The sequence below is a fragment of the Lactuca sativa genome, chromosome 4 (genome assembly GCF_002870075.4).
Source record: "Lactuca sativa cultivar Salinas chromosome 4, Lsat_Salinas_v11, whole genome shotgun sequence".
Lineage (NCBI taxonomy): Eukaryota > Viridiplantae > Streptophyta > Magnoliopsida > Asterales > Asteraceae > Lactuca > Lactuca sativa.
The window spans coordinates 231,567,141-231,639,229 of record NC_056626.2 but is presented as its reverse complement, the minus strand read 5'-3'; the positions used below and the strand labels follow the sequence as shown (position 1 = coordinate 231,639,229).

The window sequence follows — 72,089 nt, the reverse complement described above, 5'->3', positions numbered from 1 at the left end:
ACCTTCGATGGCAAGGCCCTAACATGGTGGAACAGCCATGTTAAGTCACTGACCCTATCAGTGGCAAACTCCATAGGTTGGGAAAACCTAAAAGAGTTAATGCGGGAAGAATATTGCCCGTTAGGCGAGATTCAAAAACTGGAACAAGAGCTGTGGGATCTCACTATGGTCAGCTCAGACATAGTGACCTACATGGACCGGTTCAGCGAATAGCAGCTCTATATCCCGGGATGATTACCTCGGAAAAGAAGAAGATCGAGAGATACATTTGGGGTCTGACTGCTCCGACCCAAGGAAATGTGTTATCTTCTAACCCAGCCACGTTTGATAGTGGTAAACGCTTGCCTCAGCGACTCATCGATCATGGAGTCCGCCACAGCGTAAAAGTCCCTATTCCCGAGTCATCAAGGGAAGAGGACTATAATCAAGAGTCGGATAACAAGAGAAAGAAGAAGCAAACAACACAAGACATCCTGCAAGAGCAACAAGCGAGTACTATGTACGCTGCTATGACGCCTGCTGCTTCAGCATTTGCCAGTCGTTATGCTGGAAACCTTCCAAAGTGTGGAAAGTGCAACTTTCACCACATTGGAGTGTGCCGAGAAATGCAGTGTCTGAACAGCCACAAAAAAAGTACACACAGTCCGTTACTGCAGGGAACCGGCTCAACCGATCTCCCAAGTCCTCGGAGCTGAAGAAAACCGAGCCTGTTATGGTTGTGGTGAGAATGGACACATTAAGAGGGACTGCCCAATAATCAAGAACTCAGGCGCGGATGGACGTATTCTGATGATCACTGCAGGAGAATCTACCTCGGAGTTGTCATCGAGTAGTGGTACGTTTTCAAAATAGTACTTACTTTTAAAAATTAATTTATATTCATATAAGATTAAAATTTAGGGATGACCCTTAAAAGTAACTATAACAACTTACATGTTGAAATAGGTCTTAATATTCAAGAGAATTAAAAGATCCCTTAGAGAAGCTATTATGACTCACCATATACATCAGGGTTGTGCGCAACTGAGATGTTGCAGACCTAGAGCGAGCGACTCCGCTTAGGTCCCCTTTCCTTAATTGGTTGAGGATTTGAGGCAGAGATGCTCAGTCAACTGCCTGAATTATCTTAAGTATTCACAACTTGTATATGACGGGCGATGGTAGTGGTACCATGGGGGATCATAGTATAAAAGTATCCTTTCAGTTAGTAAAGCACTTTTATTTGTATGTATGCGCACATAGCAGTACGATACATAGGAGTGTTAATTTCAAAATAGAAAACAGGAAACTCGAGATCAGTTACAAGGAGTACATTGTTGAACATACTAGGAGTACAGTTCAAGCATACCAGGGATACATCGTCGTTTATCAGACGTTTCTTTCACTTGACCAAAACTTTGTTCGGTATAGAGTCCGTTGTTTTCTTTCATCATGAGTTGGCGTGGTCCTCACCATACTGAGTTCATATGTTTCTATCGCCTCGATCGGCAAGTTCTCGAAACTTTCATCATTCGTATCGAAGGTCCGAACTAAACCTAAACTTTATCTTTCGCATTATAAACCCTCGAAGTACTCGTGCGAAGAGTACTTTGTCCTCCGAAGCCTTATCGTCAGACGTCCGCAGACCGGCACGAAATACCACTCGTCCAGCAGACCAATGTTCGAGCATAGAGGCTATGGACGAATACAGCCCGCCTATTATTTTTGAATGTATACACAAGAGTGGTATATGAGTGTGATTACGCAGACCTAGTATGTGTGTTTCCGCCCTATCTCCTGTTTTCCCTATCGGTTGTGGACCTGGGGCAGAGTCGCACATCCGACCGTCCTACTAATCTTAATCATATACGGCTTGTTACGTTGATGAAGCGAATGTAATGGAGAAGTGTAATGGGGATATAATTGATGAATTACTTAAGTGTCCCTAGAAGCATGCTGCTGTATGCGTCCCAAGCCTCATAAGATTTTGAATAATAGCCTTCATGACCTGGTATACACAAACCTTGTCTTCCCAATAAGGCTAACACATTTATTCTAATCGTGAGCTACCTCACTCTCTTCTCACATGAGTTAATAGTTTCCTGCTTGGTCCTTATTTTCGCAGCAGAGGTACTATGTTTTCTTACACCATCCCCATTACACTTCTCCATTACATTCGTTTCATCAACGTAACCCTTGAGACTCTCAGATATTACCACTGAGGTTTATGGTTACACAACATCTGTGTTTATGATCTTAGTTCGTGTCACTACGAGCTGAGTGAAACCCAAAATTCAACACCAAAGATTTGACGGTGAACAATTAATTTGCTCAAGCTTTCACCAAAGAATTAACGAATGTACCCTCATAAAATCTCAAATTTTCTTTTGCGTGATTCCTATGAAATTGTTACACACCATAACATTTCTTCCCAAGGGATCCAATTTTTATTTTTTCTGAGATTTTATATTAATCCAAGCCAATACAAAATACATTCCTACCTACTTGTTCAACAGGCTACACCGGTGTCACAAGTACTTTGTTCACTTTATTTCTTATATCAAGAATAGAATTGATGAATCAAAGCGAAACCACCCTTAATTAGCCTAATTAAAAGAAGCCTTTCAACATTTATTAATAAGTGTTTGATCGTAATTCAACGGGATTCCACACTAACACTTTGAGGTCTCTCTTGACCTTGAAGGAAGAGATTCGTGCCCGGGATCATCAGTTTCGTGTCATTATTGACATCACAGAATATCCTTAAAAGAGTTGCTTTATTTCTTTTTCTTTTACACTCTTTGCACGAAAATCCTTGATTTTCCAAAATTCCGTTACTAATTATTTACAGGCTGGATTATTACTCAATGGTTAATTATGCAGTTGTGGTCAAAAAAATATCCACGTGGGTCATTAATTCAAAAATGCCGTTTAAAGGGATAAGACGAAAGGTTGCTGACTCAGCGGGAGTTAAAGGGATAGAAATTCAAACGACGGTAAAAAGGAGGCGCATGTGAATTTGAAACGGCCGCGCTTTTACTGACACTTATGGACGCGTGTGCGAAATCCAAGCGTCATCACTCTGGCACAAAAGGCGCGTGTGGAAATGGAAACGATTTTATTTCTGAAACGACGCTTATTGGGCGGCGTAATCCTAGGAAACTGACACTCTCTCTCCTACGTGATCATCGCACGCCCCAACTGTCACCAATCTGTCACTTAAGAACCCGTTTTGTATTTCCATAAGAGATTTGAAACGATTTTTCTCTCTCCTATTACCCACTATAAAAAGCCGTCTACACCACCTTTTACCTCTTTACTGCCTCCAAAATTTCCAAAGAGCCAAAACTCCCAAACCGTCTCCTGTTCATCTTCTTCTCCAAACCTGCAACAATGGCTGAATCTTCTTCCGTTCATGCTACTTCTCAGATTCTCCCCATCTGTCCTCAGCAATGTCTGGTCATTGATCTCAACCCACTGGCGTACGACTCCTACATGTCGCCGGTCATCGAATGTTTGAAGTACTCTCAACTTGCTCCAGCACTCTCCAGAATTGAAACTGTGCCAATGGTGGCCCTATCGCAGGTTTATGCGACTGCTTACTACGACAAGGCAGTCGACCGGGTGTTCTTCGAAGTTGCAGAACACAATACTTCCATATCTCGCCCCCGTTTCTGCACTATGCTAGGGTTTGCTGCTGACCCATCGAGAATTAACCCGGAGACGATTCCGGTTGGTTTTCTGTATAACATGTTTTACAACATGGGATACACAGAGGTTCTCACCTCTGTTGCTAAGTTTAAAAAGTCTTGCCTGCCGCCACAGTGGAATGGCCTATTTACAGTCCTTTTCAAGGGCTTGTCGGAAAGGAGCTCAGGGTCCGACAATGTAAGTCGTCTGTTCCTGTCGATAATGTACGGGGTCTACAACGGGATTAACCTGGATTATGGGTTGGTCCTATGGCAACAGCTCATCCAGAGCCTCTCTTCATCATCCCAACACTCTGAGGTGTCATTGGCCCGGTTCTGGATCTTGATTACAAGATGGGCCATGGACAAGTTCAATGTTCCCACTGCTGACGGTGCATCGATGTCTTCTGTTGGTACGTTCCATACCAAGAAGATCATCGTCTCAGATGCATCGAAATTTTCCTTCATTGGCTCCATCCCGGAGACAATGTATGCAGACGTGCCCTCCGACAGCAGACTGATCCGATCGATCAAGGAGTTCAGGCCAACTGGTCCCAGGGAACTGACACCAGATATGCTCAGGTCTATCCATGATGCTGATAAACCAACCAACAGGGGCAAAAAGGCTGAAAAAGGGAAGCAAGTGTCCAAAGCTCCAAAGGGACCTTCTCCCAAAAAGAGGAAACAAACGAAGGCTGCACAGTCCCCACAGCCGAAGAGGAGTAAGACACAACCAAAGCGAAAGCTTGTAATTCCCTCTTCTTCAAGCGACTCTGAGGGAGGGAGTTCGGATTCCGAAGGCTCTCAAGGAGACGAATCTCCTCAACGAGGCAACACACCACCTCGATCCCCAACCCCAGAGATGGAACTTCATCAATCCCCAGTTCCTTCACCTCCACCAACTATTCCTATTTCCATTCCCACCATAAACCCCACTATTCCCCCAACCTCTTTCCCTATACCGCCACCCATTTTCACAACCGCAACCGAAACACCACCAGTTACCGAAACCCCTCCTGTAACCGAACCCCCACACACTGAAACCCATACAACCGAACCTACCCATACTCAACCACCACCTGAAATTAATCCCACACCCACTCAACCTGAACCCACAAAACCCTAATTGTGATTTGATGAACAAGATGTGGAAAATAAGAACAAACACAATAATGAAGATTATGTCGAATGATCACTCGATTTATTGAAATATGCGGGATAAATTACACTTAAAGCATAGACTAAAGAATCTAACACTAAGAAACCTCACGTGGCGGCTACATTTTGCCTCACTCTTAACCCTAATAATGAATAATACATGACTATTTATAGGGAAAAGACAAGTCTTGGGCTTTTAACCTAGAATTCATCAAAGGGGCCCATTGCCATCATCCATGGAGTGCTTTGAAACCCTACAATCTCCCCCTCAAAGTATGGAATGGATGACAATGCTTTAACTTCCAAAACAAGCATCTAGCAAATAAAAAGATCTGCAACGAGGAATATATGAAGCAATCCACGAATCTTGATTCTTCAATAGTCTTCAAACACGGGCTCTAGGATATATAAATCAAGCACTGAAGTAGTGTCTTTAAACTTCATTTTCGAATGTAATCCCAAAGAATCTTCATGAAAACCAAACCCGCCATAAAACCCATCTCAGAACAAAGAAACTGAATCACTTCTTGTCTTTGAAGAGCTCCCCCTCCAAGTCACAACGATCTTCAAATAAGCTAATGATATAAGCCATAAAAAAATATCATGTAACAACCCAAAATTTAAGATTCGTAACGCCACTTGATCGAGAAAATACAAGAAGTCGGAGATATAACAAGTCCTTAGCAGAGCTCGATGAAAAACTTCTGTTGTAAAGGATACTTCTCTGTAAAAACCTTAGTAGAGCTCGATGAAGAACTTCTGTTGTAAAAGCTACCTTCATAATTCTCCCACAAGCTTTATCAAAAATCTTCAACTTTGAAAAGTCACAAATCCAATTTCGAATGGCCATACCAAATTCTCCCCCGATTTATAATCAAAAACATGATTATAAAGCCTTCAAATGGTCATGAGAATGATCTTGAATGGATAAAAATTTACTATGCTCCCCCGCGACAAAAAGATATACACAAAAAAAATCCGAAAAAATCGTGAAAACTTGACGTTAAAAAAAAACGACTTTCCGAACCGCCAAGACTTGATGAAATCTTTATTTTTCTGTTCACGAAAAAAATATGAGCGTTGAAAAATCCAAAACTGTTCACCAGCCCTTAAAATTGCAAATTTTTCGAAAAATGGGCTGAAATTGTCACTTGCTGAAAAAATAGGGACTGAAATTGTAATTCTGCATCAATACTCCCCTTAATTTTTTTCAAAAACTGGAAATCGTCCATAACCGCCAAGATGTGAAAACAATAGGGACCAGAAGTGTCATTTCGTTGAAGTTTCAGGGACCATTAATGTAACTTGATATCTTCTTCCCCAATTTAGACGCTGATAAAAGGAATGCGCGACTGGAACAAATGCTAGACCCAAAATTTAAAACACGCAGATCATACTTTCGTTTCAAGTACAAGCAACCGAACCTAAGTTCGTTTCAATACCGCCATTTATTCACGCGAACCTGATTTAAAGAACCGAACATTCAGTTCGTTTCTTATTTTCATATCAAGCTTCATCAGGTGAAACTCCTTTTGCTTTCGGTTCATCCTTCTCTTTCAGTCCCAGCATAAACACTCGAATCCAAGATCGAGGTTCGTTCCAATAGCTACCAAAGCGAATCTCCCCCCTTTCGTTCCAAGTGCTAACAAATGACCCCAAGATTATTTCACGTTCGTTTTGAGCACAAGCCTTCATACCGAGCCCTGAGTTCTGAACACCAAGAATCTCACCCAAAGCGACCCAATTTCAAACACGAACCTAATGTCAGATCGAGGTTCGTTCCAATTCCATTGATTATACCCCAAGGCGAGTCTCCATTCCCAAGTTCGCTTATTGTTCTCACTCTACATTCGCTTCAAGCCCTTTCGTTCCAAGAGCTAGCACCCGAACCCAAGTTCGCTTTCTGTCTTCCTTTCTTTCGTTCCAAGGCAACAAACAAACCCAATCATAGATTTGCTTCAATTTCATCGATTATACCCCAATGAGAAGCACAGTAAACGAGCGTTCATAGGTAAGGATTTCACAGCGATTTTGACTTTTCTATTGACCAATGTTTGTCCCAATTGAGATTGATTCGTTTGCAGTTCATGAAACACTCATATCACAGTCAATTTCGTTCGTTCGTAGGTAAGACCAACATCATTGTTATTAAGCCTCTATTAAGAGACCTGCTTGGCGAAGCGAACAGGGCATCAAGATAGCCCACAATACACTTTTGTTCCAAATCATGTCAATCCATTTCATAAATCCGAGTCCAGGTCTAGATTTCTTTTCCGATTTGTGAGTAATTCCGATTGCGAGACCCATTACAATGCTCAACAAACACCAATTTCATTTCCTTTGAATCGATTTCACATCAAAAGACTCTTCTAATAAAATTCATTACAATTATCAACAGTTCTTCACCATTGAAACGAAAATGAGCAGATAGACTTAATTTAAATAAAGAATCAATTGATAAAATCAAGATTGATTTTGATAACGCCATTACTCATAAGGATCGATTCCAGAACATATGAGCAAAAGAATTAGCAATCATGGATAAGGATTCGTCGATTGCTGTTCAAGAATACTAAGAACACGGCAGAGAGGCCAAACAATCACCGAAGAACAGAACAGGAAGACAGGAGTCGATGATTTTCAATCGTTGACAAGCCTCAATCGCAGAGAGATCGTCGATTGTTCAATTTGAGAAATGTGAATTTGAGTATAGAACAAGATGATATCGGAAACTGAAATAAAACATTAGGGCCAAGGAAAAGAGACCTAGATTAACACCAAAAACTCGCTTTATAAACAGTGACGGACTGAACATTTGGGCCAAAGCAAAAGTAAATACGATCAGATTCAAAGGCTTAAAACAAAAGAATTAATTGATTTGGGATTAAGCAAATTATTTGATCCCAAACGAACAGAAAAGAGATTCAGATTAAAAGAAAATACCAGATGAACAGTATAAATCTCCATGAACAGTAACATGAACAAAAATCTTGATTCCATACCGCCAAAACACCAATAATCTTCAATATATGTGCAGAAAATCACCAAATCAAGAACCGATACTTCAAAAATCAATAGATCTTCAAAGACCCGCTCTGATACCACTTGTTGAGATTAAAACCCTAATTGTGATTTGATGAAAAAGATGCGGAAAATAAGAACAAACACAATAATGAAGATTATGTCGAATGATCACTCGATTTATTGCAATATGAGGGATAAATTACACTTAAAGCATAGACTAAAGAATCTAACACTAAGAAACCTCACGTGGCGGCTACATTTTGCCTCACTCTTAACCCTAATAATGAATAATACATGACTATTTATAGGGAAAAGACAAGTCTTGGGCTTTTAACCTAGAATTCATCAAAGGGGCCCATTGCCATCATCCATGGAGTGCTTTGAAACCCTACAGTAATGATAGATGGACCAAGTATGAATCCTATCAAGAACACCAGGGCAAAGTTGCCAGGTCTACGAGTGAGTATTCTACAAAGCAGAAGAGCTCAACCCCCAGTAGTAACGTTAAGAGAGCGAATTTCGGGACAAAATTCATTTTAACGGGGGGATGATGTGACAACCCAAAAATTTCCATTCGGTAAAACCATCCACTACAATTGAAGTCAAATCTATATCAACTAACTATCAAACTTTTGGGATAAGTTTGAGTGTTTTAAGTCTAGTGCTCCAGAGGATATCAGGAGAGAGGATACACTAGGGTTTAATATGTTGCAATAAGTACACAAACCTTCAGGAGTTTGGAATATTACAGTCCAAAAATGGTATTCAGACCAAAAACCCTCAAGGCTATATAAAGAAAATTTAGCCATTTTGGATTCATTTGTCACATTTCTAGCTAGAGAAAAGTCGATTTTATCTCTCAAGGATCTTCACCCGATCACCCCCAACTGTGAGTACTTCAACTTAGAGTTTATATACGTGTGTTATATGCCTTCATAACATGAAAATCAAGCCAAAACAACAAGATTTGGGAGTTTACCGCCCAAGAACATCTTGGAGAGTAAACTCCTTTATAAGGGCCAAAGTGTGCCCAATGTCCCTCCAAGCCTTGGGACCAAACCTAGAGACTACCATTACTTGTTTGACCCCCAAAACATTAAGAAACAAGGCAAGAAGTGAGTTCACGGCCACGGAAGTTCTTGGGCCGTGAACTCCATTTTAGGGTGCCAAAATGCCCTAAATGCCTTCCATAAGCCAAGAGACAAGCATATCCCTTTACCATGATGTGTCTAGGACCCAAAACAATCAAAATATCATCACCCATAAGTGTTTATGGCCGCAAACACATGACCAAATGGTCCATGGGCCGTAAACTCAAGATAGAGGTGTTTTGATGCCACAAACACTTCCAGGGGCTTAGGGATGAATTTAGAATGCTTCTTTATGACCTTTAGGACCCTCATAAGTATATTTGGCCATGAGTTTATGGTAGTAAACTCATTTGGGCCGTGAACACCCCAAAAATGCCAAAAGAAGTGGTCTTTCTCATCCTAGGGTAGAGCTAATGTCCCTAAATCACCCCTAGACTTCAAACTAGCACTAACCCATGAGTAACCATGAGTTTACGGCCGTAAACTCCCTTGGGCCGTGCACTCATGGTAGTAAACTCATGTGAGTGCCTTTATACCTTCCTATGTTGAATCACATGTGATTCCAACACTTGGTCAAGGTGTTTCCTAGTCCTGGAAGGTGTTTCCTTTCATATAGTTGTTATAAACACTATATTCATGTCAATATGTGTCCTTATATGTCATTTAGGACTTATTGTGTCTCAGGACTTCATTCGTGGAACTTCTCATCCTTACACGCATACCCGTTTGAATCACCCAGATCAGGTGAGTTCATACCCCGTAATGAATCTTTTAACTATTTATTTGTTTTAAGGGGGGAATACAAGTTGAACACAATGATTATTGTGTAAATGTTTGTTATAAACATATGTCAAAATGTTACTTATGTTATTAATAAGTTGTTAAAACATTTCAAAACTCTTTTAAAGGTTATGTTACTTTATAGTTATACAAAACTCCATTTTTAAAGTATAAGCATAACTTTGTAGATAAATGAGTTTTTTCAGTAACAGTCCAGTTAGAGCATTAGTAAAGTATTATAGGTTTAGTTTAAGAGAATGCTATTCATTACTTCTAGTACAATGAAGCACACACAATACAGAACAGAACATCACAGAACAGAACAAACAGTGAAGAGAATCAAACAATACCAGAACATAACATAACAAACAAGTAAATTTGCTATAGCATGATAACACGCATACCCGTTTGAATCACCCAGATCAGGTGAGTTCATACCCCGTAATGAATCTTTTAACTATTTTAATTGTTTTAAGGGGGGAATACAAGTTGAACACAATGATTATTGTGTAAATGTTTGTTATAAACATATGTCAAAATGTTACTTATGTTATTTATAAGTTGTTAAAACATTTCAAAACTCTTTTAAAGGTTATGTTACTTTATAGTTATACAAAACTCCATTTTTAAAGTATAAGCATAACTTTGTAGATAAATGAGTCTTTTCAATAACAGTCCAGTTAGAGCATTAGTAAACTATTATAGTTATAGTTTAAGAGAATAATATTCATTACTTCTAGTACAATTAAGTACACACAGAACAAAACAGAACAGAACAAACATTGAAGAGAATCAAACAATACCAGAACAGAACATAACAAACAAGTAAATTTGCTATAGCATGATAACACGCAAACATGATCTAACTTTAATGTGAAATACACGGCTTGCATGGATTTGCTCGGGTCGCGTATGGTTCCCTCAATCTCCATACATGAGAGCGGGTTAGTAGGGGTTCCAGCTTTCACATTATGATCGTAATAAAACACACATATGTTTTTAGGTTGATAGTACCTCCGTATGTTATTATAAACGACATCAGGGTACTTATTTCTCCCATTACTTTCATAAAGTGTCGGTAACACTTGAAGGTTAATCTATTCTCTATTCAAGATAGGTTATAAACTAGGGAGAATGTACTTTTCAGTTGACAAAGGAACAGTAGAGTCTTGGTAGAAGTCTGCTTTCATAACAGTAGAGTCTTGGTAGAAGACTACTTTCAAAATAGTAGGGTCTTGGTAGAAGACTGCTTTCAAAACAATCGAGTCTTGGTAGAAGGCTACTTTAAAAAGTTAGGACCATGATGCTAACCTTATGATTTCGTAATGTATATACTATAGGATACATATATGCTAAGTAGATTCCGACAACTAATAAGATGTGTGTTCTTCGCTGTATGTCCTGTTCCCGTTGGATGTGGGCTTACATCGAGGTCACCAATCTATTATCTACCCGAATCTATATATATATATATATATATATATATATATATATATATATATATATTTATGCTTAGTATACATTAAGTCATCATAAGGGTAACAGGTATGGATTAGGTCATAGGACACAGAGTCAATGCACAATTTTTCTAGTACAAAACTTTCATTTCAAAGTTAGTACTTTTGATATACAAAACTAGCGATTTCCCAGTTAAGGGCTTAATCCATTTTATTAAGCCGGTACAGTTTTAAAGACTTTAAGTGAGTTAAGTATATAATACCTTAGTTTATACACCATGTTTATACATAAAACTAGTATCCGACAGCTAGTAGGATGTGTGCTCTTCGTTGTACGTCCTGTTCCCGTTGGATGTGGGCTTACACCGAGGTCACCCAATCTACTATCTACCCGATATCAAATTATATATAGCAGTATAAACAAAGCTATTATAAAAGTAATCACCATAGTTAATATTTTATTATAAGAAATATAGGTTTTCTTAAAAGGAACTCTCCATTAGACATAAAGGAACCATTACAAATAACTCCATGAGTAACAAGTGAATACACCAAGGTTATATATGACAATGATCTAACAACCAATGGAATATGTGCTATCCGTCTTACTTATTGTACCCCGTCGGGTTGTAGGTTGAGGGCAGATGCGCATAATCGATTGTTTGTTTACTCCAAGTATATATAACTTGTTCCCACTTATTACGCATAGAAAGGCTTGTAGTGTCATTTTACTCAACTCCCATTTTAAGTAGGAAATATATGATTTTCTAGAGGAACAGGCAAACTTTACAAAACAACACCTTACAGCTTACAGTACTTTACATATACATTTTCAACCACATTTTTACAGCTCACTCACATCACTAAAATCTTATAAACTCACCAGCTTAATTGCTGATCAACTCTTTCAAATAACTTGTATTCTTAGGAGACTATTAGATAGGTGCTCGTGCTGGGACTTCAGAAGATGGAGCATTATAGCTTCAAGTCTTGTTTTGATATTTGTTTATGACTTCTATGTTTTTTGAACACATACATTGTAAACACTTTCTTTTTAAATGAAATGGTTGTTCATTACTAGCTTACCATATACATATCTCGTGATACTTGACATGACGTCCTCCACCCTCGAACCTTTCTGCCGTTCCGGTTTTGGGGTGTGACAGTTTGTATGGATTGGGTTAAAACCCATATGGTGCTCCATGGATAGTCCATGGAGGTTACAAACCCATGGATCCTGGAATATGGAAAGCCATGGCAATTAGGGTTTACATGGTGTAACCCTACTTGTGCCACAACTATATAAAGACCCCTAGTCTAGCAAAAATCGGACTTATACAAGCAAGAAAGTGGGCTAGCCGATTTTGAGGTGTTAGTGAAGTTCTGTCAAGTTTATTCCAAGTGTTGTGGTGTTGTGTGAGATATTTGAGGCATTACACTTGAGGTGCTAGGCTCACAAGGTTCTCAAGGAATCCAAACAACAAAAATGTATGTTCTTCTTCTAGCATTTATGTTTAAAAGTTCCCCATGCTATGCTAGATAGGTTAAGAACCTTGGAAAACAATTTTGCATGTATCTTAGTAAAACATAGATCCAAGGTTTCTAGGGTTTTCATGTACACCTTTGGAGTGTTATAATGCTCAAAACCACCCTTCAGTTGTAACATTGAGTGTACCAAGCTAATTTGCATGGTTATTCACACCTTGTTTGTGATCCTCGGCACCCCAATCACAAACTTGAAAGGCAAAATCGAGATTTAAACATGCCATTGAAAGGTTAAATAAATATCAAAGCATCTAGGAATTTCAATTCACTTAAAGCCTAAAGTTTCTTTTTCGTTTTTCGTGGTGGAAATTGGTAAATCGCCAATTACCTACCTTCAAATAGTTTACAATTGGATTACGACATCCCTCTTCCATATTGTAAATTATTGTGTTGGGTAGGGGTGTGCATGGGTCGGTTTGGGTCGGTTTTGGACTCAAACCCAACCCAACCCATAAATGGTCGGTTTCTGGTTTTTAGAACCCAATAGGATCGGTTTCTGGTCGGTTCGGTTTCTTGGGTTCTAAGGTCGGTTTGGGCGGTTTTTCGGTTTCTTGGGTTCAACCCATACACTCACGGGTTCGGGGTTTAAACCCATGGGTTTAAGGTTTTAACCCATTTTCCATAAATGAAGCAACAAGTTAGATACTTCAAAAAATAACAAATTGAAGTTAAGTACTTCAAAAAATATGAGTCTTACAACAAATAGTCAATTACAACTTACAACTAAAGCCCGAAATAGTCTATTACAACTAAAACACAATCAAGTATGGGTGGTTTTTCGGGTTGGATGGGTCGGATTCTTGGGGCGGTTTGTCGGTTTTAAGTATGGGTCGGTTTCTTGGGTTGGATGGGTCGGTTTCTGGTTAGAAACCGAACCCGAACCCGATTTTTCGATTTCTAAAAATATCAAACCCAAACCGTCGGTTTTGCTTCGGTTTCGGTTTTTTCGGTTTCGGTTTTGTCGGTTTTAGTCGGTTTCTCGGTTTTTTGGTTTGGGTTTGCTCACCCCTAGTGTTGGGTCCTAGCCTTAATATTTCATTTGGGTATTATATTAAGGACTTATATCAACTAAATTGAAATTCTCCCTTTTAGATGTCTGGTGTTCCCAAATCTTCTAGAACAAGCTTTCCTCCTAAAGATGATGTTACACGATTGGATCGTGGAAGTGAAAATCATACTTCGTTTCTTCCATGTCCTCCAATTATTCTCCCTGACCCACAAGATCAAAGACTTGAAAAGTTCATGATCACTTAATCCCTATTGGATAGTAAACACAAAGATTGAAAGCTTGTATGTGCTCATGTCTTGGACATGAAGTTGCATATTGACAGGCTGAGGATGTTAGGTGTCGTCTTCCCGAGGAAGTTGGCTATTGACTTGGTCCTTCAGTCATTTCCCGAGTCATATAGTGAGTTTGTTAAAGACTACTAGGTGACAGATCACGACATTACCCTTATTGATCTTACCTATTTGCTAATTGTTGCTGAATCAACAATGATTTGGCGTAGTCGTCAAACAAATTTGAATGGAAGATCTACATCCCGAGCTGACATGGACATTCCAGAAAAGATTCCTTCTCCTAAAGGAAAGGAATTGGCCATGGTCAAAAGTTTTGACCATAACAGAAAAGCCAATTCGGAGACTGTTCCATACGAGCCTGTGTGTTTCTATTGCCAGGAAAAGGGACATTGGAAGCAAAGCTGCGCTGATTACCTGAGAGATCTAAGAGATGGAAAAGTCAAAATGTTTGACCCCGCTTCAGGTAAGTCGAATATCTAACTCTATTAAGTTCCTATTTGGAGATTCTTAATATATGATGTAATGAAATTACATTTTGATGTTTTGTAGAATCAAAGGAAGCTTAAAGGAAGAGTATGCTGAGTCTGATCGTGAAGATGGATTTCGATCGCATGGTTTGTCACACCCCAAAACCGGAACGGCAGAAACGTTCTGGGGTGGATGACGTCATGTCAAGTATCACAACATATGTAGTACATTAATCAAAGTACAACAACCATTGCATTAATAGTAATAGTTTTACATAGGTTACATTTCATAACAACATCAAAGTAATACAAAGAATAATGTAGATGCAGCTCGGTTCTAGGCTGACTTCGCAAAAGCTCCCGGGATGTACTTGTCTATTGCTGACCTTATAATACAAGTTATTTTGAAAGCGAGTATCAGCATTTTATAATGCTGGTGAGTCCATAAGTATTTAGTTTCATTTGTGTAAGTAAGCATTTTTATTAAAAATAACTTTATGAAAGATAGTAGTTTAGAATCTACGGTGTATTAGCGTCCTTTCCCGAAAATCCTATATTTTCTAAATAAAAGCAGTCTTCTACCAAGACCCGACAGAGTTATGTTTTAAAGAGTAATTTTCCCCGAAATACTATCGTTACCAACATACGGTATTTACTTTAAAGGAATAATGAGAAAATCACAAGTAAAAATACTAGGGGAAAAATAACAAATGCCTCAACAGTAATACTGCTGACTAAGGCCAAAGAAATCATAGACTCCAGGAGAATATCGAATGAATGATACGCCTGGATCAGTTTAACAAAAGGAAGCACAGACTCCAGACAGTATCGAATGAACGACATAGCTAGCAAAGTCTAAAACAAAAGGTGAATGTGAACCCGTATGTAGCCATGCTGATCGACGATAGAGTATCCGATGACCCTCCAGGTCACACGTAGAGGTAGTGGCATTATGTCACCCATGGGCCTTACCGGCGCGGACTGTAGCTAGTACTCTGGGTGTGGGATTGTCAGTCCCATATAGATCTATACACATGATGTTCGCTCTCTTTCTCGGAGACTCTGGTTACACGGCGATGGCGCTATGAGGCGTCATAGAGGAAATAATGTGTCACATTCTAAAGCAAGAGAGAGAGAGATAGAGAGAGATAGAGATAGAGATAGAGATAGAGATAGAGATAGAATTAGTAATTGTAATAATAATTAAACATGTGTAAGCATCCTAGTGTGTGGAAAACACTTTGGTCAAGTGCTAGGAGGCTATTGGGTTGCAATAAGGGAATGTATGGCCTAGTTAGGGAGTTTACTCTTCAAGAGTAAACTCTTTATAGAGTTTTCGGCCCCAAGACCATATCCCCATGAGTTTACGGCCGTAAAATCATGGGTGGTGTGTTCTTGGATGCTAAAAGGTCTTATATCACTTGTAGAATTAGGCTAGATTCAAATCTAGGGCATTGGAAAGGGTTAAGGCTCCAAATGGACCACTTAAGGGAGTTCACGGCTGTAAACCTAGAGTTTACGGCCGTAAACTCTCACTTGGTCATAGCCTTCATGAATTAAGGTCTTAAATGATAGAGTATAAAGTTCTATGCATTTTTCCAAGTCAAATGGGGGTAGTTATGGCATCATTTGGCCTCATTTTGGGAGTTTACGGCCCACAGACCAATCCTTGGGGGGGGGGGGGGGGGGGGTTACGGCCTTAAGCTCCTAGGTCCTTGGTTTCTTTGAAGTTTAAAGCCCCTACCTTGATTGTGGTTGATTCTAGACTTTTTTCCAGGCCATAGGAGGTGTTTAAGGGCAAGTTTAACAACTTAAAAGGTGTTCACGACCCATGAAGAGGGATTTACGGTCCAAGAGTGTTCTTGGGCCGTAAACTCATGTTTAATTTCCATATGATAAGGTTTTGGTGTTCTAAGCTCATATGTGCAAGTCCACAAGTCATATCTAAGCCCTAGGAGGGATTTAGAAGGGTTTTGGGGCTTCAAAACCCCACTTATGGGTGTTTACGGTCCAAGAGTGTTCTTGGGCTGTAAACACATGATTTGGCCCCTATTGGACGTCTTAAACACGAATTTCCATGTTAAATGAGCTAAACAACAAGTTAGGGTAGATCACTTACTAGTTTGGGGCTTGAAAGAGGCGGTTTTTGGATCGAAAGCAACTTGTAGAGAGAGAGAGAGAGTAGAGAGAGAGTGAAATGGGTGTAAATGAGGTTTACTTACCCTTATATAGGGGTTTGAGTTGGTGGCTCGGTGGAAATCTACCCGATACTGACGTTAAACGGGGCTTTTGGTCGCACCCGATTAATGGTCGTAATTTGACTTGGTTGTAACTAAACTTTTCAAAGGAATATTGAGGGTGTTTCTAATTTGTTCCAACCCTTACGAAGTCATAATAAAGTCCCTATTTAATTAACCTAATCCAAAAGGTTAACAGACGATTAATAAAGCGGGTTTTATTAACGGGCGATGAGGTTAAAAAAATGACAGGATAAGTTTCGGGTTGTCACATCATCCCCCCGTTAGAGGGAATTTCGTCTCGAAATTAGGGTTTAGGCAAAGAAGTAGGCTTGAACAATCAGGTAGAGGTATGAGGGTACTTCCTATTCGGTAGGTCCTCACACTCCCAAGTGAACCCTGGCTTTTGCTTGGCATTCTAACAAACCTTCACTTACGGGATGCGGATTCCATTTTGTTCAGTTAGCGTTTCCTACAGGTGCGTCTACGAAGTGAGGGTTCCGAATGGTTTCTATCAAGATGAGTGGGATACAAAGAGTGACATCGGGCAAACACTTTTCAAGTCGAAGAAGTGGATTGATTTGGGGTGAAACTTATGGAATTTCCGAAAAGTAGTCGTGGTCTTACGAGGGGTGGACCAATTTTATAAAGAATCTCGGATGGTCCTAAGCTCTCAGAAAGGTGGATCTTTTCCGTTTTCAGAACATATTGTACTTCTATGGTGAGATCATCACTGGCGTGATCGCCATTCTAAAGTTCCAAACGTTATCTCATACTGGAAGTGTAGTCCTTCTGGTTGGTTCTTAGAAAGCTCGGGTTGTCCTTGGATTCGTGTTTCCTGTCGATTTGCTTTCAGAGGTTTTCTGGGTCATCGGATGAATTGGATGTCTACGGGTATCTGTTTGCTGCAGGGTGACTATCTCAATCCTGTGAAAAATGAACATGCACTTCTGATTCTTGAGATGTTCTAACGAAAAACTCTCGTAGTCGGTGAGATAGGGTTTTACCAGACGATTGTTTAGAAAGTTTTTATACTTTTCATCATCGTCTAGTTGATGCTTTCACAATATGATTCCTAACGGGAAAGAATCATGCTCTTACTTGCTTTGCTGTTTCATAAACAACAAGCTCTGCTCATGGCTAACTCAATCCTTAGAGAATTTTTCTGAAGTGTTGGACTATCTCGGGAGGTGGTTCTATTATTTCTGTGTGAGATAGTATTCTTGGAACACCTAGTAGTCCAATGAATCTCTAAAACATTCCCTAAGCTCTAAGGTGTCGGTTTATTTTAGATGCAGAAAGTGCGTGCTCTTGTATAACCCATCGACTAACACCTAGACTGGTGTCAAGTCTATAATCTCTTCAGGATCTGAGTTATAAGGCTTAATGCAACCTACTTTCACACTTTATTCAAGTATTCTTGGCCGCGGAGGTTATCCTGTGGTTCTTGGCATTCTAGTATTCACTTCGGAGAATGCAGTCTATCGTCTACAGGGCGACGATGACTTCTTCTACGTGCAGGGGCGGAGTGTCCTAGGCACTACTCGTCAGTAACAGGGTAGATGAAGTGCCTGAGTAGTGCGAGCATCTTCTACAACTACTCTTCCGGGGGTTCTGAGTTTTCTTGATTTTAGGTTAAGTCTAGAAGTATAGGGTTTCGTTACTCGAAACTTCAAGTCTCCTCATCCACTCTTCTCAGATTTTATCTTATTGCAGCTTCCAGGTTTCCGGGATATCCGCTGAGATGCTTAATTTGTGGGATTAAGCGTGAATGGATGGTTGTAGTCAATGTCTTTGACTCTTACAAATTAGATTTCTTTTCCAACTGAGGGTGTTAGCTACTATGTTGGCTTAACCGGGATGACAACAAATTTCGGATTTGTGGTCATTATAGTAGCTCAACCCGCAGTGGTTCTCTTGACTCTGGTTCCTATTCTATGGAATAGGATGAAGGGTTTTACTATGAGGTTCGTGGTAGGGCTCATACTTGGCTTAACCACTAATACTTGGTGTATGCAAGCCGTATATAATTGATGTCGGCAGGACGTTCATTTGTGCGACTCCACCCCAGACCCACAACCAAACGAGGAACAGGGAGTAGGGAGGAAGCACACATCTTAAATCTTTTTGATCTGAATTATATACCACCCTTATGCATATACCCAGTTAATAGTAGTCAATCCCATGAGTTCTTTCCTCTTGATTCACGAACCTGATTGTGAGGTGCTAAGGGTTTGTCTGGGGGATCTACGGAGTGGGTTTCGGGTGGTTATCGTCTTCTGGAATGCCTGCAGTGTCTTTCGCTTCAGGTTCTACTTGTCTAAGGAAAGGTTGGTTAGTGGCGCATGATACCCTACTCAGGGGTATTTCGGAAAGTTTTAGATAAAAGGAACGACTGGCGGATCGCATTAGGTTTTATTATTAAGTTCGGAAGAACTTTTATTTGCCGAAATGGCTACGGTGAAAGTTCTTTTTACACAGCACTAGGAATTTACACATGGTTGCACTAAGTCGAACCATGATTGATAGAGGCATCGAAGTTGGCATACATCGACATGTTATAGAATGAGGGTTGATAGAGCCATGTGCTGAACGGGCACACAAGTTCTTGGTGTCTCGGATTTCGTCCCGTGTATCACTGTCGCGGATACTTGGACTGATAGTGTCGACGTGGAAACTATAGAGGGTCCTGAGGTTTCGGAATAATGTACTTTTCATGAATGGATTCTCACGAGGTCTCTCTATAATCGCTTAGCATACACTAGTCATGTATAATTAAGGTGGGAAGCACTGTTGACTGAGCGACTCCGCCCTAAATCCACAACCAAACGAGGAACAGGAAATGAGGCAGCATCACTCACTTGAGGTCTATCCATCTTAATTATACATGGCTTTAACGTATATACCGAGCCATTATAGCTTTACCTGATGAAATTTTGAATTCTTACAACAGTGCTGTGACTTTCGACTTAACGGGAGAGTAATGACATTTAGAATTAGCCTTTTAATGTTTTTGGTTAGTTATCTGAGATTGAGAGACGTACCAAAATTTTACTGGGTTCATCGACGCTTTTCCTAGGTATTAGGGTTATACCCCTCCTGTGCCCTTGTCGTTTCCTTCAGTTGGGCAGTCCTTCTTGAAGTGTCCAATCTCACCACATAGATGTCATATTGGACTGGTCGCCATATTTGTGGTTGATGTAATAAACTCAAACGGGGTTCTACAGAAGCGGGCGACATGCCCCTTCATGTTTCACCTAACGCAAAAGAGTTCTCGATAGGTACTATGATGATGGTAGTTACACTTGCTGTAGTGGGGAAGGCTTCCTAGGTATGGTCTTCCAGGTGTCGGGATGGAAGGGTTGACAGGGGTATTGACTACCTCGGCTTGTTGCCCTTTGGGTGGTCCTTGAGTCGAGGTACTTCCTTACTCGCTCTTGAACTTTCTCTTCAGTGGACTGGGTTGAGTTTCTTGGATGACTAGGTACGCAGGTGTTGGTTGCTGCTGTCTATTACTTAGATCGGAATTCCCGATAGGGCTCTTGCTAACATTGGCGTTGTTAGCATTCAGTTGAGCCATGACAGCTGCTACGGCTGTCGAGACTGCACCTTAGAACGTAGCTTCATCGAATAGGAGAGTCAGTTTCTTGCCAGCGGATTGGTTACGTTTCTTCAGAGGCATGGTTTTCCTACACGGAAAGGATCACAAACTGATGAGAGACGATGTTTACTCTAGACGTATCTATCCTTACTATGATAGGCATAAATTTTTCTCGTGCCTTGGATATTGGTTAACTGAGTGTCGAACTACATCCCTATGATGTAGTTCGGGTTTCAAGGTAGGAGTAAGAGTATCGGAAAGTCATGAGATGGGAGTCGTTCCTACTAAGTTATCTTTATACTGGAGAGATTCACTCTCCGGCTTTGGAAAGATCTGAGGGCAGTTCGGAACGAAGACCGCGGGAAGAAAGGCTCACGAAGACTTATGACTTAACACTCTTAATCGAGGTGTTGGGATCCGATCTAATTGTATTACTTGAAATGGGAAAAGGCGATTTACCTAACACATAGCGTGAGTAGTGTAATCACTAACTCACTAAATTGTATTATTTTATGGGTGTATTAGCGCGACAATAACGAGGAAAAGACACTTCTCGGTTTCCATGTATTGGTTCCCTCTGTCTACCTCTTATCCTTGACTGGGACCGGCGTTGGTTCTCTTCGGGTAGTTACCTAGGGTCCTCCTCTCTTGTAGACATACTGAATCTCTACTCCATCTTACTTCCAATTCTGACTCTGAGTGTCATCGCTGAATGACTGGAAATCTCGGAAGTTCAGGCGGATTTCCCACCGGTGTCCCTAAAAGGTATAGGCACTTGGTGGTTTCAATAGTCTCGTCCTAGTTCATTTATTCCCAAGTTGGAAATCTTCTCAATGAACTTCTCCTAGATCTGAATCAACTCCTATGTCGAACACTGAAGTGGATAGGGTTTTCTACAGGGTTCATGCGAGAATGGAAATGTCTAAAGAATCCTAATAGATTATTAACATTTCACTGGGTGATCCATATCGAGTCCTGCTACAATTACATAGGGTACACAAATTATATATAGCTTAGATCCGATAGGCCTTCGAATATGTGATACTACTCTATATCCACATCCCAACGAGGAAAAGGAAGTAGAGCGAAACCACACATTCTTAGTCTATGGGATCCTTATTATATATAACCTTAAGAGTATACCCTTTGTAATCGTAGGTATATCAATAAAGATCTTTTTAGTTTTTCTCACAAGGTTAGCTATTGATCCTAAAATACCCCTATGGTATTTTAATTTCTTGTTTGATTCTTAACTTCTGAATATGATTCTAGGATTAATGTGAGTCTTTTAGTATTCCAAAATACTCCCATAGTATTTTAAACTTTATGTTTGGCTCTAGCATTCCTAGTTGGTAAGTTTCAGACTTGTTGCAACGCCACCATCACTCCTAAGCACACATTCATTGAATCTAGAATAAATGTAGTTGATCAGGTTACATTTATTCTAGCTTACAATTACATAACTGCCCAGGCTTGATGGTAACGCTCAACATCCGAAGACTTTTATTCTTGTTCTTCTTGTGATACTTCGTTCAGGTGTTTAGATTCTGGATGTTCATATACATTGGTAAAATATGGTTATATTTTAAAGTATAATTCTTGGTCAGAGTATTTTATCCCTATGTATTTATAGGTTGTGTATCTTTTATGAATTGATATACTGAGCTCACTATAAACAATGCTCTGATACCAATCTGTCACACCCCAAAACCGGAACGACGGAAACGTTCTGGGGTGGATGACGTCATGTCAAGTATCACAACATATGCAGTACAGTAATCAAAGTACAACAACCATTGCATTAATAGTAGTAGTTTTACATAGGTTACATTTAATAGCAACATCAAAGTAATACAAAGAATAATGTAGATGCAACTCGGTTCTAGGCTGACTTTGCAAAAGCTCCCGGGGTGTACCTGTCTATTGCTGACCTGAGAATACTAGTTATTTTGAAAGCGAGTATCAGCATTTTATAATGATGGTGAGTCCATAAGTATTTAGTGTCATTTGTGTAAGTAAGCATTTTTATTCAAAATAACTTTATGAAAGATAGTAGTTTAGAATCTACGGTGTATTAGCGTCCTTTCCCGAAAATCCTATATTTTCTAAATAAAAGCAGTCTTCTACCAAGACCCGACAGAGTTATGTTTTAAAGAGTAATTTTCCCCGAAATACTATCATTACCAACATATGGTATTTACTTTAAAGGAATAATGAGAAAATCACAAGTAAAAATACCAGGGGAAAAATAACAAATGCCTCAGCAGTAATACTACTGACTAAGGCCAAAGAAATCATAGACTCCAGGAGAATATCAAATGAATGATACGCCTGGCTCATTCTAACAAAAGGAAGCATAGACTCCAGACAATATCAAATGAACGACACAGCTAGCAAAGTCTAAAACAAAAGGTGAATGTGAACTCGTATGTAACCATGCTGGTCGACGATAGAGTATCCGATGACCCTCTAGGTCATGCGTAGAGGTAGTGGCATTATGTCACCCATGGGCCTTACCGGCGCGAATTATAGCTAGTAGTCTGGGTGTGGGAGTGTCAGTCCCATATAGATCTATACACATCATGTTCGCTCTCCTTCCCGGAGACTCTGGTTACATGGCGATGGCGCTATGAGGCGTCGTAGAGGAAATAGTGTGTCACATTCTAAAGCAAAAGAGAGAGAGAGAGAGAGATAGAGAGAGATAGAGATAGAGATAGAGATAGAGATAAAGATAGAGATAGAGATAGAGTCTCCTAACTATTCCTATAATAGTTACTAGTGTTTCTGGTCTATGAACTGGTCGATGGAAACCTTTATGTCTATACATGTACACATGATATATAACTAATGTTTAAACGACCTTCGAATGGATAACCGATACCCACCAGACCACATCCCAACGAGGAAAAGGAAATAGTGTGAACTAGCCTTCCGAAGTCTTTTAAACATTATTTATATAACTATACAAATACAGACATGCATTTAACGAAAAGTCTATGAACGATGAATGGAAGGATGCCCTTGCTACCCAAGGGAAATGAACTGTTCGGTGGAAACCTTTATGTCTATACATGTATACATGATATACAACTAATGTTTAAACGACCTTCGGACGGATAACCGATACCCACCAGAACACATCCCAACAAGGAAAAGGAAATAGGGCGAACTAGCCTTCCTAAGTCTTTTAAACATTATTTATATAACTATACAATACAGACATGCATTTTAACGAAATAAAAACATAGAAGAAAATTTTGATGAAAACCTTGGAAAACCTGTACACATAAGAAAATTTACGACTTGATGTCAGTTTGTAAAACAAGTTTTGAAAAGCTTTGGAATCCTTTGAAAAACCTTTAATAAGAGTTGAAAGCGAGATTAGAACATCTTAAGCCGGATAAAACCGTTATCATGCAAAAATCTATTTTGCTATACAGTTATTAATCACATGTGATTTATCTAATAACTGTACAGTTCAACTTGTATTCCCCCCTACAAAAGCAGTTAAAATCATTTAAAAGGTCAATTCAGGGGTATGAACTCACCTGCTGTAAGTGGATCGGATGGAGGTGCCGGTTGGGTGCTCGATGTCAAGTAAAGACTTGAACACACTTAGTGACCTATTAACATATAATGACATATGTTTTCATAAAATTAGTAATTGTAATACTAATTAAACACGTGTAAGCATCCTAGTGTGCGGAAAACACTTTGGTCAAGTGCTAGGAGGCTATTGGGTTGCAATAAGGGAGTGTATGGCCTAGTTAGGGACTTTACTCTTCAAGAGTAAACTCTTTATAGAGTTTTGGGCCCTAAGACCATATCCCCATGAGTTTACGGCCGTAAACTCATGGGTGGTGTGTTCTTGGATGCTAAAAGGTCTTATATCACTTGTAGAATTAGGCTAGGTTCAAATCTAGGGCATTGGAAAGGGTTAAGGCTCCAAATGGACCACTTAAGGGAGTTCACGGCTGTAAACCTAGATTTTACGGCCGTAAACTCTCACTTGGTCATTTCCTTCATGAATTAAGGTCTTAAATGATAGAGTATAAAGTTCTATGCATTTTTCCAAGTCAAATGGGGAAGTTATGGCATCATTTGGCCTCATTTTGGGAGTTTACGGCCCACAGACCAATCCTTGGGGGGGGGGGGTTTACGGCCGTAAGCTCCTAGGTCCTTGGTTTCTTTGAAGTTTAAAGCCCCTACCTTAATTGTGGTTGATTCTAGACTTTTTTTCCAGGCCATAGGAGGTGTTTAAGGGCAAGTTTAACACCTTAAAAGGTGTTCACAGCCCATGAAGATGGGTTTAAGGTCCAAGAGTGTTCTTGGGCCATAAACTCATGTTTAATGTCCATATGATAAGGTTTTGGTGTTCTAAGCTCATATGTGCAAGTCCACAAGTCATATCTAAGCCCTAGGAGTGATTTAGAAGGGTTTTGGGGCTTCAAAACCCCACTTATGGTTGTTTACGGTCCAAGAGTGTTCTTGGGCTGTAAACACATGATTTGGCCCCTATTGGATGTCTTAAACACGAATTTGCATGTTAAATGAGCTAAACAACAAGTTAGGGTAGATCACTTACTAGTTTGGGGCTTGAAAGAGGCGGTTTTTGGATCGAAAGCAACTTGTAGAGAAAGAGAGTAGAGAGAGAGAGTGAAAAGGGTGTAAATGAGGTTTTACTTACCCTTATATAGGGGTTTGAGTTGGTGGCTCGATGGAAATCTACCCGATACTGACGTTAAACGGGGCTTTAGGTCGCACTCGATTAAATGGTCGTAATTTGACTTGGTTGTAACTAAAATTTTTCAAGGGAATATTAAGGGTGTTTCTAATTTGTTCCAACCCTTACGAAGTCATAATAAAGTCCCTATTTAGTTAACCTAATCCAAAAGGTTAACGGACGATTAATTAAGCGGGTTTTATTAACGGATGATGAGGTTGAAAAAATGACGGGATAAATTTCGGGTTGTCACATGGTTCGATGATCAGATTTGTGAGCTGCTGCTTAAGAGTTATGATAGATTGCTTAGGAATAGATAAAAACATAGTTTTCACTTGTATTTGCATTGTAAGGACAAGTTTTCCACACTTTTATAAATAAGGAAAAGTTTTTTGATTGTTATCTTATTTTAAATTTCCTTACAATGGCATCTGTGAAAAATTGTTACTTATATGTTTCCATTGATAGCAATATTGGAAAATGGATTTGATTCTTTGATTTGTGGTAGTGTCATAATTTACCAAATAAGGAAAGATTATCATCACCCAAGTTTCACCTAGATAGAAACTTGGAATCATGAAACTTGTATTGAGTGATGAATGAGAACCTTCATCTTTGGAAAATTAAAACTAACTCCTTGTTCAAATGTACACGTGAGTCAAGTGAAGGACTAGGGGATCGGGTACACTTGGCTGTGCGTTGTTCAGGTCCACCACAAAGAATGATAAGGCTATTCGTTATGATTTACTACAAGTTTATTAAACATGCTTATACTTACAAGATTAAGTGCAATTCTGAATCATTGGAAAAGTTTCCATGTAAGCACAACGAATAAGAAGAATCAAATTAAGCAGAAAGATAAAAGTTTCTCCAATCTGAAAGGATGGGAGAGTACTTTAGTATTGTGTTTTATGATCATCTTAATGATTATGTAAACCATATCACAATTGATCCTCTAAGGTCATCTTAGTGCATTTCTATGGCTAAGAAATGGAATCGTGAATTGTTGGACTGGTTAAATAAAAAAAAGGTGAACCATACTTCGTTCCAAACCGAGTCTTAGAGTAACATCCAGGATCAAGCCTTGAGTGACATAATATTCAGAAAGCTTTATAACACTTATCAAATGTAGAGTAAAATGTTTTCTACTCTTGCACTTTTGAAATTGGTAAGTTGTGATCTTTTGGATAAAACAAAGACCAAATAAGACCAATTGTGTGAAGTTTTTTTCTTGATAAGAAACCGCACTTACTCTTGAATATTTGAGAATCTTATATGTCAAGAGGGTAGTGGGAGTCTTAAAGATCTTGAAAAAGTTTCAAGAACTAATCAAGAATAAAACCTATTGTTTATCACTAGCACACGACTTGAGGTTTGCAACCTATCATGTTGACATATTCTTGTTTTTGTGCCCATTCTAGTTAAAATTTGACTATGCATGTGAGTTCTATGAGTTCTCAATTGTTTGCATAAGGAAAAGCACCTGGATCAATGAAAATTTCATTGATCACTATGGGTGAGCTGCTTAACAACTTGGAAGACATGGTAGGCCCTTGTGCTACTAAGTGGCAGGAAATTAAGATTGAACAAGTTTAGTCCATATGAGTTTGGAGTTGTCACAAACCTTGTCTTATGATTATGGTTTGACAAATTCACATGGATAGGAACACATACACCATAAAATCGAAGTGTCATAAGGTTTCTCTCCAATTCATGAAAATGATTGTGAGGAAACGCTTTCACTAAGTAGATTTTAAGGAAATAGCAATTGTGATATTTGCATTCTCAAATTCGATTATGATTACGACATCCCTCTTCATAGTTCGAATTGTGAGAAATGGAAAAAGGTCTAAACATTTGAGACTTATTACTGTAAGTTCTTAAATTGTTTAGACACACATGTGAGTTATCTATGGAAAGGTGTATGAGTTTGAGAAGCCTAGATAAATTCTTATCGAAGCATCTCATATCAGAAATTTGAACTTTGGTAAGAAAGTCAATGAAGTATTGATTTCTAGAAGTCCAGCTGATTTCTGGGTACATGTCAAAGCTAGTGGGAGCATAAGTATTATGCTAACAGAAAAATAATTATTATGCTAGTGGGAGCATAATCAATTATGGTGAATGTTACAAGTTAGCAATGTTAATTATAGAAAACAAAAGTTTCAATTCACAAAGTTGCAGGGTTTGAAAAGTTGTTTTCCTATAACTAGGGGAGGGGAAATTGTACTTCATTTCAATTCTAAAAGCTTAGATTGAGATTTTAATCAGGTTTAGTCAAATATATATGAATGCTATGTTGGAATGGTTCATCATATGGAAATTCTATATATGGAAATAACAATTGCGTTCTCAAAATTCGATTATGATTACGACATCCCTTTTCATAGTCAGAATTATGAGAACATGGCAAAAAAAATCTATAGCAAAAGATTGGTCAAGTATCATGCCTTTATGTGAGACATCATGAATCGTGTTCCATATGCTTCGGGTATAGGATCGATTACATGTGGTATAGTACTCATCCGTTCAAAATTTTCCAAAAATACCTAGGGCATTAAGATGGGAAAGGACTAGAACTGGATATGACTAAAGTGGTTAAACAATTGTTAAAGGACAATCTAAGGTTCGCCAAGGATTGGTCACTTAAGGACAGTTGGAAGTATATTAATGGATACACCGTATCGACATTATTATGAATAGAAAGGATTCTATTAAAAATGAGTTGTCATATGGAAAATATGGAAATGTTTCCATAATGGGAGTTGGATATTAAGAATCTGTGGTTACAAAAATTTTATGCAAGAAGGACGTTTAAAGGAATGTAATTTGAATTTGAGACTTTGCTTCCATGGAAATGTCTTATAACAATCTCCAAAGGAATACTTTGTAGTATCATTGGTCAAGTCTCTGTTATTTTTGGTACCTAGACATTACAAAGGAATCATTGCATGATAGTTTAGAATCTAACACATTTTGACAGTGACAAGAATTTAGAATTCTTACACTACTGATAAAGATTTTGAATTGTGAAATGAGTTTCGTTGAAGATGTGTTCAATTGATCTATATAACAAAGTAAAGACCATAGACAAACATAGTGTGCATGCTTAGAGCATGGCATAACTATTGTTTAGACAAACATGGTGTGCATGGCATTAACTATTGTTTTAATTCAAGTGTTAAGTTTATTATTCGAAACATTATACAATGAATAATGAGTAATCAGTATGACTCAAAAGCTTTGGGGCCATATAGGACTAGTATTATTCTTGTCTTTCACTTTGCATGTATTGACTTCCCGAATAACTTGGTCATTCAAACCATCCACATTTGATCATACTTTGGAAGTAAGTATTGAGGCAAGACTGTCATGAATGGGTCTGTAGTTTGTCTAAAGGCATTTAGACATAGCACAAGTTTGCTTGTAGTGTTCATGAGTATTCTTGGAATAAGATTCGAGTATTGGATTAAACCCACGCTCATTTGGATCACTTCATGGATTTTATCACGAGTTTTCATGAGACAATAATATCTTATATTCTTCAAATGGAGAGATATGAGTTGCAGTCTACAAGTCGGTTGCACATTGATGATATGTAAACGCACCGGTAACTCAGTGTTATAAAACATATCATTGTGTGTGATTTGATGAGTAGATAGATCAAGCATATGAGTCGAAGTTTATCCATTCCTTTTACTCTTGGAGGGATAAAAGCGATATCTGTGGGCCCCACGATGATTTAGTGATGACACCCCTAAGTGCTTGGCGAAGCCTGGACTGATTTTATTTGTTCAATTAGTCGGTCGTCATAAATCGGAAATCGGGAAACAATAGATGGGTAGAGAGAATGATTATAATCCATGTCTCAATCCATATGATATCAAGAATAGAGTAATATATGATCCTTTATCTAATGGGCACGTCATTGAATAGGACAGAGTTTGACAATGGCTTTTAAGAGCTACGATTGCTAGTCGGGTTGCGGAGTCGTACATGCAATTATAGTTATTAGACTTATCCAAGTGGGAGACTGTTGGATAAGGTGTCTAAGTCCATAACTATATTTGGTATGTACATAACCCGAGAGTAGCATGGTCCATTTGGGTTGCATATCATCAGGAAAATTTGATAGGATGATACTTGAGAGAGAGGTTATTTATGAATTATTAATATATTATAAGTTCTAATATATTAATATGAAATCATATGATTTAATTAGTATTGAACAAGAATTAATTTGGAATTAATTATGTGATCAAAAGAGACTAATTAAATCAATGGGGACTGAATGTGTAAATTAGTTATATATATAGTTTGGGCTTATGATACATGATGAACTAAGTTTATGGTGGAGCCCATAAAGAGTTAGCCGACTTGATTGATGGATAATAATCCCAAGGGTATGCATTAGGGTTTATCATAATCCTGGACTATATATATGATAGTCCATTGCTAAAATCGGCGAATGCAAGTGTTCCTGGAGGGCCATAGCCGGCTTTGGTGTGTAGCACATTCTCTCAAGTTCATCCCTTTTCCAAAGGTGTGTTGTGATTCCATTTGAGGCATTCATACTATTGGTGCTAACTTCTTAAAGGCCATAACTACAAGCTACTACAAAGAGGTATGTCATCTAACTCGTTTCTATGTTGATTATGTCAAATGCATGCTGGTTGTAGGCTTAATGTATTGGAAATAATATTGCATGTATAATTAGTGAAAACATAGATCCAAGGCATTTAGGGTTGTATGTATACCATAGGATGTTGTAGTATATGAAAACCCATCACTATGGATTATAGGTCATTAGAATAATAGATATTTGTTAGGCTTGTACTATTTCTCTTTATGCTTATGTATTTTATTGACAATGACATCCGAAGGTTTTTAATATAATTAAAATATATTTCTTCGGAAATGCTTTAATAATATCTTTATCATATTTTTGGGAACAAATTCCACAACATATTTCTTCAAAAGGATACTTTGATTTTTAAATAACGCATAAAGAAATCGGTCTTTTCTGGCCGTGAAATTGAGGATGTCATAGTTGGTATCATAACATTAGTTAAGCAAACTAGGAATTTGTAGGATTTCTAGACTTAAAGTTAGAATGCTAAGTGAAGACTATGAGATGAGTGTCTGCTATATTTAGGAAATATATAGACACGGGCACTAGTTTATTTTAGGAAAGATGCCTAAATTGCTTTTATGTGTTAAATGACTCATACATTATATGCATTATATGTTATTATTTGAACGGGTCTATGGTCTTTTGCCAACTGGATTTGGAAACCTTATGTGTTTAGATTTCTAAACGTTCGACGACAGTGTTATAATATGCATATAACTTTTCGGAGAGACAAGGAGGATTTAAACGTGTATCATAAATAAATATCTAAGTTCACCTACTTTGGCATATAGATCGACATGGGGAGAAACCGAAGCAGATTCAGAAACACTAATGGAAATTGCCAACCTGAACCATGAGTGATTGTGCGTGCACCTGAGGTAGCAACTGCACCCAAACCAATCACGTTGTAGGAGTACAAGCGATGATGAAAATGATGTTGGATTGTCAGATGGAAGATACAAGGCATCTACTTCAAAAAAATAGGGATGAACCTATTGTACCCATTATAAAACCTGAGATGAACATTGAACAGTCAGAGGAAGGAAATTACAGTCGTACTGTGAGTCAGGTTAAACCCCGAGTGGTAAGGAGGAACGACACAGAAAAAGAGATTGAAAGGGATGGGCGTATGTATAAGAACTTCTTGGGTGCCAAACCACCAATCCAGTAGAGATTATGGACTGCATCTCTGAGATGGAAATGATATTTGAAAGCTACAACTGCAGTGACAAGCAGAAAACCGTCTTTGCAATCAGACAACTAAAGACAGGAGTTTTAAGTCGGTGGGAGTTATTGGAAGATACAATTCCACGAAGAGAAGCCCTGAGGATGTCTCGAGAAGCATTCATGGAGCAGTTGAAATTGCAGTACTGCTTGGAAGTAGATCTGATAGACCTAAACAATGAGTTTCATAACCTAAAGAAACGGAAGATGAGTGTTGATGATAGTGACACTGCATCCACCGAGAGGATGAAGTTATTCCCCTACTTGGTGCCTACTAAACTCTCCAAGATAGAGAAGTTTGCTAACAGATTGCCATCGGACTTTGGCCAAACAGTCAAAATGGCAACCACTTTGAAGATAGCTGTTAGAGCAGCTAAGAATGTTAAGACCCAATTAAGGGAGAAGGGTGTAGAGAGAGCTAAGGTAAGAGAGAAAAGGAAGTTTGATGGATCCTCAAGTTCCAACAAGAAAAGAAAATTCTCGAAGTCTAGTTTTAAGAAGTTTGGAGGAAGAGGAGGTGAATCAAGATGGTGTGATAAGTGAAAAAAGAAACACTTTGGGAAATGTGGCGAGGAGGTGACATGTTTTAAGTGCGGGAATATTGGGCATTACACCAATCGGTGCATATCCAACAAGAGGATGTGTTATGGAGGCAATGAAGAAGGGCATATTTCTAAGGACTACGAAAAGAAGAAAGAGGTAGCAAGGCCAAATGTTCCACCAAGGCCAAAGGAAAGAGCATTCCAGATGACCCTGGAAGCTGAAAGGGATGAAGAAAATGTCGCTTCAGGTACCTTTATTGTAAACGGATTGAATGCCAATATATTGTTTGACTCTGGAGCAAATACTCCTATATATCGCATAAATTTGGTGGAAGACTAGCATTGCCTATAGATAAACTTGATAATGCTCTAGTTGTAGAAGTTGCCAGTGGCGAATTCATACATGTTAGCAATTGCATTAAAAACATCATCATCAACTTGAACGGGAATAAATTCCATGAGGAACTGTTACCCATTAAGTTGAACGTATTCGACATCATATTAGGAATATATTGGCTTAGTGTGAACGATGACGAGATACTTTGCAGGAAGAAGATGGTGAGAGTAAACCCAGCTGAAAAAGAGTCGTTTATGGTATACGGGGACAAATGTAGAGTGAATTCTGGAATCATTTCCATGATGAAAGCCAAAAAAAGTTTGTTTAAAGGATGCACATCATACTTGGAATTTGTGATCGATGCAAAGAAGGAGAAGAAGGAGATAAAAAGAATACCAGTGGTGTGCGACTATCTGGAAGTCTTTCCTAAAGATGTTCCTAGATTTCCCCCTGATAGAGAAGTAGAGTTTCGAATAGACTTGTTGCCAAGATCGACACCAATAGCGAAATCACCATACCGATTAGCACCAACAGAGATGAAGGAGTTTATGATGCAACTTCAAGAGTTCTTGGACAACGGTTTCATTAGAACTAGTTCATCACCGTTGGGAGCTCCGATGTTATTTGTTAAAAAGAAGGATGGGAGCATGAGGATGTGCATAGACGATAGAGAGCTGAACAAGGCAACGGTAAAGAACAAGTATCCATTGCCATGGATTGACGACCTGTTCGATCAGCTGCAAGGTTCAAGATATTTCTCAAAGATCGATCCCAGGTCAGGATATCATCAACTAAAGGTGAGAGAACAAGATATCGAGAAGACCGCATTCAGAACAAGATACGAACACTACGAGTTCTTGTTTATGTCATTTGGACAAACCAACGCTCCAACAACATTTATGGATTTTATAAACATCGTTTGTAAACCATTCCTTGATAAATCCGTAATAGTGATCATAGATGACATTCTAATTTACTCAAAGATCCAACAGGAGCATTGAAAGAACCTGTAAGAAGTATTAGAAGTTTTGAAGAAGGAGAAGTTGTATGCAAAGTTCTCCAAATGTGATTTTTGGATTCGGGAAGTCCAATTATTGGATCACGTGGTTAACCAAGAGGGAATAATGGTTGAAACAACAAAGATTGAAGTTGTGATGAAATGGGAACGACCAAAAATTCCCACTAAGATTCGAAGCTTTCTGGGATTAGCTGGATATTACCGAAGGTTTATCCAAGACTTTTCTTTGATAGTTGCTCCATTAACAACGTTGACCCATAAAGGAGCTACATATACATGGAGCGAGAAACATGAAGAAGCATTTGAGAAATTAAAGAAGAAGTTGTGTGAAGCACTGATTCTTTCTTTACCTGACGGAGTTGAGGACTTCACAGTCTATAGCGATGCATCTGGAGTTGGTTTAGGTTGTGTTCTGACACAGAGAGATAAAGTGATAGCATATGCATATCGACAATTGAAAGAGCACGAAAAGAACTACCCCACTCAGGATTTGGAGTTAGCAGTGGTAGTATTCGCATTAAAGATATGGAGGCATTATCTTTATGGCACAAAGTGAAAACTCTTCACTGATCATAAAAGTCTCCAGTATCTCTTTGATCAAAAGGAATTGAATATTAGGAAACGACGATGGCTAGAGTTGCTCAAGGATTACAACTGTGAGATAATTTACCACCTGTTGGATTACGGTCTAAGTCCATAACTATAATTGGTATGTACTTGACCCGATTTGGCATGGTCCATTTGGGTTGCATGGCATCGGAACAATTGGATAGACAAAATGAGAAAAATGATACTTATGATCTATATTAATATATTATAAGTTCTAATATATTAATATGGAATCATGTTATCTAATTAGTATTGATCAAGAATTAATTTAGTGATAAAAAAGGAACCAATTAAATACGGACTCTTATATATACAGGATGGGCCAAGTTCATTTAGGTTGGGCTAAGCGTTCATGGATAGTCCATGGAGTGTTTAACCCATGGATCCTATGGAAATGAAAGGTCATGGGTATTAGGGTTTACATGAATGTAACCCTAATCCTTCACACTATATAAAGAGGTCTCTAGTTCATGAAATGGGCACTAGTGTATAGTATACAAGAGGGCAAATCCGATTTCATAAGAGTGAACTTAAATATTCTTCTTCTCAAGTTATTCCAAGGGTCTTTGGTGTTGTGTGAACCATTTGAGGTGCAACACTTGGGGCACTAAGCTCTTAAAGATTCAAGACTTAAAGCTCCATAAAAAAGGTATGTCATTCTACTAGATTCTTGTATTATATATACTTCATATTGTGCTAGTTAGGATGAAACCTTGGAATATGGAATATTTGCATGTATAACAGAGAAAACATAGATCCAAGGTTTATAGGGTTGCATGTACACCATAGGAGTGTTAGAATGCTCAAAACCCATTAGTGGTATCAGAGCCTAGGCTTGTTTTCAATTATGCTTGATGCAATTTGCTGAAAAAAGGTGGAAAAATCAAATTTTTTGATGCCTGGACAAGGGACTCGACGAGTCCATGTGCAAATTCATCCAACTCGTCGAGTTGCACCCCCTGACAACATATATTCGATTTTTTGGCTGGAATTGGACTACGAACATTACCCTAAGCCGTTTTTGAACTTGTAAACCTGTTTTTGATGTGGTAATGTTCACGCTAATCCAATTTCAAAGATAATTATCAATAGATTCATGTTTTGTATTAGTTTAATGGTTAGGCTAATTTCATGAAAATTGGTTGATTTGAATTATCTTGTTCTTATGAGTTAGTTTAGATTAATAGAAAATCATGTGATAATCTGTATTCGATCCAAATTGATCTAAATGTTGTTCATAATATGTGTTTTTGTAACTTGTCCTCAAGTTGTATGAAAAGTCACATTTATAATTTTTAAAACTCATAAGATTTTCATAAGTTATAAAAAATGAAGAGTCTCGTTTTTAAACGTTTTAAAGTCTTCCATAACTTGTCCTCAAGTTATGGAACTTGAAGAGTTTTTCCATTAAAACTACTTTAAAATCATAAGTTATGGAATTGAAAAAGTTTTTTGAATTGTTCAAAACATGCCCTCAAGTTTTGGAATTTGTAAAGTTCCCCCTCATGAATACTTTAATCCTTAGAATTTTAAAAGTTAAAATTCAACCCTTATACTATTATAATATTAATAGTTAATAGTTATATATATGTATAAGAACAAAGTCAGTCTTACCTTTAGTTGGCCTCGTTCACGAAGCCGGTGTATAAGGGGGTATAAGGTTACTACCTATAAAATGGCAGTTTAATGGGTGTCCACTGTCACCCACCGCTTCCTTGACTGGTGGAAGGTCGTTAGCCGAACGAGTTTGACAAGACTCTAATTTTCCCTTCATTATAAGTATAATGATAAATATAAAGTAACTACACCTTTTATAAATTCTCAATCTTAGTTACTTTTGGAAAATGTAAATTTGGTGCTAACCAATGAAATTGCACTTTGCACCTTGCTTAAGTCGTTAGTGGAGCATGTGTGGTTAACCGACACACTAACTTGGATTTAACAAGGTTGGCAAAGGGTGGCTTAAGGTTTATCATAGATCGGTGGAGCGTGTGTGGTTAACCGACACATCGATTAGGTGATAAAAATTAAGAGTACCAAGTATATTTGCATGGTTATTAACACCTTGTTTTGTGATCCTCGGCATCCCAGTCACAAAACTTGAGAGGGCACAATCGAGATTGAAACATGCCATTGAAAAGTTAAATTAATCTCAAAGATCTAGGAGTTTCAAATCCAGTTAAAACCTAATAAATTATTTCATTTTTCATAGTGAAAATTGGTGAATCATCATTCACATACCTTCAAATATTTTGTGGCTTGGATTATGGCATCCCTCTTTCAAGTTATAAAATATTGTGTTGGGTCCTAGCCTTAATATTTCAGATTGGGTGTTCTATTAAGGACTTAAATCAATAAACTTGAATTTCTCCCATTGTAGATGTCTGGTTCAGAAAATTATGATCTTCCTAAATCTCTCGGAACAAGAGTTCCTAATGAAGACGATGTCCTGTGATTGGATCATGAAAATCATACTTCTCTTCCTCCACCTCCTCCAATTATTCTCCCTGACCCACAAGCTCAATGGCTTGAAAATTTCAAGATCACTCAAGCCCTACTTGCAATGAAACATAAAGATGGAAGACATGTGTGAACTCATGTCTTAGAGATGAAGTCACACATTGACAGGTTGAGAATATTGGGTGTCGTCCCAAGGAAGCTGGCTATTGACTGGGTCCTTCAGTCACTTCCTGAGTCGTATAGTGAGTTCATTAAGGACTACTATATGACAGATCACGACATGAACCTTATTGATCTTTCTTATTTACTTGTTGTTGCTGAATCAGAAATGTTTTGGCGCACTGGAAAAGTAAATTTGGGTGGAAGATCTACTTCTCAAACTTCCATGGACATTGACAATGGAAACATTAGAAGTCCAGAAAAGCTTTCTCTTCCCAATGGAAAGGGATCGGCCTTGGTCAACCTGGTTGACCAATAGGTAAAGTGAAAGGCTAAGTCTGTGACAGTCCCATGTACCATTCCCAAAGAGTCTGTATGTTTTTACTGTCAAGAGAAGGGGCATTGGTTACGAAGCTGCCCTAACTACCTGAAAGATCTGAGAGAAGGAAGAATCAAAAAGTATGACTCTGTTTCAGGTAAGTCCGCTATCTAACTCTGTTAAGTTCCTAATTGTTGATTCTTAATACATGATGTGACTAGGTTGCATTTTGATGTTTGACAGGATCAAGCAAAGGGGAGGAAGCTTACAAGAAGAGTATGTTGAATCTTATCGCGAAGATGGATTTCAACCGCATGGTTCTAAGATTGGATTTTTGAGCTACTGCTTAGGAGTTATGATAAATTGCTAGGAAATATGTAATATCATAGTTTTCGTTTAAAGGTGCATTGTAACAAAAAAGTTTTTTCCGCATTTTATAAATAAATACAATTTGTTTTTGTTTTATTTTATATCTCCTTGCAATGACATTTATGGAAAATTGATGTTTGTATGTTTCTAGCAATAATGGAAATACGAATTTGATTCTTTCATTTGTGGTAGTGTCTAAATTTACCAAATAAGGAAAGATTCTCATCTCCCAAGTTGCAATTGAACAGAAACTTGGAATCATGCAAGTTGTATTGTATGATGAATGAGAATTTTCATCTTTGGAAAATTAAGACTAATTCTTTGTTCACATGTATATGTGAGTCAAGTGAAGGACTAAGGGATCGAGTACACATTCTTGTGCACTGGTCAAGTCCACGACAAAGATTGATAAGACTATTTGTCATGATTTACTAAAGTTTAGTAAATACGGTTATACTTACAAGTTTAAGTATAATTCTGAAACATTAGAAAAGTTTCGATGTATGGCAAAACGAATGAGAAGAATCAAATTAGGCAGAAAGATAAAAGCTTCTCAAATCTTATAAGATGGGCGAGTACTTTAGTATCATGTTTTGTGATCATCTTAATGATTAAGAAACCATATCACAATTGGTTCTCTAAGGACACCTTAGTGCATTCCTATGGCTAAGAAGAGGAATCATGAATTGTTGAAATGGTTAAGTCAAGAAGATGAGTCATACTTCGTTCCAAACAATTATTAGAGTCATACTCCAAGATTGTAACTTGAGTGACATATCTTAAAGAAGGTTTATAACACTTGTCAAATGTAGAGTAAAAGATTTTCTACTCTTGTACATTTGAAATTGGTAAGTTGTGATGTTTTGGATAAAACAAAGACTAACTAAGGAAAATTGTGTGAAGTGTTTGTCTTGATAAAGAATCCGCACTATCTATTGAATATTTGTTTGTCAAGGAATGGTTCTTGGCAAGAGAGTCTTATATGCCAAGAGGACAGTGGGAGTCTAAAAGATCCTGAAAAAGTTTGAAGAACTAATCAAGAATAAAACTTGTTGTTTATCAGTAGCACACGACTTGAGGTTTATAGCCTATCGTGGTGACATATTCTCTTTTCCTTGCCTATTCTAGTTAAAGTTGACTATGCATCTTAGCTACAAGTTCTCAATTGTTTGCATAACAACCTGGAAGCAATGGTAGGCCTTGTGCTACCAAGTGGCAATAAATTAAGATTACACAAGTCCAGTCCATATGAGTTTGGGTTTGTTACTAACCTTGTCTTGTGATTATGGTTTCGATAAATTCACATGGATAGGAACACATACACCATAAAATCTAAGTGTCATAAGGTTTCTCTCTGATTCATGAAAATGATGGTGAGGAAACGCTTTCACTAAGTAGGCTTTAAGTAGATATCAATTGTGATATTTGCATTCTCAAATTCGTTAGTGGAGCGTGTGTGGTTAATCGGCACACTAACATGGATTTGTGAGAAATGACAAAGGACTAAACAATTGAGACTATGATTACGACATCCCTTTTCATAGGTGTAAGATTGTTTAGACACACATGTGAGCTATGTAAGGAAAGGTGTATGATTTTGATAAAGTTTTATCAAAGCATCTCTTATCAGAAATCTGAACTTTGGTAAGAAAATCAATTAAGTATTGATTTCTAGAAGTCCAGCTCATTTCTGAGTACATGTCAAAGCTAGTGAGAGCATAAGTGTTATGCTAATAATTATCATGTTAGTGTGAGCATGATAATTATAATAAGTATTGCAAGTTAGCAATGTTAATTATAGAAAACAAAAGTTTCAATTGGGAAAATTTGTTTTGCTATAATTAAGGGAGAGGAAATTATACTTCATTTCAATTCTAAAAGCTTAGATTGAGATTTTAATGATCTTTAGTAAAGGATATATATATATATATATATATATATATATATATATATATATATATATATATATATATATATATATATATATATGAATTTTATGTTGGAACGGTTCAACTTAAGGAAATTCTATATATATTGCGTTCTCAAAATTCGATGATTACGGCATCCCTCTTCATTGTCGGATTATAAAAACATGGAAAATTAAAAATATTGTAGCAAAAGACTGATCTAGGATCATGTCTTTATGTGAGACATCATGAATCGTGTCCCATATGCTTCGGATATAGGATTGATTACATGTGCTATAATATTTTTGCTTTCTAATTTTTTTGAATGCCTAGGGCATTAAGATGGATAAAGGTCTGGAATTGGATATGACTAAAATTGATTAAAAAGTTGTCGAGGACAATCTAAGGTTTACCAAAGATTGGTTGCTTAAGGACAGTTGGAAGTATGGTGTAAATTTTTGGAAAGGACCATATTGACATATTCTGAAAAGAGGCGGCTCTTGTTCAGAAGTGATAGTCAAAATGGGAATGTGGAAATGTATCCATAGGTGGAAGTTATTCAATCTGTGTAAGATTAGAAAACTTAATGCAAGAAGGATGTTCAAAGGAATGTACTTTGAATATGAGACTTCATTTCCATGGAATTGATCTCCATTGGACTACTCTGTAATGTCCGTTGACAAGTCTTTGTGACTTTGTGCATAATCATTATAAGAGGATCATTGCATATAAGTTTAGAATCTAACAGATTTCGGTAAATGGCAGGAATTAGGAATTCTTACATTTACGGTAAGGTTTTGGGATTGTGAAATGAGAATCATTGGAATTATGTTAAATTAATCTATTCTACAAAGTAAGGATCATAGACAAACATAGTGTGCATACTTGGGGTATGGCATAACTATAGTTTGGATAAACATAGTGTGCATGCTTAGAGCATGTCATGACTATTGATTTGATTCAAGTATAAAGTTGATTATTTGAAACATTATGCAATGAATAATGTGTAATCAATATGGTGATAAATAAAAGGTGTTTTGTTTATATTCATAAGTTCTGAGACCATATTGGATTCGATTATTCTTGCGTTTCACTTTGCATGTTTTGACTTCCCGAATAACTAGGTTATTCAAACTATCCACAGTCGATCATACTTTGGAAGTAGGTATTGAGGCAAGACTGTCATGAAGGGTCTGTAGTTTGTCTGGGACAAAGTGGCTGCAGTGTTCATGAGTGCTCCTGGAATGAGATTCGAGTATTCGATTCAACCCACGCTCATTTGAATCACTTCATGGATTTTATCATGTTTGAATCACGAGACGATAATATCTTATATTCTTAAAACCTAGAAATATGAGTTGTTGACTATGATTTGGTTATACATTGATTGTACGAAAATGCATTGGTAACTCGATGTTATAAAATGTGCCTTTGTGTATGATTCAACAAGTGGTTAGTACAAGCATATGAGTCAAAGTTTATCCATTCCTTTTACCCTTAGAGGGATAAAAGCGATATATATGGCCCCCTCCGATGATTTACTGATGACACCCCTAAGTGCTTGGCCAAGCTTGGACTAATTTGATTTGTTCAATTAGTCAATCATCATAAATCAGAAATCGGGAAACAAAAAATGGACAGAGAGAATGATTATAATCCATGTCTCAGTCCATATGATATTTAGAATGGAGGAATATATGATCCCTTGTCTAATAGACAAGTCATTTGACTAGGTCAGAGTTTGGCAGCGGCTTTAAGAGCTATAATTGCTAGTCAGAATCTTGGAGTCATTCTTGAATAATAGTTTTACACTTATCCAAGTGGGAGACTGTTGGATTAGATGTCTAAGCCCAAAACTATTATTGGTATGTACTCGACCCAAGAGTAGCATGGTCTATTTGGGTTGCACTTCACCAGAACAATTTTAATGGATAGTCTTTTGAGAATAGTATGTCTATGGTTTATTAATATATTATAAGTTGTATTATATTAATATAAAATCATATTATTTAATTAGTATTGATCAAGAATTAATTTAGTGATCAAAAGGAACTAATTAAATATGGACTCTTATATATATAGCATGGGCCAGGTTCATTAAGGTTGGTCTAAGCTTGCATGGATAGTCCATGGAGTTTTTAACCCATGGATCCTATGGAAATGAAAGGTCATGTGTAATGCCCGCAGATCCGGATTAGTTAATTTAGAGGCAATAGGGTTCGAAAACGAAATTTCGACAAAAGATTATTTAGAATAAATAATCTTAACCAAGTTGTAGAATATGTCACAAGGTTTCCGTACATATAAAGAACACCGAAATCCGAGTTATAACGAAGAAGTTATGACCCGTCGAAGTTTCGCATCGGAACTGGCACGGCACCGGGAAGCGTAAATATTAAATTTATGATAGAGCGAGATTTAGCCTCAGCGCTCTAAAAGAAAGTCATAGAGTAAGTTAAATTAAAAACATCGATAAAAAGAACGCCCAAATCAGACTTCGTATGAGGAAGTTATGATTTTTCGAAGTTTCGGATTAGCAGTGTACAACCCAAAATTCAAATATTAGATCGAGCGGTTTTTAGCCGACACGACCTGAATGAGAATCGAAGATCTCGTAAGAGTAGCGTAACGAGAAAAAGATGGGCAAAAACGGACATCGGATGAAGAAGTTATGAGGATTTAACGGACCAATCCTGTCCCGGCCTGTTAATAATATAAAATTTAAAATCGAGTCAAAATTAGCCGACGAAGTCTAAACGAAAGTTGTAGGGTACGTTCCCACCTTCGTGTGGATATAAAGAACATCGAAAACGGAGCTCGTATGCGAAAGTTATGATTTTTAGAAGTCGAGAATGCAATTTGCGAAATCTGTTGCTTGACCGATGACGTGGCTCAATCCTGACCGTCGCTTGCTGATCACGACTCGCTTCGGATGAAGGACACGTCGCTTCGCATTACGCCCAACGTCCGAAGTCTGTACACCCTGCGTACCCTCGCCCTTATCCATCCGACGTACGAAGACAGCTGGGTCCAAGCTGGTGGTCTTATCCGAGGAGTACGCCCAACGTAAATCCGAGGCTTCGTGCCTATAAATAGCTGCGAGGGCAGCCTTCATTTTCCACACCATTCTCTTTCTCTCTCTAAAATACTTTCTCTCTCTAGCTCCCCAACCACCCCTAAGCCCTAGATAAAACCCCTAGCTCCCGAGGGAAGCCCCAAGGCTCCTGGAGTCCCGAGAAAAGGAGTCTTTCGGTTACGAAACGCTGCTCCAATAAAGTTCCGATTTTCGATAAAATTCGCTGTAAGTGAGCTACGCTTACGAAATTTTTAATATAGTTTTCAAATAATTATAGGAATGTTATTAGGTCCTTAAAATAATTATTTGGGCTATTATTATGAGTTATATTGAGTGTTATTAACGCTTATATAATAATAATAATAATAGTCAGACCTATTAATTGGTCACGGTTATCGTTAGACTAAACCCTAGTGGTATTGGTACTAGGTTTTATCGAAGGAAATTGTTTTGAGAGTATCAAAGCGTTGTCCGAGTGCCGAGTCACCACCTTTCAAGTGAGTGCATGGTCCCTTTCATCTTACACATAGATATGAAGTGTTTTATTATAAATTATGTGCTATGTGTGCATATTGTCTGAATACTTGCTGTCTATGCTGGTGAAAGATTTTTATACATGTTTTAAATGATGTAAACTGTATAAAGTATTTTATATCTACAAAATATGTTGGGTAAAACATGGGTAGATGAATGATGAGGGATAAAAGCTGAAATAGAGGAACGTTAGTAGCATGGACCTAGTGCCCTATAGGTATACATTGGCAGCAGTGGACCTAGTACCCTATAGATGAGCACTGGCAGCTGCGCCACAACTCGTAGATGTTTTAGATCTACGGTAAATGTCCTAGCAGCTGCGCTCTAAAGACAGTATCGACAACTGCGCCTAATAGGGAGCCTTATGACCATGACAGTAGCGTTTAAAGGTCAATACCGGCAGAAGTGCCTCATAGAAAATGTCCCAATTCTGGCAGCTGCGCCTAAGTGACAAGATTAGCAGCTGCGCTTGACCAATGTGTCATTGGCAACAATGGACTTTATGTTGTTTCCTTAGGATGATCCTTAGGAATGAATGAATGAGAAATAGCTGGTTCTTAGGATAGTTCCTTAAGAATAAAGAAGATAATGGGGATGGGTAATTGGGTTGATTGTTTGATTGTTTAAACATAATAATTATATTATTGTGGGTTGAAAACCCTATGTACTCACCAGGTTTCCCAACTTGACCCACTCAGTTTATTTATATCATAGGTGTTGATATGAAGTCACATTACACTGAGAGATTTAAAAGAGATGTAGATCGCTAGAGTAAATGAATGTAAGTTTTGTTTATGCTTATGTTTCTGTATTGACGATGACATCCCAAATGTTTTAATAGTGAATAATAGTATATTTCTTTAGAAATGCTTTGATAACGTGATTATCATGTTTTTCTGGGAACAAATTCCGCAACATTTTTATTAAAAGAGATACTCTGATTTTTATAGCATAAACAAAATCGGTCTTTTCTGGCCGTAAAAATGGGGATGTCACATCATGGGTATTAGGGTTTACATGAATGTAACCTGAATCCTCTATACTATATAAAGAGGTCTTTGGCACATGAAATGGCAGTAGTGTGTGAGTAAACAAGTGTGGGACGATTTCTAGTGTGTTTACTATTCTCTCAATCTTTCCAAGGTGTTTTTTGGTGATTTGTGATTCCACTTGAGGCATCCACATTATTGTTGCTAGGCTCTTGAAGCTCCAAGGAATCAACCACAAACAAAAGGTATGTCATTTTACTAGATTCTTGTATTGCATATACTTCATATTATGCTAGTTACGATGAAACGTTGGAATATTGAATATTTGCATGTATAATAGAGAATACATAGATCCAAAGTTTACAGGGTTGCATGTACACCATAGGAGTGTTAGAATGCTCAAATCCCATCAGTTTCCGCCAAGAAAGAGGCACTGTGAATTTCTTGACTGACTCGACAGAAGGAAGGTCAACCTTTAGACTGACTGACGTTTTGATTTTCGGATGGGTTGGAGGGAAACACGCATATTTGGAATGCCAATATATACATAACTCGGGTCCAGTCAACCATCAGATTAGTATACCCTCGGCTGGTTGGTTCACATACAAAGCAGTAAAGCGTTAACCACCAACCAAACATGTGCACATATACAGATAAACATATAATCAGTCAGTAGACAATTAGGTAGATCTAAATATCACTAAGCATAACATCATACTATCATATATCAGGATATCTAATCCAATGGGCCGACCTTGGTGCCTTCGATCCGTAAGTACAATGACGAAGACTTACCTCAGTCCACTAATAATCAAATAACTGCTTGGACCACCGAACCGGATAACCTCGCGCCAACTCTAGAAGATAGATCAAGGTGAACAAAGTCCATATCTACAAGCTCCAATGCAACCAACACTTCTCCAAGAATTTACTTCTTCTCCAAGGTGCACCATGTATACTCCAAAGCACTCAAAACACCTTCTTTTAGCACACAAGGATCAACTAGGGTTAGAGTTTCATGGAAGGGATATTGGAGGGGTGGATGTTTAGAATGGAGTGGGTTTGGGGGAGTTAAGGAGCTTAAATAGGCTCAAACCATGAAAATAGGGTTTGGGCACTGATTACATATGCCCAACATACTCAGGGTGCCTCATTACACCCAACGTACTCCCCTCTGTACGCCCAGCGTACTCAACATAACCCAAAACCGACCAAACTTCAAATGAGCATAACTTCTTCATTCTAACTCCGATTTTGACGTTCTTTATATCCATGGAAAGGTAAAGAGAAGCTATACACTTCTACCAACTCATATTGCCTTAAAAATTTCCAAACAAAAATCCAAAATTCATAAAATCTCAAACTTGCACTTTACCGAAATAACCCTTGGCGCCAAAACAGAGACCGAACTCTCAGATCATCCAAATCACATTACCCGCACCCAAATGGGTCTAAATCTCTTTTCCTCAAAGCCCCTAGTCTTGATGATACTCGGTATTCGGGTCACCACTCCCACATAGGTAACGATTCAGAACAAGGCATTACAACTCTCCCCCGCTTAAATTAGATTTCGTCCTCTAAATCATTCCTTACCACGCTCTTAAGAACAAACGTTCCGAACAAAACCTTCTAGTGCTGAACAAATCATTGAACCCATAATTTTTGATCCAAAACCCTACTTCTATAATTCCAAATCCCTATAACTTTCCAGACCTCCGCACTGGTAGAACCATTCCGAAACACAATCGCAAGGGTCTCCTCCTACCATCAGAACTGAAACTTCCTTTTGACCTGAACCTTCCAACTTATAACCCGACATACAGATTCCTAAATCCATAACTTGCTGAGATATAAAATTTTCACTTATACACTAACAGTTCCGGATGCAAATCTCAACCAAGAGCCAACTTGGTACATAACTCATAACCTGAGATCCAAGTATTTACACTTGCGTTTCACCCCGTACTCTTCTGATTCATGACAACCATTCCTTAAACCAAGATATAAAATCCCCCAACCACCACTGAGACTACCAATCTCACACCCGGTTCTGCCACCAGGTTCCTGAGAGTCCAATAGACAAGGCTATTATGGCCTATGCACCACTCTATGCCACTCCCTAGCCACATAATCATCCTACTAAAACTATAATCAAATTCCTCGACCTAACCAGTCTCTACCAGTTCTCACCTGCATTGCTATAATCATACGGGCCTTGCCCACGAATCTCACCCAGCGAGAGCTACATAGGACTAACCGGTCTCGGACCCCAACAATCGTATTCCCATAACGGAGATATGCGCTCCGACCCCACTGTCCGCCTTGCCCAAGGCACGAGCTGATCCTCCTTTATACTCACGACAACCCCAACAATGGTCTACCTCAATCTGGAGAATGCTATGATCCCATCGCAAACTTACAACACTTTTATACTATCTGCCAATCTAGTGAATGCTATGGCCGCCCCGCAGTATTGCGACACGTCTATCCCACCATGGTTACAACCCATGGTCTTACCACACACAATTCCATTCACAGAACACGACGCTATCAATGCAAAATACGATGAAATCATGGTCATACACGAACCAATAATAGGATAAACGGTCGTATTCTTGATCCAATTCAAACGCCATAACCCAAAAGAACCATGCATATAATTTGAACCAAGTGCTCCAATGCTATCTTGTCTAGTCGCATACACCCCTCTCAGCAATACATAAATGAATTACCCCAATACACATCCATAGAGAACCCATAACATCACCCAAAAAGGTGATAAATACCAACGTTCTATCTAACGACAAACCTAAATCACTAACAAAAGATATCCCCATGAATGATCGGAAAAAGACCCCATACCTTGGTTGAGAAAGAATAGATTCCACCAATACACAACCAACTCATGAAGAATTCTAAGGTGATCTTGAATGCTACCAAAACTTGAGCTGGCTATGAACCAAAATTCCATACCACCATCATTGAGGGTAAACATACCCAAAGACCAAAGGAATCCTCTGAGTCTGAACTTTCATCCTCTGATTCACTTGAGGAAGAAGCAAGAATGAGTTTTCGTTTAGGCTGGGTTTTCCTCTTCTTCGGTGGAGGTGATTGGGCTGGCTTTGTTGGTTTTCGCTTTTTAGGAGAAGGGCTTTCACCCCTTTGACCACTTTCTTGTCTTTCCCTTTCTCTGGTTTCTTTCCCCTGGGAGTAGGTTTGTCAGCATCGTTGATGGACTGAAGCATCTCTGGAGTCAGCTCTCTGGGACCCAAAGGAAGAAACTCCTTGTAGGTCTTGATGATGCGGCTCTCCCCTGATACACAATCATACATGGACTTAGGAATTGAGCCAACAAAGAGAAACTTGGAAGGATCAGTGACTATGATCTTTGTAGTGTGGAAGACGCCAATCAAGGAGAGTGGAGAAGTGGCCACTATGGGGACATGATACTTGTCCATTGCCCATTTCGTGACGAGCGTCCAGAACCTGGCATAGGAGATTTTAGTGTGACGAGAAGTAGAGGCGAGGCTTTGGATTAACTGCTGCCATAGAATTGATCCATAATCGAGGTTGATACCATTATACAACCCATAAAGAATCATCATGAACAAACGACTGGCCCCATCAGAACCTACAATCCTCTCAGACAAACCTTTGAAAAATATCATGAAAAAGCCATTCCATTGAGGAGGAAGACACGACTTCTTGAACTTCGTGACAATGATAAGGATTTCAGTGTAACCCATGTTGTAAAACATGGAGAATAATTGACCCACAGAGATTGAATCAGGGTTAACCCTCGATTCATCAGGTTCAAACCCTAGAAGCGAGCAAAATCGTTGCTTTGATATGGAGGTTTTGGTATCAAGGATGTCGAAGTAGATACAATCAAAAGATTTATCGTAGTGAGCTGTGGAGAATATCTGGGATAGACATTCCATAGGCACAGTTTCGACCTTGGTCAGTGCGAGAACCAGTGGAGAGTATTTGAGACACTCCACTATGGGATACATGAAGGCATCATAGGAAACTGGGGTGAGATCAATGACCAAGCTTTGCTGGGGTCTGATTGGGAGAATGTGGGAGGTTTCATGAACAAAGGAGGAATCTGCCATTGTTGAGTGCTTCGAAGAAGAAGATGAACAGTGGGAGAAAATCGTCTTTGTTTTCTCTCAGAAATTTGGGTGCAGTAAAGAGGTAAAACAACTAGGGTTTAACCCTTTATACCGTGTATAGAGGTGAGAGAAAAATTTGCCCCCAAATCCTCTTAAAACGCGAATCGGTTTTTGAGTTGATTGAAACGTGACAGTTGGCAACCCCGATGATTACTTATGAGAGAGAAAAACGTTTCCATTTAGCACTCCTTTCCATCAAATACCTTTTTTGAATTCTTGAAACCTTTAGTCTCTCGGCTGAGTCATCATCTTATCTTTAAAATGAGCTGACGTCATTAAATAAAAACAAACACTAAGAAAAACCACAACATCCCCTTGTGAATATAGCATTAAGAACCAGAGCTACATAAAGAAAAGTAGCTTGTAGTGAGCCAAACCAGACTTTTGGAAAATCAAAACGATTTTCGTGCATAGAGTGTCAAAGATGAGGAAATAAAGCAGCATCTATGTGGGAATTTGTGATGTCAATATAGACACTAAACAGTGGATCCCGGGCACGAATCTCTTCCTTCAAAGTCAAGATAGACTTTAAAGTATCTGTGTGGATTCCCGTTGAATTACGATCAAGCACTTGTTAAGAAGTGTTGAAAGGCATCTTTTGATGAGGCTTAGAAGGGTGGCTTTCGCTTCAGTTCAGAATTTCGGATCTTGACATAAGATTGAAACCGAATGAAGTACTTGTGAGACCGATGTGGTATGTTGAACAAGTAGGTTTGGACACTATTTAGTGACCTGTTGGAAATGTTTGGTGTGAAATCTCAAAAACAATGAAAAACTGGATTCTATGGGAAGAAACATTATGGTGTGTAACAATTTCATAAGAATCACACAAAAAGAAAAATAGAGATTTCATGGTACAACCACTTGGGTGGTTTCGTTAATTCATGGGTGAAAGCTAGAGCAAATTTAATTGTTCACCGTCAATGCATAGTGGGTATTGAATTTTGGGTTTCACTTAGCATGTAGTGACATGAAGCTAAGATCATAAACATAGAGATTGTGTAACCATAAACCTCAGTGGTTATTTCTGAGAGTCTCAAGGGTTACATATATGAACCGAAATATGATGGAGAAAAATGTTTGAGGTGTTGTAAAGATACCAAAGTACCTCTGCTATAAAAGAATGACCAAGCAGAAAACTCTTAACTCATGTGAGAAAAGAGTAAGGTAGCTCATGATTAGAATAAATTTAGCAGCCTAATTGGGAAGACGAGGTTTGTTTATACCCAATCAATAAGGCTTTATTCAAATTCAGTTGAGACTTTGGACAACATGCAGGAGCATGCTTCTAGGGACACTTAGCTAGTATAAAGTGTGAGAATGATACCTGCCCCATCGATATTCCAGAGACTATTAACATAAACAGAAGTAGAGACAAAAGAAAGAAAATATTTTTGGTATTTTGAAATTTTTGTAAAGAGAAAAACAAAGTAAACCAAACAAATTTTTTTTTTGAACCGAACCAGAAATGGACCGAACGCTCGGTTCATTTCGGTTCCTTAAAAAAAATTATTTTTGAATGTTGGAAAACAATTGTACAAAAGTATACAACCAAAGATATCACCTTTTTGAGATAAGCGAAAATAAGTGCAGTGGGACCGAACCCGAAATAGACCGAGAGTTCGGTTCATTTCGGTTCCCGTGTGAACCGAGCCCGAAATAGACCGAGCGTTAGGTTCATTTCGCTTCCAAATTTTAGTTTTGAGAAGGTGTTTTTGGTACTGACTCCGATTCCATCATACCTAGGCCTTGTAGGATTTTATTGAAACTTGCTTCAGGAAGGGCTTTGGTGAAGATGTCGGCCAGTTGATCAGTGGTTCGAACAAAGTGAATTTCGACGTTTCCATCTTCCACATGATCCTTAATAAAGTGATACCTCAGTGCTATATGCTTGGTCTTGGAATGTTGCACTGGGTTTTGACAGATCCTAATTGCACTTTCTGAGTCGCAATATAGTGGGATCTTTTTCATATTGAGTCCATAATCTCGGAGTTGGCTTTGGATCCAAATCACTTGTGATGTGCAGGAGGCGGCTGCAATGTACTCTGCTTCGGTTGTAGATAGAGAAACACATGTTTGTTTCTTCGATTTCCAGCTAACCAACTTCCCGTCTAGGAATTGGTAGCTTCTTGTGGTGCTTTTTCGGTCTAGACCACATCCTCCTAAGTCTGCATCTGAGTAGGCTTGAACGAAGAAACCTGAGTTTGAGGGATACCAGAGACCGAGAGAGGTGGTTCGCTTTAAATACCGGAATATATTCTTCACTGCCAACATGTGTGGTTCACGAGGATTTGCTTGAAAGCTGGCACAATAGCATACTGAGAACATTATATCAGGCCTGCTAGCTATGAGGTACATCAGGGAACCAATCATTTGGCGATATAACATTATGTCGACTGCCGGTTTCTCTAAAGATGGTGTGAGCTTGGTGCCGAACACCATAGGGACTTTTACCTTTGAGTCTCCCATCATGCCGAATTTAGCAAGGAGAGTGTTAGTGTATGCTTCCTGGTTGATAAAGATGCCTGCGGGTCCCTGTCTAATATTTAAACCAAGGAAAAAGTTAATCGGACCCATTGAGCTCATTTCAAATTTAGTCTCCATCAACTTCCTGAATTCAGCTATTAGGCTAGGATTCGTGGAGCTGAAGATAATATCATCGACATAGATTTGAACGATCATAAGGTGGTTGCCTTCCTTTTTACGAAAGAAGGTTGGGTCAATCGAACCTTGTTTGAATTTAGACATCTTTAAAAACTTAGTTAATGTTTCATACCATGCCCTAGGTGCTTGTTTCAGACCATAAACTGCCTTATCCAAGATGTAGTAGTGATTTGGATGCTTTTCATTTACAAAACCAGGAGGTTGCTCCATGTACACTGTTTCTTCAAGTTCCCCATTCAGAAACGCACACCTCACATCCATCTGGTAGACCTCGAAATTCTTGTGTGCAGCATAGGCAAGAAATATTCGAACGGATTCCAGCCTTGCAACCGGAGTGAATATCTCTTCGTAATCGATTCCTTCTTCTTGGCAATATCCTCTCACCACTAGCCGAGCCTTATTTCGGATAACGTTTCCCTCCTTATCCATTTTGTTTATGAACACCCATTTGAGGCCGACAACCGAGGAATCTTTTGGTGTTGGAATGAGTCTCCAGACCTTATTTCTTTCGAACTCATTGAGTTCGTCTTACATTGCTTGAACCCAATCAGAATGATCGAGAGCAATATTGACGGTCTTCGGCTCTATTTTGGAGATGATTGAATTAAACATGCAGAATTCTACTTTGGAGAATAGAGCAATTTGCTTCGCCTTCAGTTGTGATCGAGTTAGAACCTTTTCTGATGCATCACCCACTATTTGAGATACATGATGATCTCTAGTCCATTTGGTGAGAGGAGGATAATTTAGATCATAGGATGGATCCAATTCAACATTTACCATTTCTTCCAACTCTGATTGAGTATCATCATCATAGTGCATATTGGAATTCTCCCCCTCGACAGATGATGAATCATTTGGATGTGAATCAAAAAATCTTTCTTCGACTGGGCTTTCGGGCTGATCCGGACTTTCGGTTGCTACAGGACTTTCGGGTTGTTCCATACTTTCGGTTGCTACAGGATTTTCGGGTGCAAAAGGGTTTTCGGTTCTGGATGGGCTTCCGGTTCTGAAAAAGATTGGATTCTTCCCCTTGCCATGAGTATTATCGTCGATTGAAAATGATGGACCCTCCCCCTGGAAATGTGAGTCCTGTCGATCTGAAGAGAATTTATTCTCCCCCTCGACCGAAGTATTGCTCTGAGGAGGTTCGTTTCGAACTGGTTCTTCTTCTCCCATTTGTTTGGCTGCGTCTTATTTAATCTTCTTAAGGTGATCCATCTTGTTGTCTGCTGCCGTGGCCTCAGAGTGAGTAGCCTTCTCAGGTTCATCAAATAAATCCATGAACTGGTCAAAGAAATTGGTGATTGAGGCTGTGACATGACCTGTTTGAGAGAAAATCTCTCCAATTGCTTCTTCGGTAAACTTCAACTTCTTGACGTAATTGTCATCGAACGTTACATAATAGGTTTCTTCAATTCGTTTAGAACGCTTATTCAAAACCCTGTACGCCTTTGAAGTAAGAGAATATCCCAGAAAGATGCCTTCATCGACTTTGACATCGAATTTGTTGCGATGCTCTTTGGAGTTGAAAATGAAGCATCTCGAGCCGAACATATGAAAGAACTTGACATTCGGCTTCCCGTTGTTAATAATCTCATAGGGGGGTGAGAGAGAAACGCTTGTTGAGATAAGATCTGTTTTGAGTGAAACAAGTTGCAACAATAGCGTCTGCCCAGAAATATAGAGGAAGGGAGGCAAAACTCAGCATGGTTCGGGCCGCCTCACACAGGGATCGGTTTCGCCTTTCGACAATTCCGTTCTATTGAGGTGTATAGGGGGCTGAGAAATTGTGACTGGTGCCTTTTTCTGCTAAGAAATCTTTGAATTCTTTGTTCTTGAATTCCAGTCCATTGTCGCTCTTGATGTTTTGAACGACTTTTCTCAGTTTCACTTCGACCTGCTTGATAAAGATCTTTAGCTTGGGAGTCGCCTCAGATTTGTGCTTTAGAAAGAATACCCATGTAAATCGTGAGAAGTCATCAACAATAACAAGGATGTACTTGTTACCGCCAATGCTCTCGATTGATGATGTACCACATAAGTTGATGTGAAGCAACTCAAGTGGTTCAACAACTTTGGTGTTTATGATTGTTAGGTGACTTTGGCGACTTTGTTTTCCCATTTCACATGCAGCACATAAGTGTTCTCGATCGAACTTAAATAGTGGAAGTCCCCGAACATGACCACCGATGACTAGCTTGTTGATGTCTTTGAAGTTGAGGTGTGAGAGCCTTCTGTGCCACAACCAACTTTCGTCTGAATGTGCTTTGGAAAATAGACATATGGATGGATTCCTTTTGATTGGGTTGAGATTCAGAGGGAAAATTTCACCTTTTTGTTCTGACTTGAGAATAACTTTGTTGGATTTCTTCTCTATTATCTCTGAACCTTCGTCATCAAACGAGACTTTGAGACCTGTACCTCCCACCAGTTGAGACACACTGATGAGGTTATGCTGCAACCCCTCTACACAAGCCACCTTCCTGATTGTAAAGTCTCCATTGGTTATCATCCCATAACCCTTTATCGTTCCATAGGATTTGTTACCAAACTTGACGTTACCACCGTTTTGAAGGGACCGAAACTCCCTTAACTCTTCCTTCCTTCCTGTCATATGACGTGAGCAGCCACTGTCTATGTACCATTCATTGTCGAACTACTCGTCCCTTATAACCTGAAAAATTAAGCAGATTTAGGAACCCAAAGTCTCTTGGGTCCTCGTGAGCCTTTTATAGAAATAGGAATAGTAAGAGAAACATCAACAAGATAAGTTCGTTTTATTAAGGTTGTTCATCTTTCCTCTTAATAGTAAACACTTTGATTTTATTGGAGTTAGATGCAGGTATTTTGGATTCAGGTTCGGGAGTTTGAACTTTAGCTTGCTTTCGGTGTTCATCTGCTGAGGAAATCTTAGTTTTTCCTTTCAAATCCTTCTTCGAGTGTGAGCTTGGTGTAGGACGAGAATTAGGCTTAGAAGGAGGATGAGAACGAGAAGAATTAGAGGAATAGAAATTAGAATGAGAATCTTTCCTGACTTGAGGTTCGAAATGACCCTTTCGGTTGTGATCATTTGAGGGACCGAACCTGGACCTTCGGTTGCTATTTGTTGATGGACCGAAACTGGCTTTTTGGTTGTTGTGGGTTGCTGGACCGAAACTGGGTATTTTGTTGTAAAAGCTTGATGGACTGAACTCTGGTCTTTGTCTGTTGTTTTTTAGTGGACCAAAACCAGGCTTTCGGTTGTTGTTACTTTCGGTACCGAACTTATCTTTCCGGTTTTGTTCTTTCTGTGGCCCGAAAGTCTTCTTCTGGTTCTTTTGATCCAATGGACCGAAGCTCCTTTTACTCTTATTTTCTTCTCCTTTTGGCTTGGAGTTTCTATCAAAGTGAGTATAGTGAGGATTTTGGGAACGCCAAAATTGCTTTCGCTCTGAGAGATTTTTCTTGTATCTTAGATTTCTCTGCTGCTTTTGATTTTTCACCTGTTTCGGTTGTCTATGAATATTTGCCTTTTGTTTCGGCTTCTGAACAACTAGTTCACTTTCCATGGAAGAGTTTTCGCTTGTTGAGGAGACGCATTCTACTGGAACCTCTTTTGTGCCACTGGAACTGGGCACGTCAAAGTTGGTAGGTTTATTAAGTGGTTCTGCCACATATCTACCTTTGACTTTCCATGATGTTCGCTCCGATAAACCAACTGTTTCGTCTGCATTGTCTATCGGTGCAGACCAGAAAAACTCATCACAACCATCTGCATTATCTTCATTCACCAATGCAGAGAGTTCGGTTGTCTGATGTTCGGTTACTCCTGTGACCTTATAAACCCGATTGGGAGTGGTTCTTACCTTTTAGTAAACAACGACCTTCTCTTTAAGGATTGGGGACTTATTTTTGGACAGACGAGCGAATTCCACAGAATTTTCAGAAATCAGGTTTTTGTGGTTTTTAGGTTCGCTCCTAATAAACTCTGAACAGTCAACCTCATCCTCTATAGAGATTTCACTCATGTCATCGTCCTCATTAAGTTCAGATGCATTTTCAACATCAATTTTATTTTCTGAACTTAATTTGGTACTCAATGAGTCAAATTTTTGTATAGTTTCGGCTCTGAGTTTCAACCTATCATTTTCATCCAAAAGATTCTTAAGCATGTCGTTATGGTCTTTGGACTTTATAAATGATTCAATTTTGTCCAGACCAAACATATAAGTGGGATTTACATCATCTGAAGACAGGGGCGGAGCTTGAGCAATTGACTTGGGGGGGCCGAAAGTATTACAAACTAAAATTAACGTTTTTATACATGAAAGAACCAAAAGAAAAATCAACAATTAAACACCAAAAATACCTAAATTACTCACCAAAAATTCCTTAAGTTACTGTCTTACACATAAAAAGAAACCAATTTTTTTTCAACAACTAAATACCAAAAATACCTAGAAAAAGAATTACAACTCAGCCCGACGACCTTTAAGGTCTTTAAATTCATCAATTACTTACTTCGTATCAATGTTTTCAGCAATTTCTCTTTCTATATAAACCACCAAGTTGTTTGTGAGAAAGTCATTTGACATCTTATTGCGAATGCGGTTCTTGAATATTTTCACTGCTGAAAATCCCCTCTCTGTTGTTGCGGTAGAAACTGGAAGTGTCAAGATTAACCGGACCACTCTATCAAGCAAATAATATGTCTCACGTTTCTGAGTTTCCACAAGACCCTTGCATAGGTCAGCAATAGTTGATACACGACTTAGCCTGGGATTCTTTGTCATATCGATATTAAAAATATCCAACTGATATCGTAATTGAATTCTCTCTTGCTCTGTAAAATCTTCAGGATAATAATTCTCAACAAGAAGACAAATCTGATCAATGTTAATCACTTTAGGGTGTTCTTTTGAAAGTAAAGTAGAACTAAGACTTAACAACTCCATCGCCTGATCATTGAATCTACTATTCAACTCATGTAACTGTTTGTCCAATGTGGATGTAAACAAATCTACTCGATAAAAATGTGCAAAAGTAAACTGATTATCATTTTTTCGAGGTCGATATCTAGTAGAAGTATATGGAGCTTGCATATCTGGCACATCTACTTGATGTTTCTCACAAAAAATCTTTACCTGTTCAAGTAAAGAATCCCATCCGTTGTTCCTGAAATCATTTAGACTCTCCTTTGTTGCTGAAACTAACTCCATGGCATTAAGAATATCTTGGGATTTCTTTTGTAGAGCTTGAGAAAGTATATCAGTTTTTCCCATTACTTCTTTCATCAAGTGAAGAATAAACACAAACTCAAATGATTTCAGGTAACAGTAAGCTGCATCAGCATCTCCGCATTGATAATAAGTAGCAGATACATCATCAATTATTCCCTGGAGAACAACACGTGTACAATCAAACATGTTAAGCAAACTACAAACAGAACGAAAATGAGAACCCCAACGTGTATCACCAGCTCTTCTTAATGTCCCAATTTGATTCAATCCTTTACCTGATTCAATTTCACCAAGTTCTAATAAATGTTCAATCTCAGTTGCCTTTGCCTTTTGTAACTCATCATGACACTTACTGGAACCACAAACTACATTAATTGTAAAAATTAAGTTTGTAAAAAATTGGTGTATATGAATAATTTCCCTTGAAGCAGCCACCAGTGTTAGTTGTAATCTGTGAGCGAAGCAGTGAACATAATACGCATAAGGACAATCCTTAAGAACAAGTGCTTGTAATCCATTCCATTCCCCTCTCATATTACTAGCACCATCATAACCTTGGCCACGGATTTTGCTAACATCAAACTGATAGTGCAAAAGTTGTCTCCACATATTTGTTTTCAAGGTTAATGATAAGGTATCCCTAACATGAACCAAATCTAAGAACCTTTCCCGTATGATCCCTTCTGCATCAACAAATCTCAAAACTATGGCCATTTTCTCTTTTTTAGACTCATCTCGTGACTCATCAACCATGACACAAAAGTACGAATCCCCGACTTCACTACGAATATGCTTTCGAACTTTATTAGCAATAATACTAAGAATTTCTTTTTGAATATCTCCAGAAGTATACTTTGAATTATAAGGAGAATTCTCTAATATAACATTTGCAACTTCATCATTATAAGACGCTAGAAGTTTTAGTAGTTGAAGAAAATTACCTCGATTTTTGGAATTAGGCGATTTATCATGTCCTCGTAATGCACAAGCTTGGAATGTCAACCAACGAACTGTTTCAATTGAAACTTTTAATCGTAACCGATTCTTCAATATTTGTGCTTCATTTTGCTTCACTATAATATTTTCAATGTGTGTTGCTTGGTTCATCAAGTTTTCAACAAATGTAACAACATTTCTATGTTGTGAACAACCAATGTGCTTCAAGAATGCACAATTTTTCCCATCATTAACTTTTTTCCAATTGTCAAATCCTTTAACAGTAAATGCATCATAACCATGGCACACACTTGGTTTATCATTAAATATATAAAAAATAAAACAATAAGAAGCATGTGTTGTTGGAGAATACTCTAACCAATTAGGAAAAATGTTGAACCAAGAATATTGGAATCTATGAGGACGTTTCTTTGAACCTTTAGCATGATATTCTTGAAGAGGTATTTGGAAAGGTCCTAAAGTCATATAAGCTCGTCTTACTTGTTCCCTTAAATTAACTGGATATTCCCACATTTGTTTTCGTTTAGCGGGATCTCTTTCTAGATGCTTAAGATTCACTTCATTAGGATTTGATTGTGTAGCTTCATCAATATCATTCTCTTGTTGATTTTCATGTTCTTGCGGTTGCGGCTCACTTGTTGAAGCTTTGTAACGTTTACTCTGTTGATTATCATTATGAGTTTCTTCATCATCATTCTTTCTTTTGAAAAAAGAATCAATGGTTTTCATTTTTCCCATGAAATTGTGAGATTTATATGATTGTATCTGTAAAAATCAAAAGTGAAATCATAAGCTCATAAACCAACAACCCAAATTCTGCAAAAAAATCTTATTTCTACAAATCTTATTTGATATTTTTGCAAAATTTTGCAAAAATCTGAAATCGGTTAATTAACAATGCTTCAAAATTCTAAATTACTTAAATACAGTTGTAAATGTTTAACATAGATAACAGCTTGTGTGTAAGATTTAAGTTTTTTCTTGACAAAAAAGAAATTGTTGGACAATAATGCAGAAACATCTAGATACACGGATTGACTTTATATTATAAGATTTTCTTTATAGGGGTTAAATATCATTACTTTGCTCTATCTTTTTATAATTGTTCATGTAGGAATTTCATAAATACTACAGATTCAAATAATGGCCAATTAATGATATTCATCTTCATCATTATTGTATTTAAATAATTAAATTAACAAATAATTGGTCTCACTGAATATGTTACATTCTATAGTATTTTATGTAACCAAATATAGCCTTATGTTTTTTGCAAATGTCAACAGGTTTCATCATATTCATACCAATTTACCAACACTCAAAAAGAGTATTAGGTGATAGCAAAGAATTTAGTTATAGTGTCACATAATGAATCTAGAACTTTATAGTTTATTATCAAATACAGTGGCCCCAATTAATATATAATAATATAAGGATTCCTTATTTTTTGTATCGTTAAATTAATCTTTGTAATTGTAGCCTTGTAGGTTCATATCCCTCATTGTGAAAAAAAAAAAACAAACCTGCTTAAGTAATTATAATTTTTTTTCCAGGCTTCACTTCACAATTCAATATTCACATTGATCAATTGATTCCAGGCTTCCAGCGACCAACAAGACTTTAGAGTTCAGACTTAGACTTGGAGAATAAGGCAGGAGACAGAGTGGAATGATCACTGATCTTCTGAGTTCTGATCAGCAACACAGGCAACAGTGTGACAGCACGCAGTGATGCATGCCACAACAACGATTAGGGAGTGTTTGGTTCAGATTTCAGACGAGGCACGAGGGTAGGGACGAACGATAATGACGATCTGATTTTTTGTTTGATTCGGACTATTGGAAAAGCACAGGAGGGGCCACAGCCCAATTTTTTAATGTCTAGGCCTAATATGGATAAAAAATATGGACTATTTACAATTCTAATAAAAAAATCAGGGGGGGGCACAACCCCTCCTGGCCCTTAATATACTTCGCCCCTGTCTGAAGATACAACACTTTCACAGTTGTATGCTTCGGCATCGATTTCATCCTCCTTTAGCTCAAGGAAGGGCAAAATCATGCGATGTATCTTTTGGCCTATTTCACAGTCTAAATGCAGTTGAGTAATGTTAGTATAAAGTCTTTTTGCAATCAAACAAAAAACATTTCTCTGTTTTAACAATTTAAGATTGTCTCTTTGCAAATAGATATTTTCATCCCTAGATTTAACCAGCTCCAACTCCTTCTGCTCAATCCACATTCTTCGCTTCTCACTCTTGGATGATACCCTGCTTATTTGGTCAGTCAGATTAGAATTCGTGACACGTGTTTGAGTTAAAAAACTATCTAGATTCGAAATTCTTAAATTCAAGTTATTTAATTCTTTTCCATATGATGTTTGTGGAATTTTAAACGAAACAAAAATGGATTGTACCTTCTTGATCAGTTCATCTAGTTCACTGATCTGCACACTGAGAGGCTTCGCTGTAAAGCACACGTCCTCTTGCTCCTTAGCCACTTCATTTCCACCATCAGTGTTGTATCCCCTCATCTGGGATACATCTGTCACCATCAAACATCTTCCACCAGCATCACCACTCTTCGCCACATAAGCCTTTCCATGAGTAGGCTTTCTCACTTCATCATCTTCTGAGTCAGTCGACCACACCTGTACACCACCGAACTCATCATCATCTACCGAATCCTGCACAACAAGAGCATTCATAGAGGGATTAGTAGTAGCTTTCTTCCTTTTAATCTCCTCTAGTCTTTTCAGGAGACTTGCTTCTTCATCCTTCTCCTCATCTTTCTCTGCCATTTTCTTCAACACGCAATCTTTTGCGTAGTGATTTTTCCTTCCACAGTAAAAACAGCTGACACCAGAATCAGCTTCACCCTTCGCTTCTTTCTTTGGTTCTTCAAACTTCGGCTCCTCTTTCACTTTTTCAGAGCTGTAGCTTCCCTGCCAATTTCGGTTCTTGTTGGTAGGGAACTTCTTCTTGATGAACCTCCTGGGATTTGACACCATCATTGCATAATCTTCAGATGTCAGATCGTAGTCTCCCAGATTCAGATCTTCTTCTTCTTCTGCTGCACTCTTACCTTTAGACAGAAGGGCCAAAGACCCCAAGTTTGAAACCACGCTCTTCTATTGTAGCACAATCTTTTCCTAGGATTTCAGAATCCCCACCAATTTCGCCAAAGAATATGATTTGAACTGCTCATGCGCTTTAACCGTTGACACAACCGCCCTCCATTCGGGTCTTAGGCCATTTAAGAAAGTGACCTTCTGTTCGATGAGCTTTCTTTCTATGTCATGTTTGATCATCTTACTGAGAAGATGATTGAACCGATCGAATGTTTGTGTAACAACCTCCTCTGGCTTCTGCTTGAACTCTCCAAATTCAGAGAGAAGTAGGGTCTGAATCGAGTGCTCCATATCTTCATCTATGGAATACAGCTCTTGCAGCCGATCCCAAATTTCCTTTGCTGTACCACAAGAACTTACTAACCTAAATGTGTCGGATTGAAGGGCGAATCGAATTAGTCTTAATGCCTTAATGTTGCATTGGAACTTCTCCTTTTCGTCCTGAGCGACTTCCTTCACATCTTTTAATAGATCATTGTACTCCTTCTGAGTTGTAATGATTCTTGAAGTGCTTGAGTGAGCGAAGGGCCAACTGTGATATCTTCCATATTAGATACCCGTTATCTTCCGATCCAATAACGTAATCTTCAAAATGGTGCGTCCACACTTCATAGTCTTGAGTGTAGAGGATTGGGATCTTGGTTGTTGATCCGATGCTGTTAGAGATGTTGATGGGATTGGATTGAGAATCGTCCATGCTTAATCGTTTAACCTGTTATAAGATCAGACTTTGTAATACGTAATATTAGAGCAAGATGAATAATTAATGAGATACGTCAATTATGGAGTGACGGCTCAATAAATACCAATAAATGCGGAATGAACCCTAATCACTTCTTTCATAGAAGAGATGTGTATGAATTACACAGTCTCCCGCTCTGATACCAATTGATGAGTTGAAAAACTCTTTGATCGTTTAGATCTCACACAGGTTAATCAGAATAATGCAAACAAAATAACAAACAAGAGAATGAATCAATAGTGAGCTAAATGATTCAATAGATTCACGCCTCAACAGAACTCAATAAAGAACTTCCACTGTAGAGGCTTTTAGGGTTACAATCGATAAAACTGTGATCTCTATGAATGATCGACTAAAACAACTACGTACAAAGATGCATGCAAGCATCTATAAATGCTAAACCCTAATAAATAAATCACGGATGGACAGGCCCAATCCGGATACAAAATTGGACTAAGGACCGAGCCCAAGACGCAACACATAATGGACCCTATAGTTTTCTAAAAAACATTTATCATGAAGTGAAAAACAAAAAAAAACAAAGAAAAAATGTTGAGGCTTCTTTACAAAAATAGAAAGGCTCTGTAGATAAGTTTTTTTAAAACAAATGAGTTCTAAGTTAAATGAAAATGATGATAATTTGATTGAAGAATATATTAATTTGAACGGACAAGATACTAACTTAAATGAAAATGTTGCTAATTTTAATGAATACTATATTATTTTAAATGAACATGATAATAATTTAAATGAAGAAAATATTAATTTGAATGAACAAGATACTAACTTAAATAAAAATGTTGCTAGTTCTAAAGAAGAAAATATTAATTTAAAGGAGTAAATTACATGAATGTCCCTATGGTTTAGGGTAATTTGTGTGTTTGGTCCTTAACTTATTTTTTTAACTCGAAAGGTCCTTATTGTTCGATTTTGTTACGCGTTTGGTCCCCGTATTACCAAAAAAAAACTATTTTGCCCTTGATTTTTTTAATTTATTTAAATAAACACACCCCCAACCTCCCCCCCCCCTCACCTTACCTTATCTACCCTATCATTTTCCCTTACTTAAATAATAGTCTTTTTAGGTAAGACATGGACTAAACGCATAACAAAAACAAATAGTAGGGACCAAACGCATAACAAAAACAAACAATATGGACCAAACGCGTAACAAAAACAAACAGTAAGGACCTTCCGAGTTAAAAAAATAAGTTAGGGACCAAACGTGCAAATTACCCCAAACCTTAGGGACCATTCATGTAAAAGAAATCTGTATATATTTATAACCCTAGAAATTAGAATTTTCTTGATATTAAATCTACCTTACATAATAAAAGAATAATTATTTATACACATGTCACTTTATCAAAATTTACAATTATTTTTCATCTCCATTTAAAAATTACACATGTCATTTGTCATTTCTTTTCCCTCTTATATCCTTTCTTTTATACCTAAAAATAAAATAAAATAAAGACAACGAGAAATCAGTGAACTCAATGAATATCAAAATCAAAATACTAAACAAAATCCCCTAAATCTCGGCACATACATCTTTTAATCCATCGTATTGCCTCTTCCCTCATCACATCAATTCCCTTAACATTTCCTACATATTTCCATATATCTAGGTTTTTTATTAGCCAAAGGTGTTGAAATTAAAGTGATGGAGTCTGATAGTTACCCTATTCCCTTTGTCCGTTGTATCCCTCTTTTTCTCATAAAATAGCTTATAACATCTGTATCATCTATGTCTACCTCTATAACTTTCCCTTCCATCGTGCTCAACTACCAACAAGGGCTTCCTTGCTCAAATATCACACATTTGTTCTCATCATCCTCAAGTATGGATTTTGAATAACTTATTCCTATCATGAGATATTATTTGGTACTAATTTTCTGGTTTATTCTGAGTTTGTATTTCAATATTTTTTCAATTTTTAGTCTTGTCTTATTCATTCCCAATCGAATGTATAAGCAATCAACTCTTAATCACAAATAAAGTACTTGTGTATCTGTTGAGTATCTCGGGTAATTGCTAATTCTAATTTTGTAATTGCTAAATTAGAAATCAATAGATAATTTTCAATATATAAATGTTTAATTGTTTGTTAAAATTTGCCAATTAATGCCAGTATGTGAAATTGTTTGGTTTTTGCTAATTGTTCTATGTTTTGTATTTGAACAATTAAATGTAAAACTTCTAATAGAATTAGAATTAGGTTTAGTTTGTTCTAAGTTTTGCTTTTTGCTAATTTCTTTATGTTGTCTAGACATTTGATATGGTTGGTAGGAAAATTTAATCTATTGCTCTCATTTATTCTTATTAACGATGGTGTTTTTTTTATGAAAAAAAGATAGATGTGGGTATACTGTAATTTTTATCTATTAGTGAGTTCATGAATCCAATGTTTATATTGGAGCCATTATTCTTTTCGAGAATTAAAAGTGTTGAAAATGACTTTTCCTAATAATATAGTTGTTGCTTTTGAAATTTTGGACTTTGTTAAACTTACTGATTGTTACCCAAATACTTTTATCGTATATAACATTTTGTTAACCATTTTATTCACTGTTGCATCTTCAGAGAGAAGTTTTTCAAGACCGAAATTATTTAAGAATTAATTAAGATCGTCGATGTCGCATGAAAGGTTAAACAGTTTGTCAATATTATATACAAAGAAAGATAGGTTAGATAACATTGATCTTGATAATATTATTAATGAATTTGCATCTAAAAATGATAGAAGAATTTTTTTAATAAGTTGTTTTTTGTAATGTTATGACCATATTTGTGTTTTTCGATATTAATAGTGAATTTTTTGAATTTTATAATGGTATATCTATTTTCAAATCAATTTTTATTATGTTTATGATTTTATGGACAATTTTTTTTCTCAGCCCACTATATCTTTCCTTTCTCTCCCAATGTTCGCATAATTACTTTTATTTTCAAATACGACATTTTCCAACTACATGGACATCCATCTTCTTACTCATCTTAGATGACCACTACTGATTTAATTAAATATGTTTTGGGACCTATTAACAATTACTCTAGTAGTGAAAAGTATTATCATTTTATGTGAAAGGGGTTCATTTTGTATCCATATGTTTAGAATCTATTAGATTAAATTGTCTAATGGGTCATAATTTCATGGATAATTTCATAATTAGTTTAATATGCTAATTATTTATATATTTTATATAATAAAAGTAGAAAAAAATGTTGAAATTGTTGGAAATGTTATATTGCACACTTATACCATCATTTTAGTGGGTTAATATTAGTCATATAAACTCCAGTCCGCATATATATGGGCTAAATGTCACAAATTATTTTGAGAATATTTTGGATTTGGAAGTGTGGACTGTGGATGTTGATCGAGCTTTTCTAATATAGGCCCTAGAGAACATATTTTAGTGTTTGTAACTTTTGATGAAATCATTGATTGGTAGGGTAGTTTAAAATTGAATTCCATATTTGGATAATTTAAGGCGAACTATTTCGTTTGAATATTTAGATTTTTGGTTGATTTAACTAAATCAAATTATTATTTTGAATTTGAGATTGGTTTTGATTTGTGTTATATATATTTATTTAAAATTGATATTATGTTTTTTTTTATCGATAATTAATATGTAAATATATTATTATAATTAGTAGAAAGTAAATTTCCAGATTTTAAATTTAAATAATTCGGTAATATATAGACATGTCTTTGTTTATTCAAGCATACTATTTTATATAGTTTTTTGTAAAAAAATAAAAAAAATAAAAAAGCTTATTTGATTTTATTTTTCGTATGACATACAACTTTCAAAATACAGACCCGAATACCTTTAAATATAGGGTGTTAGGTTTCATGTTTCATCTCCGGTATTTGTAACAATTTTTCTCCATGATACGAGCGGCATATTAATGTTTTCTCTACTTTCTTATTTTATTTTATTTGTAAACTATTTTCAACCATGAAAACATTCATCATTTGTCACCCTTTTGATATCATAAATGTTTCTTACATTTAAAATAAATAAAAACTATTAAAATATATAAAAAACCAAAATTCATTGATACGAAAATTTCAAGACAAAAAAACACTTTGTCCTGAAAATTTCGTATCAATGAACGTATATTTCAGTTTCAACCTTCATTGCCCTATTTCTTCATTGCTTTGTGGTATCTTTTCAATTATGTTCCAATCAAATGTTAATGAGGTTGAAGATAAAAATGCAAATCCTTCTCTTTTTGTTTTCTTTGCTAGTGCTCTTTCATGATACACATCTTCTCCAACCGGATCTCCTCTAGCTTTGTTCGATGTCGTTTTTTTGTCCTCGATATCCTCTTTGTTAATATAACTATCTTCGATAACGATAAATTCAAAAACTATCTTTTACGGTTCTTCCCTATATTGTCATCCAGAAGATCATGTTGGTTTCTTCTATCTTCGTTAAGGTCTTTATACCTCTTCAACGTTAAACCCATCATCCTTTTAGTTGAATTAGATGGTGAATTGTGCATTCGATGAGGTAGTGTAATTGTTTGATTCATATGTGTTCGATTTTTTTTAGGTTTGGATATAATCATCCCCTATAGCTTACATTATGCCATTTCAGGTGTTCTTTTGTAACACCTAAATACATGTATTTAATTTTAAGCCCTTGATGTATTTAAAGTTGGTAAAAGAGGACCATCCGTACGCTGGGCGTACATGTATGTACGCTTAGCGTACATAAATGTGTGCATCGGGTAGCCGAGGCATGTACGGGGGGCGTACGAGGCCAAAGGCTAAAACCCTAATTCTCAGACTTGAGCCCTATTTAAGCTCATTTATGACCTTGGACCCTCTTCCTTACTAGCCTCCACTGCCTTTAAACGTCCCTAAAACCCTAGTTAGCATTAAGAGTGATCCTTGAGCTTGAAGGTGCCAAAAGTAACCCCTTTTTGGTGTGTTTGCAAGAAGGAGGAGGAGGTAAACAAGTCTTGGACATGGGAAAGCTTCTAGATCCTGCATCTAGAAGATATTGAGGAGCTTTTGGAGGTAAAAAGCTCATATCTTGCTAATAATTTTTCTAGTTTGAGTTAGGGTTTGGTAATAAGTCCATTTTTTGTCCATGGATCCTCTCTTGTGAGTTTGAGCAACTCCAGAGGTAAGAAATGTTAGATCTAAGTTCCTTTGGCATGATAAAAGCATAAAAATGCTAACTTGATGGTTGTTATGGCACCATGCATGAGTTTAAGATCTTAAAGGGAGTCTTAATGGATTAAATGAGGTGTTGGGTTCCCATATGGCATGCAAATGCATAAAGTTGCCAACTTTATGCCGTAGGACCTTTAAAATGACCAAGATCTAGAATTGGACGAAGTGGCTACACGAATTAAGAACTTAATGGCTATTTGTGCAAAACAGCTTGTATGTTGGGCGTACTAGTTCGTACGCTGCACATACTACCAAAGGACCTAGTACGCTAAACAAACTGATGATGTACGCTGGGTGTATGCTTCCAGTGAGTATTGGGCTTACGTTGGGCTTTTTAGTCATTTGGGCCTTATTTAACCTTGGGCATCGATCTATTAGATTAATTGGGCCTTTGAACTTGTTATTGGACCATAGGGGGCATGATTGGGCCTTTTGACCCACTATTGTTTTGGACCTTGGATATTAGGCCCATTAAAGAAGAAAGACTTTTGGGTCTTAGTGGAGGAGTTTGGACTTAGGGTTTTGGTCTATGCCTTAAGTTTGTAACCTAATTCTAATTAGGTTAACTTGTGTATATTTAGTGTGAGATTTCCAGACCGGTAGCAGACCATGACATTCCAGCTAAAGACCATGGGGGTAGCCCATGACACTTGGGGGCATCAAATTTTCCAAGGCTACAAAGCATCACACAAATCAGGAAATTTAATCACATAACTCCTGAAGGTATCCTTAGCCCTACTCTAGCATGCATTTCACATATTATCATACTAGTTGCAATTTATAAGCATGATTTGAGTTTTAGGAAACACTTACTTGAGCTCGGTTGATCGCACGTGTTGCACTCTCCCTTTTTTTACTTAAGGAAACCATTTAAAAAAAAACTTAACTTTTGTTATTTTGAAAAGGGTTACCATTTCCTCAGTTTGAGTTCTGACACACCCGAGGGTGTGCCCGAATCCCTCAAACCAAGGATCTGATACCAACTTGTAACAACCCAAAAACCAGATAATTTTTTTCATTTTAAAAACAGGAATTACAATCATAATTTGTTTCCAAAAATCCATTACATCCTATCATGTCAAAACATCAGAGTATCAATATCAATAGATGCGAAAAATATTGGAGAGTAAATGTTGTGCCATCAAGTCGGGCCCTTCCCCTTAGTACTGGAAGTACCTAGAAACACCCAAATGAATTGTAAGCTAAAGCTTAGTGAATTACCAAAATATCACATAACATACAACCATAGAATACCATGCAACATACATATAGTTGCCATGGGCTACCTCCATGGTCTTTACCTGGAATGTCATGGGCTCCCCCCTTGGTCAGACATCCAAGTGCCATGGGCTACCCCCATGGTCTTTACCTGGAATGTCATGGGCCTAACATCCAAGGTCCAGGTTCTAATAAGGTCCAAAAATCTTTCTTTAATGGGTAGACCATGGCTGTAACATCCGGTGCCTTATCGCCTTACGCCTCCAGAGATGCAGGAGTTATCCTCGTAGCTTCAGGAGCTGTTGGGGAAGGGGTTTATTCAGCCGAGTAGCTCGTCGTGGGGAGCGTCGATCGTTTTTGTCAAGAAAAATGATGGTTCACACCGGATGTGCATTGATTATCGGGAGTTTAATAAGTTAACGGTCAAGAACCGTTATCCGTTGCCGAGGATTGATGATTTGTTTGATCAGCTTCAGGGGGCATCTTGGTTTACCAAGATAGACTTGAGGTCTGGATATCACCAGATGAGGGTGCGTGATGAGGATATCCAGAAGACAACGTTCAAGAATCGATATGGGCACTATGATTTTGTGGTAATGCCTTTTGGGCTCACCAATGCACCAGAAGCGTTCATGGATCTCATGAATAGAGTATGTCGACCGATGTTGGATCGATCGGTGATCTTGTTTATTGATGATATTCTAGTGTATTCTAGATCCCGAGAACAGCATGAGGAGCATTTGAGGGGGATCCTCGAGGTATTGAGGTTGGAGAGGCTTTATGCCAAATTCTCCAAGTGTGATTTTTGGTCACGAGAGGTCCAATTCTTGGGGCATCTTGTTAATCAAAATGGGATATTGGTTGACCCGGCCAAGATTAAGGGAGTGATGAGTTGGGAAGTGCCGAAGTCCGCCACGGAGATCAGGAGTTTTCTGGGGTTGGCCGGTTACTATCGGAGATTAATTTAGGATTTCTCAAAGATTGCAGTGCCACTCACTAGGTTGACCCGGAAGGGTGTTGCTTTTTCATGGGGTCCGGAGCAGCAGACCTCGTTTGAGACTCTTCGCCGGAAGTTGTGCGAAGCCCTGGTGTTATCCCTTCCAGAGGGAGTTGACGATTTTGTGGTATACTGCGATGCATCGATATCAGGGTTTGGTGCAGTGTTTATGAAGAGGGGGCATGTGATAGCATATGCATCGAGGCAGCTGAAGCCTCATGAGGCAAGGTATCCCACTCACGAGCTGGATTTGGGAGCGGTAGTGTTCGCCCTCAAGATCTGGTGCCACTATTTATACGAGGTTCGGTGTACCATTTACATGGACCACAAGAGTTTGAAGTATTTGATGGATTAGCCCAACCTGAATATGCGGCAGAGGAGATGGCTGGATGTGGTGAAGGATTACGATTGTGAGATCCTGTACCACCCGGGCAAGGCGAATGTGGTAGCCGATGCCCTGAGTCGGAGGGCAGAGAGTGTTCCAATATGAGGTATGTGTAAGAGAATGATCGTGATGACTCTGGTGTTAGATACCATTCATGAGGCTCAGGCAAAGGCTGTGAGACCGGAGAACCGCAAGAAGGAGCGAGTGATTGAGCAGGTATCTGAGTTTGCGACTGATAGCCGGGGGCTTATGACTTTTCATGATCGGATCTGGGTGCCGTTTATTGGCGGGCGCAGTGTTTTGATGGAGGAGGTGCATAGATCGAGATTCTCGATCCATCCCGGGGCCACTAAAATGTATTTGGATCTGAAGAGAGACTATTGGTGGCCTTGTATGAAGAGAGATATTGTGTGGGTTGTAGAGAGGTGCTTGACCTGTCGTCAGGTTAAGGCCGAGCACTAGCGTCCGCATGGCAAGTTGCAGCCACTTGAGGTTCCCAGTGGAAGTGGGAACAGATTTCTATGGATTTCATCACCAAAACAGAAAATCTTGCATAATGGGCCTCATTGGGCCGAAAATGTCATTTTTAGCCCATTAAGCTTGAAATTTATGTTTTTAATCCTCTAAATGAGTATATTTCCAGAAATGGTTTTATTGAAACTGTTTTGACACACCTCATCCATCATAATTCATGATATGTCAATTTGGGCCCTTAAATTTGGTATTTTTCACATTTTAGGTCCAAAAATTGTGTTTTTAGCCCAAAGAAATTGTTACAAAGCCATTTAGCTATTTTTCTAGAAACACTTTGTATGTAGAAATACATTTGATGCTAAAATCATTTAACATAAGATATATCTCGGTTTTGAGGGGTTTTATGGCTAGATCCAACATTTTAACACACAAAAGCACACATATAAGCATGGAAATCATACAAAGCATACAATACAGATGTAGATCTACACATTCACTTGTATCCCCCCCCCCCCCACAAAACTCATAAAAACAGAAAATAGGGGGTATGAAGCTCACCTTGGGTGTGGGGGTTCAGTTTTGCAAAGAAAATGGAAGGAAAATGAAGTGATTTTCGGCCTTAGCACCCTTCCTTGGTAGATCTCGAGTTTGGTGACTTCTAAGGTGTATGATCACAAGTTGGAATGGATTTAGAAGAGGTTTTTGATGGAATGAAATAGTTAGATCATGTATATAAGCAAATACTTACCTAAGATGGTGATTAGCTTGAAGGATTCTCTTGAAAGCCTCTAAAAATCTCGAAATTGTGGAGAGGAAGGAGAGAGTTTCTTGAGTGTTCTTGAGAGAGTTTGTGAGATTTTTGTGAGTGTGTGTGTGTTTGCATATGGCCGAGAGTGAGAGAGGGGAGACGATAGAAGTGATTTTGAAGTGATGCTTGCTTGGAAACATGAGTTGTGTGCATGGAAACCCAACAAATAAAAGTGAGGTGGCAACCCCAAAGTCAACTCTCCCTTTTTCCTTGGGCTTGGGCCGAGAATGGAGAGGGAAGAAAGGATTTTTGGGCTTTTTGCCCCTAAGCCCAATATTAGAGTTAGTTTGGGTGTTTATTGGCCTTATAAAATAAAATTGTGATTTTTATGCTTTAATAAGCTAGATTAGGTTAATCATGGATCAAAGCTTTTAATTTATTTCATTCTAGGCCCCATATGACCCAAAATGTTGAAATAAATAAATGTGGGTCCAATTAGAGCCCAATTAGGGTTCTAAGCCCATGATAGTCTAATTGGAAGTTTATTGGTCCATTTGGATCCAATAAGGGAGTCCTAGTCCGAAATGGACTTAAGCAAGGACTTCTAGGGTCTCCAATTGTTTGATGACTATTTGTAGTACTTGTATGATGCATTTGATTGAAGTTTTTGGAAGTCATAATCATAGGTGTTACACATGTTCTTAAGTTTTTGATTCATATTAGCTTGAGTGTATAGATTACACGACACAAAATTTCCAGTTGTGACATCATCCCCCCGTTAGAGGGAATTTCGTCCCGAAATTCTGTTTGAAAGCTAGACTTGAGAATGCTAGAATAGGTGAGGGTACTTTTGCTTCATTTGATCTTCACGTTCCCACGTGAATTCTGGCCCACGCTTTGCGTTCCACCGTACCTTCACGAACGGGATGCGACTTTGCTTAGTACGCTTCACTTCCCTGTCCATGATTTCGATTGGTTTCTTCGACGAACAGGAGATTCTCATTGATTTCGATTTCGTCAAGAGGAATGACAAGGGTTTCATCTGATAGGCATTTCTTCAGATTAGAGACATGAAACACGGGGTGTACACCGTTTAGCTCCGCGGGTAGTTGTAGTCTGTATGCTACCGGACCTATTCGGGCGACGATTTCGAAAGGTCCAATGTACCGTGGGTTCAGCTTTCCCCGTTTTCCGAAACGTATAACCCCTTTCCAGGGTGAGACTTTCAACAGTACTCGATCGCCGACCTGGAATTCTAAGGGCTTTCGCCGTTTATCAGCGTAGCTCTTTTGTCGGTCACGCGATGCTTGTAATCAAGCTCTGATCTGAACGATCTTTTCTGTGGTTTCGCGAATGATTTCCGGTCCTGTTAGTGCCCTATCTGGCGTATGAGTTTTTGCTAGCTGGGTGTCACCTACTTCAGCCCAACATAACGGTGATCTACATTTCCGCCCGTACAGTGCTTCGAAAGGAGCCACCTTGATGCTCGAATGGTAACTATTGTTATATGAGAACTCGATCAACGGCAGGTGGGTATCCCAAGACTTTCCAAGGTCTATCACACATGCACGAAGCATGTCTTCAAGCGTCTGAATGGTTCGTTCGCTTTGACCGTCCGTTTGTGGGTGATACGCGGTGCTCATATCGAGGTGAGTTCCCATTGCCTTGTGGAGTGATTGCCAAAAGCGCGATGTGAACCTACTGTCCCTATCCGAGATGATAGATTTTGGCACTCCATGGAGTCTTGCGATTTCTCGTAGGTACAAACGCGTCAGTCTCTCCATCTTGTAGGATTCTTTGATTGGCAGGAAATGGGCAGATTTCGTCAGTCGGTCGATTATTACCCATATGGTGTCCAATCCGTCCGACGTCTTGGGCAGCTTGGTCACGAAATCCATAGAAATCCCCTCCCATTTCCACTCAGGGATTGCCGGTTGCTGTAACAATCCGGAAGGTTTCTGGTACTCCACTTTTACTTTGGCGCACGTAAGGCACTTACCAACATAGGTCGCGATTTCCGCCTTCATGTTAGGCCACCAATAGTGTTGTTTAATGTCCAAATACATCTTGTCCGAACCAGGATGAATGGAGTATCGTGTCTTGTGGGCTTCCTTCATAACGGTCTCTCTAAATCCTCCGATTTTTGGGACCCAAATACGGTTCATGAAATAGTATACCCCATTCTCTCTTGTTTCTAGGTTCTTTTCCATCCCGCGCAATGCCTTGCTAGTTCTATTCTCCGCTTTCATAGCCTCCGACTGGACTGATGCAATTTGAGTGGCCAGATGAGACTGAATGGTTATCGAGTGCGTTTTCGTACGGCGATTAGAGTACTCCTTCCGACTTAATGCATCGGCTACCACGTTGGCCTTGCCTGGATGGTACTTGATCTCGCATTCGTAGTCGTTTAGCAATTCCACCCATCTCCGTTGTCTCATGTTCAGCTCCTTCTGATTCAAGATGTGCTGGAGGCTCTTGTGGTCCGTGAAGATGGTGCACTTTGTACCGTACAGGTAGTGCCTCCAAATTTTTAGAGCGAATACCACGGCTCCCAGTTCTAGGTCATGGGTCGTGTAATTCACTTCGTGCGTCTTCAGTTGGCGGGACGCATATGCTATCACTCTTCCACGTTGCATGAGAACGCAACCTAAGCCCTGATTTGATGCGTCACAGTAGACTACAAAATCTTCCGTTCCTTCAGGTAGAGATAGTACAGGAGCGCTACAAAGAGCTTGCTTCAAGGTTCGAAACGCAATCTCTTGTCGGTCCGTCCATTTGAATGGCACGCCCTTTTGCGTAAGCAAGGTAAGCGGCTTGGCGATCTTAGAGAAGTTTTGGATGAATCTCCTATAGTAGCCTGCTAGGCCTAAGAACTAACGAATTTCTGTGGGCGTAGTCAGAGTTGCCCATCCTTCCACAGCTTTGACCTTAGAGGGATCCACATGAATTCC

General features: G+C 38.3%; 2 protein-coding genes across 2 annotated transcripts; one reads left to right on the top strand and one right to left on the bottom strand.

The window, feature by feature from the left end:
- Nucleotides 1–30,877: 30,877 nt before the first annotated feature.
- On the top strand, nt 30,878–36,689 carry LOC111911959 (uncharacterized). The gene is made up of 4 exons (XM_023907724.1): nt 30,878–31,330; nt 31,484–31,697; nt 31,823–32,104; nt 36,595–36,689. Exons 1-4 carry the CDS (start codon nt 30,878–30,880, stop codon nt 36,687–36,689), a joined length of 1,044 nt encoding a protein of 347 aa, XP_023763492.1.
- Nucleotides 36,690–54,564: 17,875 nt separating this feature from the next.
- Nucleotides 54,565–56,973, bottom strand: LOC111911958 (uncharacterized). Its single transcript, XM_023907722.2, has one exon. The coding sequence runs from the start codon at nt 56,971–56,973 to the stop codon at nt 54,565–54,567; it is 2,409 nt and encodes an 802-aa protein (XP_023763490.2).
- Nucleotides 56,974–72,089: the final 15,116 nt, after the last annotated feature.

Excerpts from the sequence above, each read along its gene's own strand:
- LOC111911959 (XM_023907724.1), top strand. The coding sequence starts at position 30,878 with ATGGAAATGATATTTGAAAGCTACAACTGCAGTGACAAGCAGAAAACC. Across the intron at positions 31,698-31,822 it reads TGAAGAAAATGTCGCTTCAG|TTGTAGAAGTTGCCAGTGGC; the intron begins GTACCTTTATTG and ends ATAATGCTCTAG. Across the intron at positions 32,105-36,594 it reads CATGATGAAAGCCAAAAAAA|GATCAAGCAAAGGGGAGGAA; the intron begins GTTTGTTTAAAG and ends GATGTTTGACAG.
- LOC111911958 (XM_023907722.2), bottom strand. The coding sequence starts at position 56,973 with ATGAAAACCATTGATTCTTTTTTCAAAAGAAAGAATGATGATGAAGAA.